The 53417-nt window shown below is 45.3% G+C and overlaps 2 protein-coding genes across 2 annotated transcripts; both read right to left on the bottom strand.

Annotated features, from left to right (window-relative positions):
- Positions 1-1055: 1055 nt before the first annotated feature.
- Positions 1056-13026, bottom strand: CRTAM (cytotoxic and regulatory T cell molecule). Its single transcript, XM_010082359.1, has 13 exons — positions 12978-13026; positions 9987-10133; positions 8167-8319; positions 7884-8015; positions 5209-5379; positions 4568-4639; positions 3998-4063; positions 3688-3775; positions 3147-3241; positions 2553-2657; positions 2110-2253; positions 1752-1835; positions 1056-1186 (listed from the first exon to the last, which is right to left on the bottom strand). The coding sequence occupies exons 1-13, from the start codon at positions 13024-13026 to the stop codon at positions 1056-1058; spliced, it is 1437 nt and encodes a 478-aa protein (XP_010080661.1).
- A 5798-nt stretch (positions 13027-18824) lies between these two features.
- On the bottom strand, positions 18825-37021 carry UBASH3B (ubiquitin associated and SH3 domain containing B). The gene is made up of 13 exons (XM_010082370.1): positions 36939-37021; positions 36166-36352; positions 35464-35662; positions 33512-33681; positions 31357-31565; positions 27361-27496; positions 26840-26960; positions 26116-26238; positions 24220-24312; positions 23325-23469; positions 20840-20946; positions 19817-19926; positions 18825-18962 (listed from the first exon to the last, which is right to left on the bottom strand). Exons 1-13 carry the CDS (start codon positions 37019-37021, stop codon positions 18825-18827), a joined length of 1821 nt encoding a protein of 606 aa, XP_010080672.1.
- Positions 37022-53417: the final 16396 nt, after the last annotated feature.

Below are 53417 nucleotides of genomic sequence, written 5' to 3' on the forward strand. Positions count from 1 at the left end.
GAGGGATTATTAATCCCATTAAAAACGGGATTATTCCTGACGGCCACTGGTTTAATTCGGCATTCAGAAACAGTTTGCAGCATTTTTCTTACTTGCAGGGAGAAATAATAATCTCTAATGAGAAAAAAAATAACCGCAGCTTTCTGTTGCAATGTAAATTTCCTTTATTTTAGGAATTCGGTTTTGTCTTTCTGCAACAGCAGAGGTTCCCGGCGATGGCATCACAGGCTCTGCAGATGTGATGTCTCAGCAATTCTCCTAGCTTGACCGCTGGCGGGCAAGTGACTTCGCCCCTGGGTTTGGAGAATCTGCCCTTCCTCTTCACCTCTGCACCTCTGCCTCCCCCCTGTTGAAAACTTCCACATCCCCACGAGCACCCCTGGAAGCTCATGGGATGTGGGACACAGCTCAGTCGTAGCACCAAGCATCTGGGTTTCAGAGCCCCTCGCAGACTGGTGCTGGTGCAGTCGTGCACAGCAGAGTGATGTTATCACTGTCTAGGGGAGAAAGGGGGGCTGAAGCCCAGGAAGGGGGACAACCTCTTTTTTTTTTTTTTTTTTTAAACACCTTGGATGTCAGGGTGTTTCCTGCTTGGTTAAATACAGATGGATGTCCAGGTTTGGGGTCAGAATGAGATAATGAGTCCTGGTTGGTTTGCACCTCCCAGGGTTTCCTGCTCAGTCCCGTGCTTGCAGAGGAGGTGGTGAAGCACTGCAGGAATATCTCCATATCTGGGACTGACCGCATGGTTCCTTGCCAGGACCCCAGCTGCTGATAGGACCTGAGGTGGGATTGATGAGCTCCATCTCTGGCAGTGGTTAATTAAATCCTCTGAGGATGACAGGTAAATCAGTGTGTTCACTACTAATAGGTTTCTAGGAGCACCGGTCCCATCTCCCTGTCCCACTGTTGAAGGAGAAGCAGTCCAAATTGCCTTTTGGATTGAGGGTAGACATCTGTACCTCTGCTCCTTGAAACGGTATTGATGTCTGAACGCTGTAAGATAAATATCAGGAAGCAGAGGTGCTTCTGCACATTGTACAGATTTGCCATCGCTATACATCCGTTTCCTTTCCACATCCAAACAGTTTCTCACTTATTGCAATGTTTTTGTCTCTTGGATTCTTCTGTGTTGTTCCCACATATCCTTCTGTCACATATTGCACGTTGGCCTTCTGACTGACAACTGGAAGATAAACATACATTTATTATGGATTTTGTAAAGGGTATGTGTGTTTACCTGCATGGCTTAAATATTTTGTATTTTAAAATATTTGGAAAAGAGGAAAGTGTTGAAAATATTTTGACAATAATTACAAGCTCCTTTCTCTTTTAATGCTGTTTAGGTGCTGCAACAAACTAATGTTGAAAGATGTTGGCAGAGTTCCCTCGGATGAGAGCCACTCAGGACAGTTTAACAACAGTAGCACTTCTGGTACATACCACACATTGTTTTCTATAGTGTTTCAGTAAATTATTTTTAGAAACTAGATAAACCCATTGTGATTATCCAGTCTAACCTACTAAATATAAACCAATGGTTTTCACTTTGCATGGCTCTGCATCACTCTTGCTGAAGATATATCTGTGGTGGACCCATGCGTATGAAAGGTTTGGGTTCAGAATATTCAGGTCTAAAATGTGCAATTTGTGAATATCTCAGTACAGTAAGATTGACTGCCATCTGCTCTGGCTGTGGTCAGCAGCAATGCTCTAACAGGAATTAGTTTATGTTGGTTAAAGCTTTTTACCGTGTCCGTTCTTCTCATGGCTTGGACTGTCTTCATTGGATTTGGATTTATAACTCTCCAGTGTCTGCTCTGAAACATCATTTTCTGTGCAGAAAACAAATGCAATTAAGATCATGAGATTTTTCTGTGGCTCTTCCTCACTCTCTATTGAACATAAAAATCCCGAGAGACTACTTATAAAATGGGGGTTCAATTCTCCTGCTTAAGACCACAATTTCCTTGGCTTTTGTGGCACCTCATGTCAGCTGAAGCCTGGCCTGGAGGAGCCATGTCTTGTCTCTGCTTAACAGGCTCCTCAGCTCTCCAGCCCCTCAGAAAAATCCGCATCAGCAGTTGCTCGGCCAGGGCCATCACCCACCTCTCTTCCACACTCCGTGAGCTTTTTTCAGCTTCCTCATGAAAAGCAGGACAATGATGAGCAGCGCGAAAATCAGAGCAGCCACCAAGATGGGCAGCAAGAGATTCTTCTTCTTTTTGCTGCCTTCAGATTTCAGATCTTGCTCTGTAAAAGAGGCAGGTGTGTGTTTGTGTTGTTAAATAGCTTCCTGTGAGTCTCTGCTGATTCAGACAAGCATGATATATCCTGGACCAGGCCAGGTGAATGTGGTGGGAGGGCGCAAGTCACCTTGTTTGACTCAATTTTAGGATGTAAGGTCAAATTTTTCCTTCTTAAATGAACAAGAAAAACTGATTGAAATCAGTGGACTCGTGCTCTGGCACAACAAACAGTAAGATTTAGCATTTTTCTGGGTTGTAAAAATGGCTGTGTTTCTGTGGTCTTTGCCATTAAAGAGTACATACCCAAGGTAACGGTGGAAATCACAGTCACATTTGCACTTGGTAGCGGGGCTTCTGTCCTGGAAAGTTCCTCTTCTGTGACATTGCCTTGGAATGCCATTTCAGTCCCTGGAGGAATAAAAAGGAGAACAGTGTTTCTCTGAAGGGCAAAGGGATGCTTAAGACCCAGCAGCTTTGAAGTCCAGGGCACCTGGTACTGCAGGAGAAAGGGACTTCTGCAGCCCCTGACTTAGAGCTCTATGCTCACTTCCTTAATGCTGTATTTCATTTTAATCTGAAGAACACCCAAGCTTTATGAACAGAAAATCCTCAGAGTCTCTTAAACATTGTTGAACCCAATGGTTCCCATTTACAGCTGAATTAAAACAGAGTTGAGCTTTGACTCTCTGATCATTTTGAGGTTTTCCCTGTTCATCAGTTTGCTTGCAACACTGGGAATGACCATGTATCCTTTTCCTTAAAGCAGATATTTTTTTTGGTGTTCAAATCCCTGATTACTCTTTCACTGTCTTCATAGCTCACAGTCATGCAATCACCCTGCATGAGACCCCCCCTCCTTTGCCACCACCACCCATGTCCGATGGTGCAAGGTCGTACCGTTGGGGACACGATAACTCGACGAACCAGCCAATTCTTCCCTTCCTGCCGCAGCTGGCGTTACTTCAGACCCTGTGCAAACAGAGGGGTGAGTTCTGACTTTCTTACACACATTCCATACATCCTTGTATTTTGATTTGATTTTGAAAACTAAAATATTAATGCATGCTGTGCCTACCAAAACTTTACATTCATAAGAGATTTTCTTCCTTACCAGGTATGTAAGCACACCTAGTGAAAGTCCTGTTGAAAGACTCAGGCTCGCTCTCCGTGTATGTTTATCAACATCTGTAGGAATTGTTTGTGGGGATGTAGCCCTTCTGTGACGTTTGTAATCACTGATGTAGCACTTCCAAGCAAATACAAACAAAGGGCTGGTGTATTTCTAAAACACCCAATTGACTTTTCCCTGCAGGTGTGTGCACCCACTGTGGTGGGGTTTGGCCAACGGATTTGGGCAGTGGAGCTCTTAATTCTTCTGCTGGAAACAACTTCTCAGTGCAGCAACTGCAGCCTGCAGCCGGCTATGTGCAGGGATAACCGCTGTTGCGCAGTGCCACCTAGTGCAACTGTCCAGAGAGATCCTGGATCCTCTGGTACTGCAGAAGGGGTGGTTTGTTGTTCAGATCCTAAAGGACCCCCGCCAAAACACAAGACAAAAATCACAAGACACTCTTTGGCACTGAACTGATCATTGAAAAACGAAACCTGCCCTGTATGCTCCATGCTCTGGATGCTCTGTCTGATCAGTGGTTAGACTTACAGTCCTACCCTCCCACCTTCAGCTTCCCTGTCCTCTGAATAGATTTAACACTATGAAATGAGGACAAAAAAGAAAGTGAAACCCTCACCAGTATGCTGTGGGTGGCTTGGAGCAGAGGCCGTGCTGCTGTTCGGATCTGACACTGCTGTGGTCACTGGGGAAAAAACAAAGCTGTTCTGAAGGCTGAGAAAATATCCCCCAGCAGCACTGGTAACTGCTCTTTTACAGCCCTAGCTCTAGGTAAAGGCACTGTACAGTATCGTCATTTTTTACCCCCCCCCCCCAGTTTCTATTAAGTATGATGGTGAATGATATGGAATATTCCACTGGCCATTGCATTTGTTGCTTTACCTGTGCTCCCTCCCAGCTTCTGGTGCACCTGCAAATTCAACAAAGCACGGGAGCCTGGAAATGTCCTTGGATTCCCAGACAGCAGCCCAAAACATCAGTGTGCTATCAACATTCTTCTCAGCACAAATCCAAAACATAGCCTCATACTAGCTACTAAGAAGAAACTTAACTCTAGCCCAAATTCAGGACAGTAAAAAGAAATTTAACTCTAACCCAGCTGAAACCAGCACAGATATTTTCTGCGATAGATGCAGTGTTTATCTGACCTGTGCAATAATTTAAACAAGGCCAAGCAATTCCTGCCTACCTGGAGATTCCTCATTCTCAGGGACATGTGTATCCACCTCTAGGGCAGCTGGTGCAGGATTTGTATTTGTCACTGAAAAAACCCAACAACAGTACAACTTATAGAGCACTTATAAGCATTTGTTGAATCAAGAAATCTATAGGAAGAACAAAGGAAGAGTAATTAGATAGATCCTAAAGATGAGTAAATAGGCAGAAGGCAAACTCTACTCCAAGAATTATTAGACAAGCAGCTTCAGTGTTAACTTACAACATCTAGACCCTGCTAGCTTTCCAGGTGGATGTGTCTAATATGCAGAAGACATGGGAAGCTCACAGCTTTTTGAGAACATAAACTGTGAATTGTCTTTAAAGCTGCAGGACAAACATCACCTGAATGCTAGCAGCAGCGCTGGGGAACTGTCCTGCCTGGGCTGCTGTGGCTTAATGTTTAATGAATTTCAAGGTAATTAAGAAGCAGAAAAAAGCCCCCAAATCTTGGTTTGGAGTTCTTCTTTTGCCCCAGTAGCCCTCTCATTTATAAATAGGTTCCACACACAGGGCAGTAGACTATGGGCTTCAGCTTTGCATGTATATTTGCATAACTTTCACCATCTCAGAGACGTAAAATGGGATAGCCACTGCTGAAGGAGCCTGCAGTACCCGTCCTAGGGAGGTCCTCAAACTGGAAAGATGCCATCAGCTTCTCTGCTCTTAGTGCTCGGTGGCGAACGATGCAGCTGGCTGTTGAACCGGGTCCATAGGTGAGGACTGTCAGCGTGCTGGTTGTGGTCCATTTCTTCCCATCAGCTTCTAACTTGTGCTTAGTGTCACCTATACACCCATTGGAAGAAAACATTTAAGTGCTTTCTAGTCAAGAGCAATTTAATGAAAAACCTTCCAGGAGCAATCTGCATTACTTGGCTGTGCTGGAGCAGCACATGATTACTGTGCACGAGTGGTTCGCTGTGTAAATGGATCACACGGGAGCCCAAAGGCAGTGAGGTCATGCTTTCTTCCTTGGCAGTTGGTTAAGTGCAGACCTTGCTGCACCCCCTGTGCTCAGCCCAAAGCCTCCGCTCCGCTTCATGACTCACATGGGAAATTCCCCTGCAGCACCCTGCAGGACTGCGGCGAAATGTCCAAACACCCCCCGGCACTTTTGGTCCTGACTGAATGGAATAAATTGCTTTGCTGTGTGCCGCAGCCACGCAGGGCCCGCAGCCAGGAGCCTCGGGGCAAGGACCTGCTGTTCTGCAGCCTGACTGAGATCTAAAAAAGTTCTAATTCTGCTGTGTTGTAATCCAAGGGCATTAAACTTGTGTCTTAATAGCTGCAGATTTATTACCGCAAACATAAAAAGAAGTTGTTAAATTTGCATTGATGTGCAATATTTACATTTGTAATAAATAAACATTGGTACAACTCTGTTAAATCCTGGACAAGTCAACCATTGTCCCTACAATGCAGGTTTCACTTGTCCCCTTTGGGAGCTGGGGGAAGTTCAACACAAAGATTAATTGCCTTGCCATAATGAATTAGAGAGCGCTGTGTAACTTGTCTGATGTGGTTCCGAGTCCTGTAGGTAATACTGGTGTCTACTCATTTATATGATATTGAAAAATAAAGATGTATTTCATGTGACACAAAGAGATGTGTTTAAATAGCTCTGGTGGAGAGGGAGGTTTTTTCAGATGTTTACCGCAAATGCCCATGGCGGCACAATAATCTCTACTGTCTGTCTCTGATGTAGAGGTTCTCTGGAAACAAACTGACGCTTTCTCTTGATCTGTTACCCCTGGTAACACCCTTATTTCTTAAACGAAATAAATTCCTTGTTTCTAAATTAGCCTTTACAGGTAACTCTCTGTATCACATAGAGCAGTATTTCTCAACCTTTTTTTCCATCCCCAGCAGGGTCACGCAAGAGCACAAAAGGATTTCAAAACATTTTTTGTTAGAAAGGAAATAATCTTTAATTGTCAGGAACAGCTCAGTAATTACAGCTGGTTTGCCCCTGCTGAGTCCTGGTGGGACTGGGGAGCTGCCAGTAATTACGATATATTAGCTATTTTCTGATTACTATAAATATTTGCAGTATTTGATTAAAGCTTAGAACAGAACGGGGGAGAAAGGAGTGTGACTCAAAGACAGTCACCTGCAACAAAAGAGAGGCACCTGCAGAGGGGATGAGAAACATCAAATTAGGGCAGTTGGTTTTCTTTTTTTTTTTTTTTTTTTTTTACTTTCCAGCATTTTAATTCGTGTCTGCCCCAAGCAAATGTAAATTTTTCCTGTTCAGCAGAGCAGCCCCTACTGGCCCCAGGCTAATGGCCCTCACATGTGGCTGAGGGGCAAGCTGGAAGGGTGCTGGTCGGGCTGGCTGGGTCAGTGCTGTAAAGGTCTCGGGGAGAGAAAGGGAAGTATTTTTTGCTGAAATAAGCAGAGGAATGTATATGTGTTGTGGGAGATGTTTAGGGTCTGAGCTATGTGCTGTGATGTTAGAAATAATATACTTATTATATTGTGATTACAGGCTCAGCTTTGAATGTGTTGCTTGATGATGCAAAATACAAAAAAGAATATGTGAAAGAGAATACATTTGCGTCTATGGGTATTTTCCTTACGCCTTGGTACAGATGTGCATTTTCTCTCCCCTCTGCTACAGTTACAGCTAGTAAGGTAGTTATTATTAGAATGTGGCCTTCAAAGCAGCTATTTCTGTAGTACACACGTGAAACTGAGCTATGTGGTGGCTCTGTGCTCCTTGTGTGTGTCCACCTGGACATGTGTGGATCTCTGGCTGGAGGGAGCATCACAAGGTGATGTGGGGTCTGTTTCCTGAGCTCTTTTTTGCTTCTGCTGGTGAGCTGCCTGGTTCTGAACAGATGGATGAGAGGGAAAGGCTGCTGGTGAGCTGCTCAGCACAGCTGAGGAAAATCTGCCTACCAGTTACAACATGGAAAGAATGATGATGGATTTTTTTTTTTTTTTTTGACTGACCTTATAGTGGGGCTTTGAAAATTGTGCCTCCAGAGTTTTGTTTTCGTTGGAATTTCACTCCAGACTCTCAAGGGATTTTGGTGCCAGGTATTGTTCTGCTCTGAATGTGAGCAAAGCAGGTGAGCCCCCTCCCTTGCACAAACACTGGCATTTAGTGCTGACTTTTCTCTGAGCTTACACCTACGGGGCCCAAGTTGTACTAAATGCACAGAGGATGAGTGGTAGTCCCAGCTGATGTGTTGCAGAAGGTGTTTCACCCTCCTGTATTTTTAAACCTGCCCAAGGCTGGTAAGAAGAAATTGTTTGTAATCAATCCCTGGCCCTTTAACACTCACCAGGGAGCTCTATCCCGTTGTCCAACAGCCAGGTAATCTGGGGCTGTGGTTTACATCCTTGGGTATGGCAAGACAGTGTAATCCTTCTTTCTGCATCTTGGGATACTTCCAGTACTGCGCTAGAAGGAGCAGCTGCGGCAGTAAGACTTAGCATCAGTTATGGTACATCTTGCTACTCAGAGTTGTGTTAAGCACTATAAAACTGCATGCAAAAATGCAGGGCTGGAGTTGAGAAGCTGGCTTTGTTCTGCTCCTCTGGAATAAAGCAGGTGAAGGAACTTACCTGATACCTCAACAGTCTTGTTCTTGCTTTGGAATGGGGTGCCGTAGTAGAAGCATTTATATACGCCTTCATCGTGCACTGTTACGTTAGACAGTCGGATGGATAATTCATCCTTCGAATAACGGATAAGTTGGTACCTCTGATCTCTTAAAGCTGTAAAGAAAAAAAAACCCAGCATGCTATACGTGTTGGTAGGTAAGAGACAGGTAATCAAAGCAGTAACGGAATGAGGATAGTTGTCTTTATTGCATTTTTAAAATTCATCAGCACTTGACATAAGGGAGTGGGTGCAAAGCATTCCCAGCTGGTGCTGTGCTAGTACAGAGGCAGCAGGAAAATGAAGAAGGGGGGTGTGTGCTGCCAGCGGGGAAAATTAGGGGTTTTTTTTCTTGCTTTTATTTTCAGGGGGTCTTACTCCTGTGTTCCCAGGTATTGTAACAATTGGTTTCTTTAAGTGTAAGCAAACTTTGGAGTGTGAGGATGTGATACATGGTCAGAAAAGTAATATGACCTTTGAATATAGGGTATAGGTGCATGAACTGAGGACCTTTCCCTTCCCCATTCCCCAAGCCTTTGTCTGGCCTTGAAGAAATCGCTTCCCCTCTTTGGGTGTATGTTGTGATATGTAAATGTACGCTATGGTCAGCACACGCCTCTTTATTAACTGTTTATTAATTGGCTCTTCTGCTATCCTTGTCTAATTACCTTGATTTTAATGAGCCCATCTCCTAGGATAGCTGTATTCTACTGTATAGTCCCTTTTTTCTCTGGGATAAAAAAGACCCGCGGGAGTCTTTGGGGTCAGGCCAGCAAGTCGCATGGGCTCTTCCCACAACCGCAGCACAGAAAGTGTAACTTTCTGCCCTTAAATTGAACTGAAACTGGGGGTTTGTACCAGCCATTAGGCAGAAAAAGACCTTAAAAATGATCGGTTTATTTTCAATTTCTTTTAGCTGAGGTCTTGTAAAAATAGAGAGTTGGGAGAAAATTACAACAGTACTATAATTTATGAAGGTGATTAAATAGTAAAGGATTTTGAAACCACAGTGATGTAAGACTTGTAGCTAGCTTGTCATATTTTTAGCTACAACGAGACTGGAGGGAACTGATTCACGAAGCGGTTTATTGGAGAAGCAATGTGACAGGGATTCACAGGGGTGATTTAGAAGAAAAAATGAAAATGTCCACGTGCAGTGTAAAGTTTGCTTTCTGTCTAAATGAGGACTGTTTCCTTTTGTACTGCAAAAGGAAAATAATCCAGCGTGTCTGACTTATCAGGGATCCAAATGCCTTGCAAGCTCTAGTCCTTGGGGGTGTTATATCATGCATCTTCGTGAAGGATAATTGTGGGATGTTGAATCCTCAGGTGATGTAAGATAGATACTGTTTTGTTCACCCAGGTTAAATTTGTGAATTGTTGTAGCTGTAAATTTGGCTTTGTTAGCAGATACTAGAAATCACTGCTTGTTTTCTAAAGATTTCCTCTTGATGCACTACATCAAATTCCCTGATGAGCAGAAGAGCACCCAGGGCTTTCAGGCACGTCCGCTCCTGTCTCTCTTGTAAGGCAAGAGTGGGCTTTTGTGCTAATCTCTTGGTGCTGGTGGTAACTACGGTTCATCGCTAAAAGCTCTAGTGCCAGACCGCTCTTGTGGGGGTTTCCATTTCATCAGCTTCCTGCCAGAAAGGGGCTGAATGTAATGTCTGGGGTGGTTGGGTAGCAGGTGAGTCAGTGGCCATGGGTGGGAGCAGGGAAAGCCCCCTTGGGAGTGACCCTCCAGCCCCAGGTGGAAAGTGCTGCAGGCAGTGTTCACACTTACCCCGCTGGGCATTGAGAAAAATGCCAAAGCCCTGAGGGTTTAACCACTGCCGGGCAGAACCGCTGCCGCTGCTGAGGGTGCAGCGGAGGTTGAGGTCCTCTCCTTCCTTTAGAGTGATGGTTTCACTGCCAGCTCCTGGAAACTCCCCTGCCAGAGATGGGGGGAAAAAACAAGTATTATAATGTGACATGAAGTGACAATGTTTTGCACAGAGTAGTATATCAGCTTTCTTCTTTTCAAGGGTGTAAAGGTTTTTCTACACTGGGAGACTTGCCAATGTTATTGTACTGATATAAATAAATCACAGTCATTAGAAAGCTCATCGCAGTCACTGAGTAAGATTTTTGCCAAAGGTTTGTGATCGTCACCTGCTAGCACAACCAGACTTAGTTATTAGATGTTATTCCACATGAGTCAATGAAGAACTGATAGCAGACCCATTTAATGCACGTTCTTCCTGTATGTTAACACAAACACTTAATTTTCATCATTCCTTGTTCAGTTCTGGAGCCCGATTTGCAAGTGTGCGGGACTGAGCAGTGGATGACCAGCACCTCTGAGAACCCAGGCCTTTTTCTTCAGAAATTGTAATGCTGCAACTGCTTTGAACTGGCTTTGAAATGGCTTTTGCAGGCAGGATCCCCAAACCTGGCCAGGCACAGGTTACTAAAATGAAATGTCATTCTCTCTCCTCCTCATTCTACAGATGGGCAGTAAAGTGTGTTTTTCTCTCCAGACATTCTAAGATACATAATCCACTTTGTGAAAATATTTGATGACCTGGAATGAATTGCCTTCTCCAGAAGAAAGCATGCCCTGGAGAAATTACTGAGAGCAGTGCCTGGGTCAGAGTTAAGTAAATAGGCAGTAAGAGGGTTTTAGTCTTCATTCCTGGTTTGTGTGTTTTGATTTTATTTTCCAGGTAGCTGTCTGCTGCAAGTTCCTACTGCATACATGAGCACTGTATTTTGGGAAAATGAATCTTTCTGGATTAAGGAAAGCTTTTCATTTTCTTAAAAACAATTTAAAATATACCAGAAATGAAGCTATCGTAGGGCATTCTTGCTGGACCTGGTCTTTTACCACTAAAAGCAGAGGAAGGACTAGTCTCTCTGTAAGGCAGTAGTTTAGATGGAGCTCTGTTGCCATCCCTCACCCTTCAGTTGACCACACATGACATTTTTCAGGCCAGGGGTAGCACAGAAAAATCGTTAATGATGTAGCCTGGGATCTCACAAACAGAAAACATACCATGGACTGTTTCTTCACTATCTAATCTTTGGACCCTATAAGCCTGTAGAAAATATTTCCTTCTAATATCTCAATATTTTTACTTCCTGGTTTAAGTATGATGTGTGCTGCTTTAGCTAAGGAGGAGCTGTGCAGGACAGATCTGCTGTCTGGCCTGACTGCATGGTGCCAGGAGATGCCACCAGCCAGGTTCAACTGAATCACGCTGGTGAAGCCCTGCTCAACTTAGAGTTTTACCAACACATATGGCACGCTTATATTTCCTTATGGTTCTGCCTCCATTTCCCAGGGTTAGTGTCTCAGCTGGTTCCTCAGGGCTTGTGCCACACAGGGGTCATTGGCTGAGGAGCGGGAGCAAAAGGAAAACCTCTTAGCATGGGTTCCACTTGCGAGGACCCGCGTCAGGAGGTGATGTTGTGAAGGGAGCAGAGACAGCCTCGTTTGTGGTTTTCCACAGAGCCCTTCTGCGTCTTTTGTAGTCACAGTTTCCTGTTGCAAACAGCAGCGTGAGGTCTTTTAAGTCACACCTTTTGAGGTGAGAGCAGCCAGACGGAGCAAGAAAAGGTGGGGGTGCTGCTTGCTTTTCTAAACCAGAAAGAAGCAGCCCCCAGAACAGGGCATGTATGTAATTTCCATGAGAGACCATGGCTTCGTTCAGACCATGACTCACAGGTCAAGGTTTTTTCCCTCATCTAGAGGGCAGTTTGACATGGCTGTGGTCTTCAAGCCACTGTAGCCCACCACAGTACAGTCACTGGGGTGTGGAAGATGCTCCCATGCCAGCTCCGGAGGACAGTAGTTGTTGTACTGTGTAGAACCCATGTGTCCCAGCTACCTGGAAAAATTAGTCTGGCATCAAGAGCAGTGATATATCCACCTTCTTGGCAAGACAGGGCAACAATTTCTTGCTGGAAATTGCAGGATGGAACTGAGCGGAATGGCTCATGCCTCTGGTTGCTATTATTCTAGCCATCAGAACAGACAGAACTCGTGGTGATACGCACTGAGTGCATCATTTCAGAGCTTTCTTTAAAACTGTACTCTGTTATAGAGACATCCTGTTTAATGAGTTATTTTTGACCTCTGGCTGCAGACCTGTGAGTGGGAGTCTGAATTAACTGTGATGGCCAAGAGCAGCTAGCAGCTGTCCACAGGTACAAAACTCATCATGCAGGAGTCTGTGGCAATACTGGGGGAAGAGGGGTTGTACGCTAGGAGTGGAAGCTGCTGATTCGGAGCACGTCTAAAGCACACAGCTCCTTAAAGCCTGACTTCTGTTAAACACAATCAATGGTAATAAAATATCATGGCCAAATATGAATCTCTTGCACTCCCCTGTGTATGAAAGACAGGGGACAAGCAAAGTGGGTATAAGCTCCATCCTCTAGTAGGAGTAAGGAAATTGAGCATTTCAAGTGCTTTTCATTTTCAAAGTACTTTGCAAGAGCTTTCTAAATTATTCTGACTGCTTACATCAGCCTCTTTTTACACCATACATGAACAAAGGCATACACAGATATCTAAGCCATGGAAAGTAAGCAGTGATCCACTCTCTAAATCTAAGGGAGAATCTTTTGATTTCCCAACACCCTGCGATCTAAAGTGTGCCACCAGCTGCTAGGAGATGAATCGATCTCATCAATACTGGGTTTAGGAGTCAGCTGGAATTCAGCACTGTTGTGCTTCGGCTATTGGGTGACAACAGGGCACTGTCAACAAGAAAACAACAGCAAAGCTTACCTTGCATCAGGAACAGAGCCGCGATGTGTAGCACCCCGGTGAAAGTCATGCTGTGATGTGGGCGCAGGCAGGCTGTGCTGACTTCCTCTCTCTGCAGGTCCCTTTTCACTATGGGGGGAGCAGATTTACCATGACTTCATCACCGCTGGGGTCTCTGCCTTCTTTCCTTCTCTCTGGTGTTCCACTCTCTTCTCCCCTCGTCTCATATTTCCTCTGTGTTGGTGACTGCTGAGAAATCTGTGACCTCACGAGTCCCTAAAGTGACACCGGTGGGCGACAGGACTGGGGGCAGCCAGGAAGGCAGAGCCTGTTTGGTGGATGCTGCTGTAGCGTGGTAATTGGCAAGGATGCTGCAATTTTGTCAGTTTTGTCAGTCTGCATCCTGTAATGCCGTGTGCATTGCTCTGCTTGCGGGGATTATGGAAAAACAAATAGCGAGAGAAAGGTAATTCACTGCGTGTGGTTGGTGGCTCCCCAGGGAACTAAGAGTACTGGTGAGGAGGTTGTGAAAGGTTTGCTGGGCACTGAAGCATGGGGCAAGGGATGACTACACCAAGGAGGTCCCAAAGGACCGGTGGCAGAATCAGCGTTTCCCTTGCAGGGTTGATTATTCCAGGAGCTATGTGGAGCTTAGTAAAGCTTTTTGTGTCTCCTGGGTGTGTGATAGATCACAAATCACACGATCTATCCACGCCTGTTCTAGGCAGAGACTCTTTTTGTGATGTAGCCATGTGTGTTGATTTCCAAAAAGGCTTTGGCAGACCCTCTTCTGGCGCTTCTCTGCAACTGCCCAACATTTAGTGCAAATGACTAATGCTGTCAAAATGAGCTGACTTTAAGATTAAAAAATATGGCTTAAAAACTGTGTGCATTTGCGGGACATGGGTTTGAGTGAACTGGGCAAAATGGTTAGATGTAAAATGCATAATGTGCTTATAATTAATTTATTAGAATCTCTTTCCATTGAACTTTCAGGTGCATGGAAGTCTGTCATTCTGTTAGTGTATATTTGGTTGACAAAAGCTATGGCTTTTACGTTAAACATAATATAATCAGTTTTACTGGAAACAGAGCTTTTAATGTAGATAGTTGGTTGGAAAGGAAGCAGTCTCACGGGCTGATAAACCTACTGCTGGATTAAAAAATCCAGATCAAGAAGGAAGATAAGTGTTGTAAAGGTAAGCACTGCTTTGTTTTTAAAGGTTGTGCTTCCAGTTCTCCACATCTAAACCTGACAGTAGAACAACTCTGGGTAAAAAAAGCCATCAAGCAGCAGAGGCACTGAAGCCACCTGCTTCCAGCCCAAGGGGTAAAACTCTGTCCCCGTGAAGTAGATGGAAAACCAGACTTGAGATGGTTTTGTGCCATCTGCTGTCAAATAATTGAACTTCATCTTCAGTGCGGGGAAGAAAAACGTAGCTCATATTCCCCTTTCTCCTTGATGCTTCTGAGGCTTAGACACCATCCAGGTGGGCATCCCAAAATGGGATGTGGGGAGGGCAGCATTACAGCCCAAACTGAGAAGCAGCCCTGACACTTTTTTTTTCCCAAGGTCCCAGCACAGCTGTTCTCTAGGCACATGCCCAGTACAGGTGTTTTTCCTGCCTACATCCTGCTGGAGCCACAGAACATGTTGCTCAGGTGTGCTCCAGCAATGCATGGGTCCCTCTGAAGGGGCACTTCATTGAAGGTCTGTGTCAGAATATTCACTCCAGCAAAGTTAAGTATGCTTGAGAGGAAATTGTAAAATAGGAAGGGCAAGGTGTGGGTGCACGGCATCTTTATTAAATCCTCTACAAGACATTTTTGTCTGACTTCAGAGAAATCCATTTAATGTAATAAGCAAATTAAAATGCCGTGGTTGTTTGAACAGTTGTTAGCAATTGAAGCTGAGATTAAAAACAACCAACCAACCCCCTTCCCCCCCAAAAAAATAAAAAAATACAGATGTCACAGGTAATTACAGCTATTTTTGGCAATACAATTATTGGTTTTTTTTAAACAGCAAACATTTTTCTCAAATAAATACAATCTGCTCACACTAAAAAAACATAATAAACAGAACGATACAGCATGTTTAAAATGAAAAAAAAAAGTATCCATTGATAACATCAAGTTTTAAGAGATGTCCACAGAGAGAATCTTCAGAAAGTACATTTCAATGGGAAGTAACAGAAAGGAACTGGCTGTGTATTTTCTGTTCTGTAGCATGTATGGAATATTCCCCAGGGAACAAGTACTTGAGGAAGTGGTGAGGAGTAGAGATTTAGAGTGTATGCAACCGGTCACGCTTACTGCTTTTTTTTTTTTAATTCATTCACCATTTTAAGGATGTCTGTTACTACCATCGTTTTACATGTATTTTTAAATTTCAAATAATATCCTCTATGCTTAGGCTCTTTTTAAAAAAAAAAAAAAATCAAACCCCACAAACGAAACCTGTTAAGGCTCCCTCTCTAATCAATAGTTTTCATATGGAATTCCAACAGGTTTTAAGTTGTGAAGCATTGCAAACTAATTTCCAGCTCTGGGTTTAAATGAGGGTTAGTTGACTCCAGCCTAACTCAACTATCTAGCATCCCTCTTTTAAAGGGGGAAACAGCACTCTAGCACCCCTTTCTACCCTCTTTGTTTTTTTTCCCTGAAGTTATGGCCCGGATCTTCAGTTTGCATAAAGAAGTAAAGCTTTGTTGATTTGAGCATACAGTGTTGGTTTGCAGTCCCAGAGAACCTGGCTCTGTGCTCAGAGAATTTAAGAATTTGGCTGCAGCTGCCACTGCACTCAATGGAAGGGAAATGCAGACACTTGAGACCTGGCACCTAGGAACTGCTAGCTGCCTCCTGTACAGACTGTTGGGATCTGATGCAGCTCACAGTGGAGGCAAGGAAAAGACTGCACGCACCTGAAATAGATCACACCTAATGCTCTTCTGGGACAAAACACTGAAGTGACATTAAATACACATTAATGAGCAGCAATGGAGTGAAAGTGAAGCAGCAACTGGTTTATATTCTTAACATCTCAATTAAAAATCTACAAGAACATTTTTTTCCTTTTTCCCCTAATGAGCCCTATCAACACGAGACTACTTAATGCAAAACCCCTATGAGAAATCAAATGCTAGAAGAAAATAAGTTTTTTGCTTCAGAGATTCTTGACACCTGAAAAAACTAATTTGACATGAGACTAGAATTGCCAAAATACTTCCCCAAACATCCAAAAATATAATTTTTTTTTAAGAAGAGTATTTTAACACCTGTCTTCTCAAACAGAGCGCTCTTTTCTATAGTACTTAACTATATGCAAAGATCAGCTAGTACAATATTCAAATTGTGCATTCAGGTTTTGTTCCCTCTGTTTCGTGCTTCTGTCTGACACACACCTTGTAATGTCACTGAACTGCAGCAGGACCTGAGCAGCCTCCACTGTTTTGTACAGGCAGTATTTGTTGCCCCAAATGACATCTTGCTAGCCCCTAAGTGTGAAACAAAAAGCAGCCTGGAGAATCACACATGCATCAGTAACCAAATTAGTTTTGGTGTGATTGTCATCTTATTTAGCTTTAAGGTCTTTGCAAATTTGAAGCGAGTAAGCGTGGAGGAAAACAAGCTAGAAATGCTCTTCAGAATGTCTGTACACAGCCAAAAATAGTTTAAATTACAGTTAAAAACTCAAGTGACAGCAGAACAACTGCAGGAGAGCAGTTCCTTCTGTCATCTCATAAGTTATCTCCCTGACTTTTCAGTATACATCCCTGGTAAATAATGCACTTGCGAATGGCCCGCTGTGTATTACCTAGGCATAGATGTATCAATAATGGACCATCGTTACGGATTGTGACAATGCAGGTATTGCACGGGATGAGCTCTCTGCTGACTCAAAATCTGTACAGAATCTGGTGTACTCTCCCTGGCAAGCTCAATAAAACCCAGAGACAACGCCGAGCTAAAACCCCTTAAGATTTCTTGCGTCGCAACTGCTGAGTGTTTTGCCTCTTTTAGGAATATTTTGGAAGAAGCAATTGCAGTTGATCACTCCGTATTCATTCTGACCACTGAAAACGCAGCTCAGTCAGAGACCAGTCCAGCTGAAGGCTCAATAGGTTAAAAGAAACCATCCCAAAATCAGACTTGGATCTTGCTATGAATGCTAAGTGTCTGTCAAAGTTGGAGGTTCTGTGCCATACAGACATTTCAAACAGGGAGACTAGTCTGCAGAGGAGGGGTATGTAGGATGCCAGAATTAATTTCTTGGTACTTCTGAACTTGCCTTTGATGCTATTTATGGGAATACTCAGACTTACAGCCCTAACCAAGAAAGGAGTATGCCTAAATCTCTTTCATCTGATTTAAGCCCATTTTTAAGTACCTTCTCAAAGCCAGTCTACACTGATAAGACCTGTACGAATGTCTGCAGGAACTTTTTGACCCAAGGCAGATGATTTAAGATAATATTAATCTGAAAGAAACCTGCTTTGATGCCAGTTTATGATACAAACTGCCCACTGTGGTGTATTTTGCATTCTCCTGTGAAGCAGCTGGTATTGGGGTTTTGCAAGCTGTTGCACTCAGAGGACACTTGTGATTTCAAAGATTTTTAGCCACAGATAGAAACCCTTTTCTTCACCTTCTCCCCAAAACATAACCCTTCCCCCACCAGATAAATAGCATCTTAATAGGCCAAAGCATGTTGCTCCAAAGCTTCAGTGTACTGTTTGTTCAGCTCTGCTTCGTCTTTATGACAGGTGGCACTTGGGAATTAAGGGAAAGGAAGCAAAGCACGCAGCAGAGGCTGAATTTCAGTGTCTTTTTGATTTCATCATTGCCTCCTGAAGAAAGCTGCTTACTGCAGAATGTCACCAGGGCTGATGGAAAAGCCCCCAAGGGACAGAAGGCCACCACTGTGTAAATGACCAGCATAAAATCTCAGTATAAAAGGGAAATACCTCTTCCAAGGTCTTGTGAAGGGGATTTAAATGACACCAACACTTTAGGCTGGGTCTGTGCACAATGGTGGATTTCAGTAATCTGAATAAAGGAAAAATAAAAAGCCCCAGCTTTCCAAATCCTTCAGATTTGGTCAGAAAAGGCTTATTTCATCTCCACTTAAACTGCTCCCAGTCTTTGTTCACAACGGTGCTGTCTTTTGATGTGCGAACTTCATCTGTAAGTGACGTGAAATCCAGAATTTTCTTCTGACCTGGATCAGCATCCATCAATCTTTGCATCCACGGTATGCCCAACACAACCCCTAGCACAGTGCTCCAACAGAGGAGAGGAATTATCCGAGCTGGCAGAGGCGACGCTGGACACTATTTCCAGCTGGGGGTGGCACACTTTAGAGAAGGTGCTGAGAACTGGGGGGTCGGGAGTGCAGGGGGGTCTCAACGTGTGCTCCTGAACAAGCATGCTAATGCTTTGCAAACATAGTAGTGGAAAAAAAAAAACCTCAGCATCCTGAATGCTTGACTTTGACACAGTGCTAGTTGTTTCTAACATGGTAGAGAAGGCAGTGAAAGTTCCTGGTGTTCTCAGAGCTCCATTCAAGGTGGGGAAAAAAAAAAATCTACTGGAGCTACTGACTTAACAGACTCCCTGCAGTGCAAGAGCTTCCATCTGTATTTTAAGATTTTTTTTTTCCTTCAGATCACTGCCTTTTGTATTTGCCTAGTTGTCCATGAGAATTTTTGCATGACTGTGGCTGTGTGAGAGATATGCTAGAACAGCTGTTTGTGTGATCCACTGAACATATTAGGACTATTTTTTTTGTGTGTCAATAAACACGAGAGAGAGACATTCTCCAATGCTCGGAAAGGCCATGGGTTCTCCTTGCTCCTGTAGCTTTGCCTATTCTTGTAGTAAGGTTTCTCTCCAGTTGAAGCCTCCAGTTGGTCCGTGTGTGAGAGGGAGGATGGGGGGGTCTGTAAGCTGCCAAACACCTGTATCTCCCAGTTCTTCACATGAACAAAACCCCAAATATGGAATCTGTGTGAAGAGAGACGGAAACAGAGGCAATGAGCAGGGATCCAGCTGTGCAAGGAGGGAGCTCCCCATGGGCTGCAGTCCTGCTGTGCTGCTGAAGCGTTTGACTCTCTCCCTCTCCCCAAAGCCCACTTTCAGAAGGTGATGGTAGGGCTCCGGTGTGACAGCCAGGCTTTGTGCACCATTGTATGTGTATAGCACTGGGGAGGACAGACTGTGCCTTTGTAAGGTGTAAGTATGGGTCAGTTCAAACAACGGATGTACTGCCGGCTGACTTGGTCCCAAACCCTGAAGACCAGCACAGCTACGGAGGAGAAATACGGATGCTGCTCTGGCTCAGGTGTCCTTGGATCAAGTATTGGCTCTGAACATCCCAGAGAGTGTCGGCAGGGGACCATGCCATCTCCTTAGCCACGGCAGGAGTAAAGGAATGAAAGCAAAAGACCCCCTTACAATGTTTAGGTCTTTTTTCTGGACCATTAAAAGCTCTTCAGAGTGCAATGAAAAGGGGAAGAGCTGCAGGGCCGAAGTGCCCTGTTAATGGCAGTTAGGGTGTTTTTGTCACTGGAGGGCACTGTGGGAGCCTCTGTACAGCTCTGGTATCTACAGGCATAAAGCAGAGTCACTGCAAGCTCATTTGTAGTTGGGCATCTGATCCCGTGCTCTCTGTTACAGAAATGACACGTTAAGATAAACCTCCTAAACCAACCTGCTTTACTCTTCTGGCATGGGTGAAAGTCGCTAACGGGCACAATGATCAGACAGGAGGAACAGAGTGTCCTCTGCCTGGCTAAGCAGATTGCAAATTTCTTTTCTCTTTGTAAAGCCAGCGAGCTTTACTCCTTGCTGGTAATTACCTTTCGGACCATCTGTACAAAGTCCTTGGAGTTCTGCGGCGAGAGCCCTTGGAGCTGGCAGGTACAAGCCTCCAGGGAGGATGCGTGTGCCACTATCAGGATGTTAGTTCCTGAAATCAAGTGAGAAATGCAGGCTCAGGAGGGAGACGAAGCCAGCTTTAGGGACTGGTGCCCAAGATCAAGCTAACCTTTTAAAATATTCAAAATGGGTTCAGTGTATCATATAACAACACACTAAGCTGCGTGTATATGGGGGAAGAAAGCATGGCTCAGTAACGTATTTAGAGCATTTTTAAATTTTGAGGATAATGGTTATTGCAGTGCTACAGTTTTAAAATGGCTTTCTGAAGAAAACAAGAATTCCAGTGAGATTTAACTGTCTCATGAAGCAAATACTTCTCTTTTGCCACCAAATTAATTCTGATTAAAACAAGCACTTTTTTTTTCAGTTGCTGGTTTAGATTTCCATTTCCAAGATCATTTACAACAATGTCACACTCTGCTATCGAGGTTTGTGGGCAAACTATTACTGATCTGTCTCTACATTCTAAGTTTTTATTGTAAAATGAAACTTCCTATGCTTATACTGTGAATGAAAAATAGAAGCTAGAGATTTTTTTTTTTTTATATCAATGTTGTGTTTGGAGAAATGCTCAACAGTCTTTACGGGTAATATATTTCAGAAGAGTAGCTCAGATAAGGGATGGAAGATGTCCCATCTGATGCTGGTAACAGGCAGCAGGGTGCACATGGCTTATTTATTCCCCAGAGAAACATGTAGCTTGCCCTGGGCAGGGATTCCTAAAATACTTCTGCTCCTTAAGCTTATGGACCTTTCTCATAAGCTTAGCCTATCTGAACTCGGTTCTGACACATACAGTTGAACATGGAGTTTCCAGTGTCTTTGGGAGAGGGGATGAGAGACTTGGATATGGGATTTAATTTCCCTGAAGAGGCAAAGACTGTCTGGGAATACCAGCATTCACACCCCACAGAGCCTGTCTTGCCCTCTGGAGCACTTACCTTTGCCTTTACATTCACTGATGATTTCTTTTGTTACTTGGTAGCTTCTGCTTATGTATGTATCATAAGATTCGGAAACCACTAACTTGCTGACAGGAATATGAGGTCTGTGAGCAAAAAAACCAAACACAGTAAACTGGGGGAAGTGATCAAGTTTTAAGTGCAAGTTGTGTTTCATCTGAAAGTATCTCCTTCAACTCTCCCAATTCCCCAAATTGGAGCTGCATCTTGTGCAGGACCACTATGATGATTTTTTTAAACTTCAACACCAACATGTTTACTGTTCCTGCATTGAGATATTTCAGTTAGCTGGGAAGAATGATAACTGCTTCCTCCAACGTGGACCAGCTAGTGGAGGCAGCATGCGATATGCTGGTTGCACTTGTGTTAATTTTCCAATGGCACGCAGCATTAATGATGCCATGTTGCGTTTATTTAGGTATGTGTCCTTCAGTGGTGGAGGGCAGAGGCAAACTGCTGCTTTGGCCATCTGTAAAGCTGCATTGCTGGGAAATGCCTGGAATTAGCTGACCTCCTCCCGAGCCAGGGCGTTTCCGTGAATTGCCTGGCGGGACCCTGGCCAATTTCAGCAGCTGGAGTAGGTGGATGTGCACAGAGAAGCAAGGGGTAGGAAGCAGAAGGCTGTATTGTTGTGCTGTGGTGCAAGGAAAAGACCAAACTTCTCCCTCCGTTCAGTGATCTGGAGTATCTGCGGGAATTTCCATTGTGACAGGAGGCAGAGGGCACAGGAGGGCTGTCTCCCAAGCCCTCACCTAGCCAGCTGACCACACAGAGCAGGCTCTTGTCTTGTGCTGCGGGTATTTGTCCCAGGCTTTCCAGAAGGCATGTGTTTTCTGAAGCAGAGACTCTCCTGTGGTCGAGCTGCTCTGCCCAGTGTTAGCCATGTGCCACCCTTTCAGGGATAAATACAGCGTAAGGACTTCTATTTAGATACCCTCAGAGTGTCGGAATTTTAGCTGCAGACCAGAAGGATAAAATGCAAGTGGCTTATGGTATAATTAGGTATGGAAAAAAATCCCATTTTTTTGTTCTTTACGTTTGTCTTTTTTTTGTTCTTAATGTTTCAACTGCTTATTCCCCTTGAGGGTTCTCAGACACACGGGTGCACTAGGACACCAGGAGATTTGTCACCAAGCCCATGCAGGTGGAACTCCTGTGAATGTATACTATGTGTGTGTTATAAATATGTTTATCTGAGCTTGCTCAGCTGCTGATCAGGCTCCCACTAAGATCAAAAGGGCCAGTCTCTGCACCAAGTCATAGCGATACAGATATCTCAGCAGTGAGGTGCGTTGGAGGACTGGGACCGTGTGACCTTTCTGGAGTTTCCTTCTTTGTGGGAGCTCTTTGAGCGTGGCTCGTATAAATGAATCATAAACTTGACAGTAGGAAGCCCGAACAGATAAACTTCTCTATTCTTTGCCACATGACTCTTTCTGCTGGGTTTTCGTTAGCCTTTCTCTCTGCAGCTTACAGTAAAAAGCATTTGTGTGTGAGGCTGGAGGGATGCAGGATGGTGATGCTTCATTGGGGAGTCAGAAGAGAAGAGTCCTGAGTTTCCCTCCAGACCCAGGGCTGCAGGTTGCTCCCAGCAGCCCCGCAGTGTTTATTGGCAATGATACTGGGAGTGCTGGAGCATGGCCATGCGGCTGGGTAAAGGGAAAGCTGCAGGGGCTGGCAGCGAGGGCGTGAGGTCGGGATATGGAGGCTGAGCAGGCACCAGGACTGATCTGTACAGCCACAGGGCAAAAACGCCGAGCTCTGGGAAGGTCAGCTCTGCGCTTTTGGAGTGGCCCTCTCAGCACACCATTGTGCTTCCCTTTCACACCATTGTGCTTCCCTTTTCTGCAAAGTGGGAGGAAAGATCAGGGGTGCTTACCCATTTGCCATTCAAATGTTTTTTAAACCAGATGCTTGCTCTGTTTGCCTTCACTGACTGTTTTTGGATTGAATACCATGAAAACCTGAGTCAGATGTAATTCCTGACAAGCGACAAATGCTTAAGGTTTAGCTCTTTGATAGAAACCCTCTGAATGTTGATCTTACAGGAGACCCTGAATTCCTGACAGATGTAAGCACGTTCCCCAAGGTGATGAAAAATTTACAATTAATGTCCACCACCATATTAATTGTAATAGAAAGACAGGCAAGCTTCTTTCCCTGGGGAAGGGAAGGGCAGGTGTGAATGAGCCCATGATCCAGTTCAGTCTAGGACATCATGGTCAGGGAACTGAGCCAGCAAACTAGTCCTGTTAGCTGAGCCCAGACTCCTAAGTTTTAGAAGAAGGGTTAAAGCAAACATAAATACTTTGAGTGTCCCCTTTGAGTGCCTGCTCCAAGTTTATTCTGGGAGCCTGAGCCACTCTTCCAGTCACTGCTTAAATTTAAAAATTCAGCAGAGTGTTACTCTTCAAAAACAAAGCCAAAAAGCCACCCAAGACCCTGTCATCCCCCTTTCTGCTACCTGTAGGTTGTATCAACGCTTAGAGTAGCTGCAGCTAAATCCACGGGGGGTATCCAGGCAGGTAGTGTGTTCCCAGAGACCCACTTGGTCCATTCAAACAAGCCCGGCTCTATTCGAATCTTCAGGTTGTTCTCTTGTTGCATACCTGGAAAAGGGAGAAAGGAGACAGGGTATCAGTGGAAGTAGCTGGGGAGGAAGGCAGCGAGACTTTGCAGCTTTAATACTTACATTTGACTGTAAATTTTTTTTCTCTCTAAGTAGCCAGTTGATTAATAGTGGGTATGAAAGAGGAAGTATCTGATATATGTACTTGGCATAAGCTGAGGAAAGTAACCCCTGGCTGGCAGCTGCATGCAATATACTGAACCTAGGAGTGACTATTTTGGAGCTGTTTTTCAACTGCATCCAGTGCCAGGGAACCTCACGCCCCCATCACTATTTCCCTTCCCAGTTTCTGCAGTGAATTACTTTCTCTGGGGGTAGCAAGTTTCTTGCTGGTAGCAATTGCTGTGGAAGCACCAGCGGAGCACAGAGCAAGGAGCAGCTGCAGGAGCGTTGGGCAGGCAGGGGCACAGGGCACACGGAGCTGGGCACATCCACCCATCCTGAATGCACCTCTGGCTTCTGCAGGGAGGGGGTGATAACCCAACGCTGACCAGTGGCTGGTGTCAAGGCCAGCATGCTGCTTGCCTAAGCACTTGTCACACCAGGCAATTAGAAAAGGGCTCCTTATGCAGTGTTGCACTAAGATAAAGTATACTCCCCTGGAAATAATCCTTGCCCTGAATCATCATTTACTTGGGTCTGCTGTGCCAGGGTCCCTTTTATCTGGTTTGGCAGTGTTTTTCCCAGAAAGTGAGGAGAATGCAGCCCTTTCTGCCTGTTGGGTTCTTACCTTTCAGGATATTGTGTGCTGTCTGTACACACCGTAGGGATGGGGAGCTGTAGATGTAGTCTACGACGGTGTTAGTTTCTAGCAAGGCTTCACCTGCGAGCAAGTTTCAACACCCATGAATAAAACCAGATAAATGGCATTCTGACAGCAACAGCAGCGTACAGGGAATCTGCCACCCAGCAATGAGCTACAGCAGCTTCCCAGCTGCACTGCTCGTGTTTTGGGAAACAGGGGTCCCCATCGTATTTTATTTCAGTGTTGTGTTGGGCACTGTGGTGTGCGCAGCTGTAGAACCAGGATCCATTTTTCGGTGTGTGTTGCTCTACGTGCTTAGCCAGTATGCAAAGAAATCACAGCAGCTTTTGCTCAGTTTCTGCTTCTCTTAGATTTAGCCAAAAAGCAAACAGTGTGCTGAGAAAAATTGTAGAGAGGTTGGATTTAATTTCATTTCATTTATAAGCCGTAAATCAGAGTGATTCAACTTAACTCAAACCCAGCTTAATTCAATTGGCTCGATTCTTCACTAGTATAAATTAGCATTTCATTACACAGGTGGAAGATCACTGAAAATGAGATAAGAATCAACTCCACTACAGGGTTATTAATATTCTTGCAATGCCTAAGGGAACAAAATGAGAACAAGAATCTGCTAAGCGTTGCACAGACTTGTAGTAAGAAAGAGTTATATTTCTGTTATATTTGAAGAGGCAGGACAAAGAAGTGGGAGCAAGAAGGGGTTATTAACCTCAACTTCATATGTTTAATGATGGCTGTAACCATGTCAAACCGACCTATAAATCTCTGGAGTGAAGTGGGGTAATTTAGAAGGAGCGGCACATCTAACAGCCACCCGTCACGGGGAAGCTGCTCATTTGCTTGAGCCGACAGAGGAATTACGGCTCCGGCAATCGTCAAGGTCGAGTCTGTGCCGCTGCAGCGGGGAGCGGCTGCCTGCAGATGGCTGGCGGGCTGCAGCAGCGCTGGCAGGTTGATGGCGTCTGGGTCACGTCTGCAGTTGTGTGTTTGGACCCGTTTAATGACACCAGCACAGCCTGCTGTGATTGCTCTCAGATTCGCCTGCTGTTACGTGCGTATTGCGACCCTGATGCCATGTGGCAGGGAGTCTGAGCATCCTGCTGTTGTACAGTGATTTATTTTTGTTTAAAAAGCAAGTGTAATTTTAGCTGCCCTAGTTTGAATGTGACCAACATGAAGTACTCTGAGGATGTGAATTTGAGAAAATGCTAAGTACTGCTTCTGAAGCTCATATATTGAAGGGGCTGGGCCCCCCTGATCACAGTGTGCAGTAAGTGCCCCTTGACTACCAAATAATTTTCTGTCTATGAAAAACCAGCAGGCTCAGAAGTCAGGGACAAGGATGGGGAGTGTGTGTGAGAACACTGGAAATAATTTGGACTGTGTTTTTGCCACATAAACATCAAGCCAGACAGGTATATTGGCATAGCAAACTGCAGATCAAGATTTAAGATTGTCAAAATCAAGGAAAAATCATATTTTGCATGAGCGACCATCCCCCTGCTGCATTTCTCACCACCACTGGTAATGACAGTGTCTGCCAGGGCGGCATGATTCCAGGGCAGCAACGACTGCTCTGCAATGGCACTGCTAATGCCTCTGATTTCATGCCATGTCCTACATTTTGTGTTTTGTCTGTTCTTCAGCTGCAGCAGCTGAAGGAGACAAGGTTTCCTCTGAAAGAGAAGGCTTGCTGGTGAAGGGGCTTTGCAAAGGGTCTGGAAACATCTCAATCCCATTAATTCAGGGCACCCGATTCATTTTTTTTTTTTTCCTACCTTGCACTTTCTCTGGTGGGGTGTGTGGGAGGAAGACAGCCAAGCTTCCTGGGCAAGCTCTCGTCTGCTGAGGATCACTTACCAACAAGCCTTGCCTGCGTACAGCCCAGCACGGTGATGGGCGCGTCTTTTTCATAATCCCTGAAACCGCCGCTTCTTTGAGGTAAACTGTGAGGCATATTCAGGTTACTACGCACGTACCTTCCTGTGGGGGGAAAGGTTAGAAGCGTTGCTGGCATTATTCAATCAGAGAGCATCACGCCTATTTCCACCCTCTTTCCCCCCAACATGCACACCTTGCAGGTGCTGCCTAGACCTTCAGCAGTTTTTCCCATGTATAAAACTATCGGGAATCTGAGAAAATTAAGTGTCAGTTCAAAATCAGCAGAGAATGTTGCTAATGTTTTTAGAGTTATCTTCAGGACAGATTTAATGTCCCAAAGGAAAATAATTCCCATCCCGCAACAGATGAAACCTCAAATGTTACACTTTGAGAGGCTAAAATGTCAGAAAGAAGGGAGTTGTAAAAGAATCCTTTTTTTTTCCCCAGTTATTTTGGCATTTTTGAACAGAATAAAGGCTTTTCATGAATTTCTGATCAGCTCTAATGTAGTGGTTACTCCCTGGCTTGCGTTTCTGCTTCTGACTGCAGCCCTAGCATCGCCACGCTCTGCACCCAGATGCTCTGCTGCTCGTAACCGCCCAAAGTGACGCTTTGCCTTAGGAAACCACAGCTTCCATCTACGCTTTGCCCCATGCAGTTGCCACTCTCCTTCCTTCATCTAAAGCTAGAGCCTGAGACTCACCTTTGGCATCAAAGCACTGTGACAACCAGTACTTCCCAAAAACAACATCCATCCTCTCCCCATGTCTGCAGACAAACAGGCAGCGCTTCTGCGGTCCTGGCTGGCTGGTTATTCTCAGGGGCTGGAAGAAAAATTACAGGAGGTTTGACCTTCATGAAAGTGCAAGGGTTTTTCTGAGATCTGATGTACTAATGGGAGTCAGGACCAGGCACCTCTGGCTTTTTCCTCGTGCAAAAGCAGGTACAGGAAATTCTTCTGAAGTTGGTAAATTTACGCTGGTTTAAAACTGCTGAAGTGAGCAGAGGATGGGGCTCTGCTGCCCTGTGCTAAGAGCACGTTTGAGGACAGCGATGTTTTCTGCGCCTGTGGTTAATCATGCCATTCAAAAGCTTGTAGAGAACTGCAAACGGGAACTTCCAGTGCAGGCAGGGAAAAGAGACCAGAGGATAACTTATTGGGAAAACCAGTTGGTGGAAACTTAGCACCGAAACTCTGTGTTTTATGCATGTGTGGGTCCCTACCTGCATGTTCTGGCAGATGATAGTGAGCGGCCCTGCGTCCCCGGGTCCTTGGTCTTCCTGCTGTCTTCTCTCCAGAGCTCCGTCAGTGAAGGCTTGAAAGGAGGGGGAAGACGTAGTATTCAGAATTGAGTAGGACCTGCCAAAACCAGAAAGATGTTGGCTTTCGGAATGCTTTGGGCTTGGTGTGCTCAGGCTGCAGTAAGGACATTTCTGTAGTCTTCAGGAGCTGAAGATAATTACTGTTGTCATGTTATTACATTATTACTCGTATTTTAGTGCTGCCTGGAGAGCACCTTGCTAGGTGGTGTACACACGAGACAGATCCCATCTCAACAGGCTTTCTTTTTCCTTAGAAACAGTTTAACAGAACAACAGTTCCCAAACTTTGGTCTGCGAGGCTCTGTCAGCCTCAAACATTCTCACGGAAAATGCCAAGACCTTCCTGACAGCCACAGGATGTTCACTAACATCGTCTGGGGACCACTGCACATTACTTGCCAAGGTCTTGTGGACCAAAGTTTGGAAACTAATGGCTGCAAAGAGTTTTTGCTCGTCTTTGTAGCATAAGCTAGTGCTCTGGTAGGAAGCTGGGTTTCTGTTTCAGGTTCCTGTGCATGGAATAGCCTGTATCCCCTGGCAGGGACACGGCATATTCGGTCTGGGTTGTTGTTTCTACATTTTTCAGTGCTGTCTATTCCATTTCCTATCTACAGTGGGAATTTATTCTCACCAGTGCTTCCTGTTAAGTGTAGCCACAGGGATATAACAGATCCCATTCTCCCCCCAGGGGCTTATCTGGCCCTCTGAATAAAGCTCTTGTGCCCAGACATTCAAGGACTTTGACCAAGACCCTTGGGAGCAAACCCTGGCAGGCAATTACGGAAACTGCAGTGACCCTCTGCTGATTAAGTTATAGGATATGGGTTACGTTTGCTTAGTCATTAAAAATACCGTTTTCAGGTAATGTATGTGGTCATTTACTTTGACAGCAATAGTTGCTGCTGCTTGCACTTCTCAGTGCCTTAAATATGTCAGAGGTTGCTTCCTGACTAGCACCTAGTTAGGATAAAATCTCAGAGGGGTTTCATATCTGTTAAAATAACACCAAGAGCCTCTACCAGCGGAACAAAAGTAGGTCACCTGCACTTTTTTAAAGAACTGATCTTCTGCAAGATGGTATGATTTGCACCAGCTGAAAGAAGAAAAAAAAAACCACACTGTTGGACCTGACATTGGTCCCCTTATCTGGTGGAATTAGGGTGCAAGGATGAGACTGTGCTACTATTTTTAGTAGACAGGGAAAGGATTCAGACCTGGAGTCTCTCAAGACACAACCTGGTTTCGTGGGCAATAACTGCCTGGAAGGCAAAGCCTCTTCTCCCCTATTAACTAGATCATCAGGCTTGTCTTGGTGTGGCAGCCTGCTGGTCTGCAGCTGCGGCAGACAGGCTAAGGCACAGGCCTTATTATGGGGCAGGGACATCTTTTTGTTGTATGTTTGCACAGTGCTAGCCCGGAAGGTCTGTGTGCCCAGCAGAGCTCCCAAGGCATTATTTGGATATTAGCCATAGACACCACGTCCTGCAAAGGCCACAGCTCAGCTTCTGCCTCACTTGAGCAGTGCAACAGGGAAACCTTTTTCAGGTGAGATGTGCAGGAACTAGCCATCCGATTTTGCTGTATTAAAGATCAAATATCCCAGAATAGCATTTTGCCTGTCGTATCTCTTGCGTGGTATAGCCAGGCTGCTGCAGCCCTGTGAGCTGTGTTTTTGTGATGATCTCAATCATGCATGACTTTGGCTTGAAGAATGCATTCTCTTGTGGCTAGGAGGGAAAGCTTCATGGCTGTCATTTCTTTCTTTTTCATCCTGTGCAGGGATGAAACAGGATGTGGCTGTGTACACAGAGGCAGCACAAACCAACCCCCAGGATCGCAGCATCACTCGCCAACAGCAGCATCAGTCCCAACACCATGAGCTGGGTCCCATCTCCTGCACCGCGGCAGTTCTCCTGCAGTCCTGGCGAGTACTGCCACGCTTACTGTAATGTCTAGGGAATGAAGATATGTGTGCTGTTCTTCTCTTAACACAAGGATCCTACCATGGATACTGTGGCCTAGATGTCCTTAGCTTGCTATATTGCTTTGGCCAAATGACATTCTGTAATCTAATATTCCCTGCGGGAAGCCGTTGTGTAAAATGAGGCTGTTTCTGGGTATGTAATCATGGTTTTGATAAATGCTCCATATCGCATGCTCCAATTCATGATTTATAGTCCTGAGCGGTAATCAGGGAAGGGGCATTTCCTTTCTTTGCTTGTCTGGAGGCAGAGGTGGTGGAGTTACAAAACATTTGGCTTTCCTTTAAGTTGCTGCTGCAATAGGAATGCTTTCCCATGCTAGTTGCTAGACCTCAAAACCTTTCCAGGCACTGTAAGAAAAAAAAAAAAAAGCGCAGAATCCACTAGAGCAGGCTGCTGCAGTGCATGTGGACCTGAGACCATTTTGGCTGGCAAATTTTAGGGGAAGAAAGGATGGTTCTGCTGGATTGGAGATTGGAAGGTCTGGATTAAGTCCCATCTTCATACAAACTCTCTGATTGATTTTGCCCATGTGTTCGAATTTCTTTAAGCCCTGGTTACTAGAAGTCTTTTCTTTCCTTGTAATGAAAGGTGAGTTGAAGTTAGATGGTGTCGGACTCGGTATAGGTAGGTTTGTTCTGTTGGGCTAATATATGGACGAAAACCCTTTATTAGTGGTGTTCAGTTCGTATGTATTCATCCCAAATAGATGGCTGTGGTAAGAGGGGTAAATGAGTGATCTCTTGTTATGCTTGTCTCTGCCTGAGGAACTTCTGGGCTGGAGAGGACTCGGGGCTAAGCTGGGGCTGGTTTACAGACGGGCAGTGGCCAGCGGCAGTCACATCTGGAGGCCAGCCTGCACGCTGTGATTGCCCTGTGCCTGCTCTCCGTCTGTCATTCACCACGTTGCATGTGTTAAAGTCACAGGCAAAGAAAAAGACTGCTTGCCCTTTTTGCTCTTTTGTTTCCTGTGTGCTCGATTTGAGGAGTTGTTGGATCAGTTTCTACTAAGCGCCGAGTTAGGTCAGTTCCTCCGGCTGTCCTGTGCTGACACGTGTCACTGAGTGCTTTCCTTTTCTGCTCAGCGTCTCTCCCCACAGGTCATGTTTGCCCACTGCAATCTGACATATGAACTTGTCTGTGTTTTGTTCTGTATCTCCATCCCGTCTCTTCGTAACTAACCTGCTCGCTGGTGTGACCATAACCGAATTTCTGTACCTGCACGGTGCTCAGCAGAGGGGCAGCGGGCAGGAGCGTGCCTCTCCTCTCTCCTTGTTGTCTTGTGCTCTTACATACCAAATACTCCCTATGCTCCAGATTTATCATAGGTGTCTGGGTGCCTAGAGATGCAGACAGCCTTGGGAGAGTGCCCAGACCCACCCCTCAGGCACTAGGGTTTTATCGCTGTTTAACTAATTACCATCAAAATTAAGAGGCATAAGGCACTACCTTATTCAAAACGTGAGGTCTGCATTCTATTTGAGGACAATGGCAGGCAGGCAACTAACCACTTCTGAAAATCTCGCTAAGTATCTTAAGAAACATTGCTGATCCCAAGTCCTTTTCCCCTGGGAATTACACACAGCAGCTCTTGCTTCCCAAATTAATGCTCCAATCTAAACCTTCCTGATCCTAGTCCCACCACAGAGGTGTCTACACAGCAGTGGCTCTACAGCAGCCATCTGCTCTGGCTCCGTTAACCAGCAGCAGTGATCCTGTGAGTAATAGTTGCTGTAACATCTTGGCTAAATAAATCACATCGTCCTCTAATCCCATGCACAGGGATAACATCTGCTCTTCCTTTGCTTAGGAGCTGGGGCTTTCTGTGCCAGTATGTTTCCCCCAAGCGACCTTCTCAGCAGCTCTGGGAGACTCTTTTACAGTGACAAAAACTGGACTGAGCAGCTTTACCTACCCATGAAACACCCAGGTCCCGCATTCATCCGCCTTCGTGATGTAATTTTCAGGCAGTAGCCCAGAGCAGCCAGTTGCAAGTGAAATGCCATAAATCCATCCCTCACTGGTAGTGGTTTGTTCCACTGGGGACATGAAAATAAAATCTCCTGGGACCAGCTCCAGTTCATCATCATTCTGGGGGGTGTAAGGATAGATCACCTGCAGAGTCTGGGGGAGAAAGAGAAGCACAAAGGAATGAAAGCATTGTTAATGGCAGGGAACCTTTAGCAGAGCGGGGCAGGAGCACTCCCATACGGGACCTTTCACCTTAGCAAGGTGTGAACAGCTCTGGTAATGCATCACTTTGTGCTTCATCCAGGAAAGCTTTACCTTCAGGAAATTCCTGCCACTTCCCACTCTTTGCTGTTGGAAAGCTTTTCTAGGTATTTACTCCTCTTCCCTCTTTGATTCCAGCCATGTCTTTGATAGCCAGGAGGGAAAAGGGGGGATGATTTTTTTTAGAGAGAGCGAAAACGTGGCTGTGTGCTTAAATCTGAGCACCCTGTTAAAAATGGAACCAAATTCTTACTGGGACATGGAATTTGCATAGCTCTTGTGATTAGTGGCCCTTTTTGATTCATCTACTAGTGCTTGGTCTGAAAGAGCAGTTCTCCTTGTTGCTGTTTCTTTTGAGGACAAGGCAGAGACACTGTCCCGGGGCTAAGGGGTTTGACTCTGTGACACCCTGCTCTCAAAACTGTTCATGAGAATGCACAGGGAAAAAACACAGGTAGTGACAAATACGGGGATGTGGCTATGTTGTTTTCTTTGTATTTCCTAACATGACCAGGATTGAGTTAAAAGGTGGGGAAAGATCAGTGAATATAATTCTGTAATCTCCTCTGCACTGGAGCATGAGGAATCCACACGTGGTAAATGTCTATCAGGAACTTTTCCTGGAAATGGCTAGAGCAATCCCCCATTTAAAAGGAGAACAAACATGTTATTGTCCCTGGCCAAGCCTAACTTCTGCAATGGCATCACACAAATTAAAACCATAATCTGCTGAGCGGCTCTGATCTCCTGATAGTGTCAGCCCCTTTGCTCGCTAATCCTCCTCGACTATTTGTGGTATCTTCAAAGGAAGATGGAAACTAGTCGCCGCCACCTGACACCACAGGGCCAAAACTTTCACGCATGGCTGCCTGAAGTTAGATACGCAAAGATATGAGCTGGTTTTCATCAGCAGCTCCCTTTGCTGTCCGTGATGGTGTTGCCTACTTGCAGCTTCCAAAGGACAAGCTGACCCGCTGGTAGGAAAGGAGGCTGTCACGCGCGGGAAGCGTGGCCCGGGCTGGGTCACGGTGCCGTTCAGCTCTCCAGAAGCTTTGGCATCTGTGTGCTCTGAGGTGTGTTGTGTGCTGGAGTGTGGGTCAGACTGCAGAGGTCTAACTTGGGGATATTTACAGGGAGGCGAGATGGATCTCGCACGTGGTTTCTCTGTGCCCAAGATCCCAGTCTACAAAATTGAAAGAATATATTTTTTTATGCATATTGTGTTGGACAGCAACATTATTAAGAAAATTACGTTAAGACACTTAGATACTGCATTAATAGACTCCATATGCATAACTGAAGTATATAGGTCATGAGGGTAAAAGTTTCATACATGATGAAACTAAATGTTGTGATTAATAACAATGTCAAGTCTGTACAGAAGAAATGGATAGCGGTCAGGTTAATATACTGGCCTGGTTCTTGAGAGATCAGACCAGCTTCCTTTGAGCTAAGAGGAGAGTCACTGTTAGAATTAATTACTCCAGCAGGACATGGTTCCCACAAGAAGCAAGAAATGAGGTGGGGGAAGCAGCAAGTCTAGACAGCACGAGTAAAAAGCAAAAAAAGGCAAAATGGTCGGTTTGTTAAGATGACTGGTGGGATGTGGGAGATTTATGTTCTGGGTGTCCTTGTGGGTCCCGAGGCACATTCCTTCATGTCTGTATAGTCCGTGCTGCGCACCCGTGCAGGGCACATGGGATCCTCACACAGCTCGCGGCTGGCGAGCACTCTGGAGATGCAAACGCAGCTAGAACAGCCTGCGACTCTGTCTTTTTTTTTTCTTTTCTTTTTTTTTTTTTTAAATTTTTGGACTGAAACAAGGTCCAAAAGTTTACCTCATGATTAACGAAGCGTATGTCTCGGGAGAATATCGCGGCGACCCAGTCGCAGCCCAGCTTGACATCGATGTTCTGCGCTAACTTCTCCAGCGTGGGCAGGTGGCTGGTCTGGAAGTGATAGGCCAGCGTCACGTGGAGCTGCTTCTTGTGGGGCTCCACGTGAACATCTGCAACAAGGAGATGTCAGTTAGCAGCAAGCGACTGTTGAGATCAGCAGCTTTTCTGAAGGTGTAAGAGTGCCTATCGCCCCTGAACAGGAGCTGGGAGCAGAAGTTTCAAAGATAGCCCAAGTGGAACACTCGTAGGGCAAGTCACATGTGAGTTCCCTATGTGTGTTTTACCTTGGATCAAATTATTAGAGATTTGTGGTCTGACTCAGTCCTGAGTCACACCAGGGTGGCAGACAAAGCATCCTTGCTGAACTGCCAAAACTCATGGGCATTCAGAAAACAACTGGATGGTGTGATGACAATTATTGTAATTTTGAACTCACAGGGTCTTCTGTCAAAAAGGACACTTTTCCAGGAAAGCGGTGGCCTTTCCTTCATTAGTAGATGAGGATCTCTCAAAAATAAGCAAGTTAAAAATAATAATTTTTACTCTCCCTGCTCTGTTCTCTCTCCTACGGTAGCAATTACAAATCCATGGAATTTAAAGGTTCGTGCAAGTTCATCAAATCTTTTCCTTGGACATTAGTTGCATTACCAGTTTGCCCACTGAGGGTGAGGTATTCCAAAACTGTGGAAACAGTTATCAATGTGATAATGATTCAAAATGATCCTGCAGAAAAAGAGCATTTACTAGGAAAAGATTCCAGGAAGCAGGAAGGTGAAAGTATGTGAAATATTGGGACTCTTGTGGGAGATGTGGAAATCACAGGATACATTGTTTGCATGCAATTTATTCTTGCTTATTCAAGCAAAAATTGCAATTAAATTTGACTGATTATTCAGTCAAAATTGCAGCTATTCAGAGACTTGGCTCCAAGTGCCAGCCAGGGGTAGCTTTGCAAGCTCATCCATCTTTTTTTGATCAGCAAGCAAGGCAGTGCATTGCAGAGATGCGAGGAACCTACAACACATCTGTGCCTCTTCCTCTGAACCAGGGGCAGAGCCTTGTAGCTGTTCTGTGTGGCGTTGCAGGGTGCCTGTCTAGCACGGAAACGCCCCAGGGACCCAGAAGTTGCCGTATCTTGATGCACTTCAACTCCAGGATAAGCCTGTGATAATGAAGGACTAAACTGATTGTGTTGTGACTAGTCCAGGCTGAGTGCTACAGTGACAGAGGGTGGGAGGATTAGTCAGGGAGCTATTAGAGTGCTCTGATGCTGGCTTCCAAGTCTGGAGGTAACAGGAGGACACCCAGAGAGCCTGTTCAGCAGTGGGGACCATCGCAGCACAGGGTGCTGTGGTTATTTCCCCCCTCCTGATGGGTTCCCCTCTCCAGAAGCAGCAGAGGGCCAGGCAACAGAGCCAGCTGGGTTGGTGCTGAGATGTGAAATGGTTCCCTCCAAGGTTGCCAGGGCATTTGGGGTCTTCTCACAGAGTCCACTTTACATCTCAGAAATGCAGTGAAAAAATGATAACACAGCCTTTACGTGTCTGAGGAAAGTTTTGTGGCAGTGGCTTGAGGTAGCGAGTGGAGCAGGAAATGCTCAGCCTTGCAGCCTGAGCGTCTCTCTGAAAGGTTAAGGAACCACCAAATGTCAACTTCCCTTTCAGGAGATAACGCTTGAGCCTAAGTGTGAGCTGATCTTTCAACTGAAAAAGCACTGAAACCCAAAGCACCCAGTGGGGTGTTCCTCCTGCTCTTAGCCTTCAGGCCACTTTTAAAAATCAGGGATTGCCTTCATGAGCTTGCTTTCTTCATGCCATCCAAACTGGTTTCTGAAAATGCCCAAGCCTTGGCCCAGCTGTTAGCTTTTAGTAGCTGCCACCACAGTCACTCACCTGCTTTAGAAGCAGCCTCTGCAGCAAAGTCTGCAGCGAACTTCTTCAGCACCTCAGCACTTTCTTCCTTAACAAAAAGCCCAATGAAGTTTGAGGATGTGTAGAGCTCCAGAGGCAGAGGGGCAGGGAACTTGCATTTCCACCGCATGACGGTGGCCTGCAGAGCTTCAGTGAGAGCATCGACCTTGCTGTCCTCGCACTGCCAAAGGAAATGGGACAAGCATTGCTCAGGCGGAGAATCGGTCCTTACGCCTGTGCTTAGCTCTGTAGGGCACTCAGAGAAAGGAAAGGCTTGTGTGGGTGGGTGTGAATGGTCTACCTTTGCTGTCAGTGCACTGAGAAAAAGCGTACGGTCGTGGCAAAAGATATGTTCAGAAATCATCTGCCCCTCCCTTGTCCTTAAAGCCGGATCAGCTATCCCCAGGTAACCTTCCTAACCTCCCCTTCCTCCCCCCCCGTCTATTCTCAGGTTAGTGATCACTTGAGATGATGAGAATTTGGTCTTCTGCCGCTGTTCTTCCCTGAAAGCAACCCTCTTAAAAACCAATTACCTCCTCAACAAGCCCAGGCATCAGATGGTTCTGGTAACAACCGCCCGAACCCCCCAGCACAAACCCTTCTGGAAGGTCTCCAGCCTGGACCTGGCAAGGGCTGCTCATGAATGCATGCATGAAGGCAACGGAAAGAGGAGCTCTGGTTTACCATAAAGAACTGGCAAAGGGTGATATGTGGGAAAATGTTGTGAGCTTTGTTCTTCCCACAGATCTGCTTTGACTGCTGCCAGAACTCAGACAGCTTCTGAGCCAGGGGGCCGGTGGGGCGCAGGTAAAGGACGTACTCCCGAGGCAGGGTGTCATCGAGGAACGGGTCACCCACATGGGAGAACAGCCTGAGAGGGAGAAAGAACCGTCAGATTGACAGATAAAGACATTTTTTCAGCAAAACCGCCTTTCCCTGTCCCCACGCCCTTTCATTCTCCCTTTATGGAAAAAATCAGGTCTGGCAGGTCAGGCGGGGAGGTGCACTGTCTCACTTGCAGCCCATTACCACTAGTAAGTAATACAGAAAATTGGTTTTTAGTTTCTGACTGAGGCTCTGAAAATCTAACCCAGGTCACTGCTTCTGCCTTTCTGAATTTCGGTGTGCACAACACAGGGAGGAGAGCACTAGAAATTGCTCAACATCTTTGAAAAGGCAGCTCTCAGTTTTCTGTTTAGCTGCTAGGGTGGGAGAGAGTAGTGGCTCCTTTCTCTCACCTTTTTTTTTTTGCTATTACTGGAGATCACAAAGTCTCTCACACAAGGCTTGCTTCTGGATTGCTGGCTTAGAGCACTTAAATCATGTCTCACCAGTTTTACTAGTGCTTTTCAGATAATGCCCTTGTTCAAACATTCGACATTCTAATGGCTAAAATCTTCAACCATAAATTCACTGATTTCTTTTACTGTTTTTAACATTTATTACTTCATACCAACCAGTCGCATGCTGCTTGAACGCTTCTTCCACCTGTCGATGCCAGTGCTTTTTGCCTGGAGAGAGAGCAAAATAAAAAGAACATTTCAGTTATGCGGGGTTATATGGCCAAGGTCACATCTATTGCTTGCACCCGGGTCTTTGCTGGGGAAGGGCTGTAAGGGTGTGTTTAGAAACCTGCAGGATACCCTTTCCACCCTGATTCACTCCACCCTGGGGCTTTCTTTTGGCCGTGCCACCTGTCCATCGTCACACACAGTTTGAGGGGTAAAGCCATGCAACCTACGTGAAGTATGAGATACAGAGCTCTGGGTTTTCCCTGCTTGGCGTGGTGTTCTTGTGGAGAGCAGAGCACTGGCTGTTGGCACTGAATGACCTCTTTGGTCATTTGCTCAGCGTGGAAATCAAAAGGTTTGGGTCTGGAGGTGCAGATGTAGCAATAGCACTGAGGACAAGGAAAATTCAATTGCCACCAGGGGGCACAAACTTGAGGTTTTTCAGGTTGCAAGAACCCGACAAAATTTGCTAGCCCCCTTCAGTCCTTACTATGCTGCAAGTGCTCTTGCTTCTTTCCCTTCAGGATGCCTATAAATCGCTTTTCACCCCAGCCAAGAAGACCCAAGTCTTGCAGAACAAACCAGCACAGTGCTCTCTAGCTTGCAGACATGTATGTAACAGTGTTTTCCAAATGCTTGACCTCAGCACTGAAACGCAGCTGTGCATCAGCTCAGCTTTGTAACACTACTGACTGCCAAAACGAGGAATTCACCCAGAATCCAAATGGCATAAATATTCAGCAAAAAATATAAATGAAAGAGGTGGAAAAGGATAGGGTTAGGGTTGTGGGGCAGAATTCAGACCCTCAGTTGACTGTCAGGAGGCAAATTCCCCAGGAATAGGTGATTTCAGAGCTTCCTAGTGAAGGGAAGAAGAAGGGCAGTATTGCTCTCAAACAAGTGCTACAGAAACTGTGAGGACAGGAGAACTTCTAGTTTACACTGGCCAGCCCCAAGCCATAACTGAATCTTACTAAATATGGTATGTTCCAGCTTATATTTATAGTGCAAAATATATTATATATTTATAGTGCAAAAGACTTGCTGATAAGCTAGAGGGAACGTGTCTGACCAAAGGGACGAGATCAATGCACAATGCGCCCTGTGTTATCTGCTGTGAGAAGATGCTGCTGGTTGGTTGTAGGAAGAGGGTCCAAGTGAGGGGAAAAAAGATGATGAATCCGTGGCCCAACCGGTGGCGTTAGGATTAGGGCAGCTGGGACCCTCCAGCATTTCTTGTTTCTGCCCACAGTGCTGTGTAGGATGTTTACTGCGCTTCTGTTGCCCTTTCTGTCTGCAGTGACGACTTTTGAAAGCACTCTGATACCCGTGCAGGAATACACAACGTTACCCACCAGCTCACAGACACGTGTTGTTGACTCAGCTGTGTTTCAGCTCTGCCCTTGCCTTCCCTACCCCTTGAATATACATATTTTTGTTCATTTTGAGACTAAGAGGAAGGCAGAAAGATAATGCTGCAAAAAAGGGCTGTGTTGCAAATGTGTGATTATGAAAATACTTCCTCCTGAAGCATTTTGCTGCCCTTATCTGCCAGCGTTTGTTTGAGATCAGCAGAGCTTTGGTCCAAGCACCTGCCTGCTGGAAGGATGGATCTTGCACGGTCAACATTGTAGTTTGGTCTGTTCTATCTCACTGACCTTTCCCTAGTCTGGCTCAGGTGCACTATGCAAAACAGCCGCTGCTTTGCTTTGAAAAGTAGTTCAGGCAAGAGCAAAGGGTAAAAAGCTCTCCCCTTGCACAGGCAAGCTTTCAGGGAGGCTGCTCCTTGAGCAGAGCAATGTCCAGCTGTGCCTCAGCTGGCCAGCCATGGATCCTCCCTGCCCTGGTTTCATCGTCCATTTCTGTTATACTGCCTTTGCTCACTTCACCTCCCCTCTTGCCTAGGTTGTTTATGCTCTTCAAAACACGACTAAAATTTGCCTCTCCTAACCATAGAATTTGCCACTGAAGTGTGTCTGTCTGTGTTGCATCCGAAGCAGTGAATTAGAAACGCCCTCCCAGTAAAGCTGTGGCTTTGAAATGAGCAGTTTCTCCTGCTGCAAAGTGGAGGCAGACAAGCTGGCTCTCGCTCCTTATTTACTCCCTCTGGACCCCAGAGCAGGTCTCTGAAGGAGTCATGCACAATCTAGCAGGACAGACGGTTCTGCCACCCACCCTTGTTGACTTGTTCACTTAATGAATTGATGTTTCCTTGGAACAAATCACACAATAGAGCTCTGCTGGAATTGACTGCAGCTCCTTCTCCGCTGCCTTTGTGCTCTCGGGACCCCAAAGGGCATTAGAAAACACTGGGCTGGGCCCCACACGCTTTCGTTTATGTGTAATTTCTAAAGGTGTCTATCTCTTCCATGGGACAATAAACTCCCTTTTCAATTTAATTTTCAGTGCAGGGAGGAAATATTGCATAAAGCAAACAAAAGCCAAGGTGTATTTTTATCACGGGACCTGAAGCTGAGAGACCTTTTAATTTTTTTTTTTTTTTTTTTAATTTAGTGCTGGGCTGGGAATGGTGATGATGATGACTGATAGCCTCTGGTTAGAGAACAGGGCATGCACTGCATCCCTCCCAAACACCCTCCTCCGTAGCCAGCAGCCAGAACCTGGAGAGGACCCATCCTCTGGGCGCTCCAGCTCCCAGGCCCTGTCAAAACCAACTTTTTAAAAGTTGAATAGTCAAAACTAGTCAGAGCTGTGTTTGGCCACTTAGAGAAGTGGCCTGATTTCCACAACTGCTGAGTGCAGTGGGAGCTGGAGGACATGTTCTGCTCCTCAGAAAATCAGGTCACTTAATTAGGTGACTAGCTATGGCTTAGGTGCTCAGATTTACTCGTGCTGGGTAGCAAGTGTTGGCTGTAGTATTGTAGCTATTGGTAAGAAGTGGGTTTGTAATGCCGATACACCATAAAGAAAAAAAAAAAGCCAGAAAATAACTTATTTTTCAGAATCTACTAAACTAGCATTGCACAGTAACTATTTCTGGTCATGCAAAAATTACAGCTGGATTCAGCTAGGAGGTTAAAAGCTTTGTGCAGCCCTACTAGTCCCTGAAGCCATGCAATTCCTCCATCTCTTAACTTCCGCCGCCTCCGAGATGAAGTGCAGGAAAATCATTTAACAATACACAGCACCACGCAATAGCAATTTGGAGCAGACAGTAAGGGAGATGCTATGTCCAGCTGCGGGTCTGGAGACGGAGAGTTTTGGGAAGGGGAAAGAATATCCCAATAGCAGAGGCTTCCAAAAGCACCGCAGGTATTTTAGGCATCACAAAGAATCGGCTGGTTTTGATTCTTCAACCTCAGAGGCCTCCCTGTGACTCTCTTCAATGTCAAGTCACAAGGAAAGTCTTCCTCCACGCAATCACTGGTTAAACAGTTTCAAAATATTGCTAGGAAGTGTCCCAGCTAAACAGTCGACCCCTTAACCTGAAACATTACAGCAGAACCGTGTTGCTGCCCTGGCATACATATTAATGTGTAAACGGTGCCCATTTTAACCCCAGCCCACTTAACGGGAGAGCAGGCAGCTCTTCATGCTGCAGAACTTAACTCACTACTGGTGAAGGATTTTTGGCTTCCTGCAATTTCAGGGTAGGAAGAAAAGGCAACAGGGGAATGTCAATTCAGCTAGGAAATATATATCAATAAGCATAAAGTATAATGGCAAAATCCCATTCACTTCAGAGGAAATGACTGTAATGGGGAATGATGCATTAACCATAAAGAGAACCTTCATTCTCAGAAGCACCACACAGAAATCCTCCCTAAGTGCTCGGCTTTCTTATTCTAGTCCAGTTTAAAAAAGGAAGGTGTGTATGGCTGCCTGTGGTGCCGTAGTGCATGGGGTAACAGACTGCCACGTGGAAAGCTAGTGCAAACAGCACAAGAGTGAGGGATGGTGGTATACTATTTTGAGATATTTCTTTATCTGCGCCTGCACTGTATTTTATTGCTAACAAGGCATGCAAACGTTGGGGTGTTGATGCCCACAGCAGAGATGCCCTGCAGTGCTGGGGCGGGGGGGCCCTGCAGGATCTGCAGCCTCCCCGGTGGCCTCCATCGCAGGCTGGGCTGCGGGGACTGAGATATTCAAGCCCTCGGCACTGGCCCTTCAGGCGTGTACAGAGCAGAGACTGCTGCAGGCATCCTCCTCTCTTCTTCACACATTCAAATGCACCATGGCTGAGTCACGCAGCTGGTTTGAACCCTCAGGTCCAGCGAGCCTGTTTGTTCTCCAAAAGCCATGTCTAATTCATATAAAGTTGGCCCCTCCGGCTGCTGCTTAGGACCGAATTTCCCTGTTTCCACTGGCTCTCCCTTTGCTGTAATAACCTGAGATTCAAACCCTGCTGTCAGCAGAGCTGGCCCCTCTCTGGAAGAGGAAGCTTGCTCTGCTGCGTCTTGCTGCTCACAGAGGCAGCAGAAAATGCTAGCAGCAGCCTCCGCCTCTGATCCACCTACGAGCGCTGCCTACGGACACAGCGAGGGATTTGTGAATGAGCGATGGAAGGATGGAGGCAGCCTGTAAAAGAAAGGGAATGACTAAATCTTCCCTTTCGTTATGTGCCTCACGCCTAGACAAACTTCTTATCTGTGAGCAAAACCCCTCAGAGGGATGAATTCATCGTTGCAAGTAGCCCTGAATCTTCGGCCCATAAAATATTTAGCTGGGTAAATAAAGATATTTTGGAAATTGCATTAAACATGATGGAAGTACTTGGCTGTCCTTATCATTAGGTTCAGTTCAAAGGACTGCCTGACAGGATAAGATAGGAATTATGGATCATAATTTATGCCAAATGAGTTTGAAAGAAGAATGCTTGTCAAATAGAACATTTTTCTTAGGGTTATAAAACACGCAGCTTTATTTTTGTGTGTGCATAAAATACATATTTATGTAAACATATATTCAAACAGGTATCTGTATCTAGTTGAAGCTTGATTTTTTCCAGTCTGTGTTGGTTTATGGTAAAAGAATAGGAAATAAAATGCTGTCTGGCTGCAGGGAGTGACAAAAAAAAAAAAAAATAGGTCTTTTCTAGATGTGGCTGGACTTTCTGTTTGGAGCACACCTGCTGGTCCAGGTATGGGTCAGAAGCCTCATGGTTGACTCCCCCCTTAGCTTCTGTGTCAAACTCAGTCATGGCGTGGGACATCCTGAATTCCGTATGTGCAGGGAAGCAGTCAGAAATTCTTTGCAAGCAGTAAAATTCCCAGCTTTGTGTGTGTGTTTGTTTCCAAACTGCCCATCGAGTGACCTTTACAGATTCCTTCATTTTTGCAGTTTTTATCAATTGTTTATACCATTAGCAGTACAATAGTGGAAACATGTCTATTTTAGGCTTTCAATAAACAATTGCACTTTGAAGAACAGTTTTAGAACCAAAATTTCTGTCCATCTAACGACTTGATTATTTGATGCAGGGAAAGATACCCAAATTCCAAATAACTGACCGCATGCCTCATGAATTGCTTAGTTGTTCTGCACACAAAAATGGCCTCAGTGAGGTGTTCTTTCCAAATGGCTTTTGATGTGGGTGATTGAAATGTGTTCCTCTGCATTCTCACTGTGCAGAATTCAGTCGGTCACCAAACATCGTGATACCGTTTCTGTTCTTACTGGGGTGACCTTACTTCTATAAATAGGGACAGGACAGGAAGATATCACTAGGGATCAAGTTCCTGTTTAGGGTAGGGGGTTGGGGAGGTTCCTTTTCTGCAGTTGGTTAAGAAAAAAAAAACAAAACTGGATGTTTTTGCAAGACAGAAATGACTCTAACATAAGTGCATGGCAGGAGAATTACTTTTTCTTCCCTTCACTGAGCTTTGGCACAACCCTTCAAGGATTAGCTTATCCTTCTGTTGCTTTCCGCACATGATGGAGGATGTAAAGTCCTCCTCACATTTATTGAGTGACTATAATTGCAGCCACCTCCTCCACAAAACGTGAGCTCTTTGCTGTATGCTGAGATCCCCTTAGGAACCCCCCATTCGGTCCAACACCCCCACTCAAGGGCAGCGAATGCTCTGAGCAGCTCTGCAAAGACCCAGCTCTCCCCTGAAATACGGGAACTTTCGGATGAATACGGGGAACTGCCTGGCTGCACAGTGGCTACAGAGACTGCGAGATTTCAAACTGTGCTATATCCTGCAGGTCACGTAAATATTTATAGTAGGTGCCTGACAGCTCGGTAGTTCTCTTCCTCCTCCTTCCCGAGGGGTGGCTGCTTACTCCCAGCTACTGCATACCCAGTTCTGGTAATAGGAAAGTGAGAGAAGTGGGAAATGCCATCAGAAATAAGTTTGGGCAACGCACTGCTATGTATTTCTAGTTTCCATAATTTAAAATGTTCGTTTTTCTCAGAGGACAGTCCAGCTGGCAAACTGCGGTCTGGCCACATGATGATGATGATTATTTTTAAGTGCAAAGAGTGAGGGCCTGGGCGTGTGTCTCTGTTTTACATGTTTATTTTTTTAAGTTATGTAAGATTTTGCAGGCGGATTTTTCCCCCTTCTTTAGCACATGTGTGCTAAGTCATTCCCCTAATCCTCTGCTTAGCCCGCTCGTTAAAGCAAACGAAGAGGGAAGTACAGACTCATAAAAAGTGTCCGGGATAAAGACAGGAATGTAGCAGCCATTTAACATTTTTAAAGAGATACACAGTTTAAAAAGGAAACAGGATATTATTTGCTTTAGAACAATAACAGTACAGCTTTTTCTGAGGCAGGGGCTCAGATGTCAAAGTCCTGAGCTCGCAGTTGGCAGCCACTGCATCAGGTCCCCGCGTGACGGAGGAGAAATGACACGCGGGTATTTTGGCTGATTTGAATTGGTCCCACACCATCACAATTTCTCTGTCCTTTTATTGCGTACTTCAGGTGCAAAAACTTATCATTAGTTTTGCTCACAATCATGATATTGGTTTTCTTTTTAGTTTTTGTTTTGGATTACATTTGTTGTCTGGTTTCCCAGTTCACTTCCTTAGGCTTTTCTCCCTACATGTGAGTCTAGAAGTGTACTGCTGCTCAAACAAAGAGCAGCAGCCTCTGGAAATAACGGGAGTCCTGAAGCTGGAGATCTAAGAAGATGATGTTTCACAATTCCCTAATAAAACTGTAAGTGTTGGCAGCACCTCAGCTGGCTGACTCAGAAAGGTTCAAAATGTTGGTGCAGAGCAATCACTGGGAGAGGGGGACAGGGTTAAGGAAGACAGGTAATAACTGCTGCTGATAAAGGGTTTGCAAAATTCTCAATATTAGCAATATAGAAAAATATAAATAATACAAATAAATTCAAACAGAAGGTGGTTATAACTGGAGCACATTCAGCAGAGGCTCATCCCCTTCAAATGCCTGACTTTAATACTAGCCAGAATGCAGCAGGATGACCAAGACCTCATTATTCAAAGCAGCACAGTGCAGGAGAGCTGGAGGAGCCCTCATCCCGGTGCTATTAATACATTTTTAGCTAACCAGGAAGACAATGTCTTTGCAAGGAGCCAAGTTAGAGGTTTAAGTATGCTCCAATGTACCATCTGGAGTTTCAGTGATAGCCAGAAAAGGAAGCAGTTGTCATGCTGATTGGAAATAAATAAGTTCCCTCACAGTGTTCAAGACAAACAAGATGCTTTCTTTTTTCTAATTGCTCTTCTTCCTAGACAGACAAGAGCCGGTATGGAACAGATTTGCCGTATCTCTGTTTTCTGTGTCGATGTCCTCTTATCGCTAGGGCTTCTTTTTCCCATCACGGGTGGGTTTTGGGCAGAGCGTGGATCTGCCATGTGGCTGCTCATGGCACGTGGTGCCCGGTGAGCACTGCTCGAATTGCAATTGTCTCGCTGCCACTTCAGGAGCACCTGCCTCTCCATCTGTCACCTTTGGCGATTGCCGTTTGAGCAGGTGTCTGCAATGCCCAGCGCAGCTCCGGCTGGAAGCACCCTGCTGCCGACGAACCTACCAACAGCCCCAGCAATGGAGCACACCCCATACACCCTGATGTGGAGAGGTGGGAGGTGGAGAGGCAGTGAGCTACCTCAGGTACACAGGTCATGGCAGAGGGCTTGGTTTTCCTGTGGATGCTCTGATGTGCCGTGCTTGGGGCTCCCCGGAGAGACACGCGCTTGCTTTTCTGCCCCCAGCTCCTTAAGGCAGCCCTGCTTTACTCCTTCCTATGTAGATCTTTAGGATGTAGATCTTTAGGAAGAAAAAAAAAAAAAAGCCACAACTAGCACTTTAAAGTGCCGGTGTTAACATTTTCCAGCTTCTTGGGGTTTCAAAACAGGAAGTTTGGGGGTGGTGCAGTTGCACAATTTGCCAGAAAGCTGCTGTTCTGTGAATTCGGTGACACTGGGCTGTACCAGGAACTTGAGCCCGGCAGGCCACCAAGACCCTCAACTTCTGGGACTAATTCTCAGGGAGACGCGAGGAGTTTTTGATGTGTGCTGCTCCTATGAGTAGGAGCCTTGTGGTTTCAGCTCCTGCCAGTGGAGAGTTTGACTCCAGAGACAAAGTAAACCCCAGAGCGAAGGGGAAGTTTTCCCAGCCCGACAGAGAGGAAGCGGGTAGAGATAACAGAGACCAATGTCAACATGGTACAGCTAAAGACTGAAACCAAAGCATTGAGCTCCTTCGTTTGGATCTTGTGATGAAACTTGTGATGCAAACTTCCTTCTACGTTAGAGTCCAGGTCTTTGTATCATGCACATCAGAGGGAGAGTTTGAATGTTTGTCTGAACTTGCTCTGACTTGAGAGCAGGGAGATTTGGACGATACCCTCTGCTTAGGCGCAAACCACAAGCATCCCTGAAGTGATGTTCAAAGACGGTGAAGCATTAGGTTGGGGCCTGCAGAGCCAAATCCCTTCACTGTTTCAGTCCCTTTCCCATCTGGTGGAGGGCAGGGTATATACCACAACTAAATCCACTGTGGGCTCCCCAGTAAGGCTTCATGGGCTATTTGGAATTTAATATTAAAGATGGTCATGAGATGGAAGAGGGAAGGTGATGGTTAATACCAAAGTGGTGATATTTTGTGGTTAGTCTCAATATCTGTTTGCCTGAGGTGGAAGAGTTAAGACACCCATGTCCTGACAGCTTCATTTGGTCTTCTTTGCACTAGCCAGTTTTTGCATTGTGTCCTGCATTTGGAAGAGTCTAGCTGCGTTCATTCTGACCCCTTATCTTCTTCTCAAGTAGTTATTTTTTCTTCTTTACGGGCAATGTCTGTTTATCATGAGGAATCTTACATGTTGTATGTACTAATGCACTCACAACTTTGCTGAAAAGGCAAATCCCAGAAACAGAAAATGGGAAGTAGGTGCCTAGTGAGAAGCTAACCACGGTCTCACACCTAAAATAGACTCACACAAAGCAACAAGAAGGAAGTCTAAGAAATAAAGGAAGGTGGAAGGAAGAAGGGTGGAGTGCTGAGATAGTTGGGTTAAAGGCAAAAAGAGATACTCAAAATAGCCTCCTGCTCTAGACAGCTCTGTTCAGGAAATTTTTTAAGCCTTGTTGTTTTCAATAATACAACTATTTCAAAATATTTCAAAAATGTATTCCTCGCTTCCTGTTTGTTGCCATCTAGACAAATTAACAAATACGTTAATATTTGTATGGGGGACCTGGGCAAGAACCCCGAAGTGCTGTAGGAAATGGGGGAAAGAAGGGTTAATGCAACAGATGGTGAGGAACACCTGCCACTGACTCAAGGCTAAAACACCCCTGAAGGGTGTTGGGGTTGGGAGTGCCATGGTATTAGAAGCTCCATCTTGGGGTGAGAAATCGCACAGAGGTCTCAGCCTCTTGCCTCGGAGATTTTGAAGTGTGTGGTTAAACCAGCAAGCTAAAGCTAATGTCAAAGTTTCCATTAGGGGGAAAAAAAAAAAAAGTTAGTTAGCAAGCTCTGGTCTGAATTTCAATTTGGGTATCTGTACGTGGTCTCCTTCAGATCGCTCTGTAGTCCCCAGCTGATACAAGTTTTTGCTAGTTGTGGTGAACTCTCTACAGTAATCCTGCAGACCAGGCCATCAGGAAAACTGCAGGCAAATGAAGCTGTAACAAAAACTTTGGTGGAGATTTTTTAGTTAGTTCAGCTTTGGCTTGCCTCTTCTACTTCTTCTTGTAAGAGTTGGGAGACTTAGGCAAATATAGGAGAGTCTTGTACACTGAAGTCAGGTGGGATATCCAAACTGGAATGAACTCTTGCTGCGCTAATGTCTGTCCTTTACCAGCCTCAAACGGCAGAAGCTATAAAAGTGCACAGTACAATTATTTTGCTGTTACAAGATTAATAACAATGAGAAGTCATAAACTTTTGGCCAGACTTTAATCTCTAATACCAGATTATATATTATAAATGCCCTTTGTAGTGTCTGGTTAAGTTATCTGGAATTTGTACATGAGGTCTAGCCAAGAGTCTCCAAAAGGTTTAAATACTAACTATGGAAGGGTTAAAAAGAGCCACATTAAAATATATATATGTTTGAAGTCTAAAAGGGAACAGGAAATGAAGAATTCTGATAAACTGAGAAACAATGAGATAAAGAAGGATCTAAGAATGTAATGAGAAAACTTTACCACAGACTGGGAATATTTCCCTGCATACTTTCCTGATTTTTGTATGGCCTGTCAGTCTTTATTCCTGTATCTGATCACATTCTTGCAGAATAAGTAAGTGAATTACAAAAAAGAAAATAGGAAGACTTTAATGAGACTTGGATTTAGTAATTATCCCTACACCGAAGAGTACTTATGCATATATTTAACTTCAAGCACCTACTTAGAGATTTCAGCAAGGCATATGCCCATGCCAACTGCTCTTCTGCAAAGCATGTGCTGAAAGGTTATTGCAAATCAAGGCTTTGGGTCTATTCTTTCTTCCAGCAGTATTTCTAAGGATTTTAAAACAAGCATTTGCCATGATAGAAGTAACTTTTCGATTCACTGAAAAACTGGGGATTTGATGCTAGCAAGTAACAAATGGATGTGGACTTGCTGCAGCACAATTGTACGTAAATGCACCCACCCCCTCCCAAAAAAACCCCACAGCAGCATACCTGATGGAAGATCTGTCACAGCCTCCAGCACAGCACATCACCCCCACAGTCCTGCTCCCTCCTTCCCTTATCGCAGGATTCTCCTTGACCCAGATCAGAGCCTTGAATTAAGGGCTCTCAAATCTACTGATGTTTAGTGATGGCTTGGGTGCCTAAATGGTGGGAGATTTGGGGCTTCCCTTTAGTTAAGAGTTTTGACCATAAGGATTCTCAGATGAGATGTGCTGTCTGAGTACGAAGTGTTTTTTCTCATGATTTTTCCTTTGCTAGTTACCAAACACAGCTAGCACCTCGCCGTAGCACTTTACCAGAAGCATCTCCCCTGTGGAGGCATACTTCATCCTACCGCCCGGGTTGTGTAGGAGGCCAAGTCTTGGATGCTTGCCTTGCAGACCTTGTTATCCAGATTGATCTTTTCAGGCAGGTATCGTTAGGCAGACACACTGGCATCACCTCATTTCCACAGCGTAGCTCTCCTCCGCGCTGGAGTGTCAGTACCGATGTGGGGGTGTATTTCTAAAAATTATTCATGATGTAAATCTTTTACAACTGATCCCCATCTTATCTGTTTTGTGTGCATGTCTGATATCTTGAAAGTATACTAAGAAGTGCAATTTTTTTTCTTAAATGCAGAAGGATTGGCAATAATATTGCAGCCTTTCCTTCCAGCAGGCTGACAAGGCAGCCTGTCCCGTGCTGTACATCCCTGATGCTCTTCAGCTCTTGCTAGCCAGGCAGCTGGCACTGGCAGCAGAATTGGCAAGTGCGGCACATCAGTAGGACCCAGGAAGAGCACCTTGCAGCGTTGGTACTGCAAAATAATAGCTGTGCTTACAGTGAGACTGCCCCCAGCCCCCCATGACCCGTCAGAGTGAGCTGTAAATTAAATGAATGACAGGTGCTTAGTGTGGGTAAGGGTTGGTTATAAAGTCCCTTGGTTTTTAAGGACTACTTTGTTATGCAGGCTGCTGTGATTACGGACCTAGACTGACATAAGCTTCCTTCTCGGTAAATATTTAAGAGCTACCTTGTTAAAGGTAGGCAAGGGAGAATACTAGGTATCAGTTCAGAGTAATTCTTTGCAGTGAATTTCAGAGGCTAATAGCAAGGCATGTATGGTAAATTGGGCATGTAAGAGGTGGGAGAGCCTTTCTGAAGTTCAGAATCCTTTTCCTCCAAGAGACACACTCATTCCAGTGTGCTTCACAGGAATAGAAAGCTGCAGCCCTGCTTTTATCCCTGCCCAGCATTGCCTTCTGAATGCAAACGTATTCAGAGAGTGACTGCCCATCTGAGCCGCTGCCCTACAGCGTGCAGCCCACATCAGCTGCATGCCTGCCATCACCAAACCAAGAGATAGGCTTAGAGATCCTCAGATTAGGGCAAAAAGAGAAAATACACAATTTTAAGTTGAAGGAGTTGAAAAAATGGAACCCACTTCTCAAAAATATTGAAAAGGAAGACATGGTGATTTCTTCTTGCATTTTTTCTAGGTTTTGAAATTTGAGGGTATCCTGGGAACACATTTCAAGCTTTTCTCTGCAGCAAGACCTTTATTCAGTCTGGTTATCAAAGGAGCTGAGGCTTATAGGATTGTCCCGTGTCCATTGTCTGTGAGTCTCTCCAACTTCCTACAGCAACTTCTGAACCTAAACCCAGTGTAACAGAAACGTAGAGCTCTCAAGGATATTTCATGTCTTGCAGCTTCTGTAAAGATAGATTCCTGGATAGCCAAGTAACCTTAGGAGCGCCCCAGCTGGAAAAAATTGTGAGGTGAGCTTACTTGTTACTAGACATCAGAGGATCCTCACAGAAGCAAGCCCTCAGAAATGCTGCAGTCATAAGAAAAGCATCAATCATCAGAAAGACATCTGCACAAAACGAGGCTTTGTGAGTTCAGGCATTCCACAAAGACAGCGAAGGTTCAAAGGCAGCCACGGCACGCTCTACACATTTTTCTGCCGCAGATTCATCAGGGTAGGCAGGGCTTTTGTGCTGACTGTGAAAGCCCAGGCGAGATCAGGACTGTACAAGAGAGAGTGCATAAACTATACCAACACAAGCACTTCTTGTGCCATCATTGCACAGGTCAAGCTTTGCAGAAATTACTCTCCCGGGAAAGCTGGAAGAGCAGAATGAGTGCTTCAACAAGACATAGGTGTCTAGGGCATCCTACAACTACAGGAGCTGAGGCTTAGAGAAAGTCAACAAATATTTCGGGACAATGGCCTCCCAGCTGCAGATCTGCGGGCTCCAGTGCTCCCAGTGCTGGAGGCTGCTGTTCCAGCTGTGTTGGGGGCACGTGAGATAATGTTATCTCTCCTCAGTCCTTCCCTGTTCTCTGAACAGACCTGCTCCTGCTGGCCTTGCACTGCTCCTGCCTCTCTCAACAGTTTCACTAAATACCCTTAGAAAGCCCGGATAAGGAGGTGCCATGAAATGTGAATTTCTGTGCGCGCGCAGGGGTCTCCTCTGTCTCCCCGTGTCCCTTTCACCTGCGGTGACACACGATTTCAGGCTGCAGCTGAAAGCTGACCTTTCTCGGTGCATTCCTCTTTGCCCTTTCTGCAGTTTAACATTTCACGCTTTATCTCCGCAAAGCGCGTTGGCAGACGCGTTTCTACACAGGGTGAAAATAAATTGCACGGAGTGAGGCTGAAGTGAATATCAGAGCAAATTCTGTTGGTAGGAGACAGACCTCAGCACCACTTTCTGCTGCACTTAGTCCTTCCTGCATTAAGGTTTAGCAATGTTTGTGGATGCTAAGCCCAGGTCGGCATGGATTCTTGTGTGGACAGACTGAACTGCACAGAAATTACTCCATCCCGCGAGACAGAGAAACACGCGGTGTGCTAACCTGCATCAAGACCACAGAGCTTTCAGAAGAGCTCAGCATTAGCCTGATTTTGTTCCCAGTGGTATTGAACGAGGCAGAATTAGGCTAGAGCTGAGCTTCTGAAAGTTGTACCCTATCTTCCTCCTGCTGTAGTTGTCTAAAAATAAGGAGTCCAATTAAATCAACAGCAGTACAAAGTGTGAGGGAATGTATAATTAATTAAAAACAAAAATCAAAGGCTGTCTTACAGCACGGACCAGCATTTAGCAATCCTGCCACCAGCTCTTACTCTTTTCATTCTTCCTTTTTAATCAGTGATTATTGTTGTATCTCCTTACGTTATGATCACATATTCTGGTAGTATTTCAATGTGACTGTGTTCCCTGGGAGCAGTAAAGCTAGTCGCAGGAGGAAAATGAGAAACTTCATTAAAAGAGGAAGAGAAAAAATCTGTTACCAGCTCCAGCCCTGCTCCTGATACCTCACTGAAGCCCTGATATCGGTGAAGGATAAAAATTTGCTCACTGTGATACTCAAGGATTCTATGATTTGCAACACAGCCGTGATAAGAAACTAAAGCCCGAGAGACAAGAAATTGCATGGCCAAAGTCATCTCTCAGAGCTGTTGCTCTCCCTATTGCTATCATCCTGTATCTCACACCCCCAAATAAAATAACAGGTCTACCAAGAGAGTGTAAGGTGGCCACCTGTGAGCACAGGGCTTTGTCACCTCCCAAACAAGCATTTCACACTTTTACTCTTCCAGTGCAGTGCGAAGGGAGCTGGGGAGGATGTGCTCTTCTCAGTTATCCTGGCAGCAATCCCCAGAAACTGCGCTGGATTCACCGCAAACCTGGAGTGGCTCTCCATCTGGGTCGCTGGGAGCAGAGTCTGGCTGGTGTTTCGAGTGCCAGCTGTTAGCGTGAAACTGTAGGACAACACGGAAGGAGAATCCCTATCATCCCATTCTGGTGCTTCTCCATCACGTTATGCCTAGATTTCTCCACCTTTCCTGCGTCTAGTTGAATTTCAGGTTGAGTCTGCTCATTCGTGGCAGTAAATGTGGACGGTTAAATTAAAGCCTCGTGATTTGGCAGCAGTGTAAGGACAGACTTCTGCCTCAAGGAAAGGCTGAGGGGGATTCGCTCCATTAAACCAGCAGCGGTGGCACCAATTACTCACTTTGTGGGTAGTTTCAGTGAAGTGAATGAACCTTGTGGTGGCATCCTTCTTTGTAAATATAGTTATTCATGCTGCAGATACTTGTATCTAGACTACTCATCTTTACAGTTTCAGGCATGTTTACTTTTGGCGAGGGTAGGCATTTAATATAGGTCGGATGACTCATGGTCTGTAAGTGCCTGTTTCTCCCCATCGCCTGGAAAAAGAGTGAGACTACTCGTCCAGACGTGGGCATCACCGGCTGACATGGGAGGTTATGTGAAAGCACTCCTGCTCTCTATTTTTCTGTGCCTGTTCTCCATCTCTTGTTGGTGTGCTCTATCCGTCTCTCCTGTATATTTAGATGACAAATTCCCCTCGGCACTATAAACTCCTGTAACGGTGACGTCAGTGTGACGGTATCTTGGGAACTTTCAGCAGTAGTGTCACAAAAATAACAGTACCACACTTTCCAATTAGTATATACAGGCAGGAAAAAATAAAAGAGTTGTGAGAGACAAACTAATCATATTGTGGTCTCTACGCTATTACAAGAGCTGAGGGGGAAGTTCTTTCACCTTAAGCCGTGCAAGCAGCTTTTACGTATGACTCACAGTTTCTTTATCCTCAACTAAATACCCCTTGTAAGAAGGGTGAAATTATTAGTAAAAGATCACCCGTCTGTAAGTTTCAGTGAAGTTTAGCAGAAACTTATATCGCTGCTGGAGGTGGGAGTAGAACAGCTCAAGGGATCGCAGTCTTGCCGAGTCCTCTGAGATTTCCAGGTGACTGCTTTAGGACTCACAGCTGTGCTAACGTCTGCCCTGGGCTGTGTTATAGAGGCATGTCTGTTAAACTCAAGGGATTCTCTGCGGTTTGAAATATGATTTCAGATAGTTCCTGCATTGTTGGTTTGCAATGTCCTTTTTGGATATCCAGTCACATCTGCATGAAGAGCTCAGCACTGTGAACCTGGCTGCCCTGTTTAGTGTCATTTTTACTCCTCTGCTGCCTTTGCTGACTGGGCAGTCATTTCCAGCCATAGGCTGCTGCTCTGAACTACGCATTCAAAGTTATTTTTGAAATGCATTATCACCCTCAAGTTGCATCTCTCCCTTTTTGATGCATAATTTAGATTTTAGCCTCTTATATATTACACGCCTAAGGAACCGCTGATGCTTCTGGGAAAAAAACCAACCATAACAGAACTGTACAAAGTATTCTCTTTGTGGAGACTGTTCTGGACATAAACACATTTGTACTTCTCTGAGGTTTTGTCTCTGGGGTGTTTACATGAGTACAGAACCTCTGCTGTCTGGTAATTCACCAATGTGGATGAGAACTCATTAATT

This window comes from Pterocles gutturalis, unplaced genomic scaffold (assembly GCF_000699245.1).
Source record: "Pterocles gutturalis isolate BGI_N339 unplaced genomic scaffold, ASM69924v1 scaffold22471, whole genome shotgun sequence".
NCBI classification, from domain to species: Eukaryota; Metazoa; Chordata; class Aves; order Pterocliformes; family Pteroclidae; genus Pterocles; species Pterocles gutturalis.

Excerpts from the sequence above, each read along its gene's own strand:
- CRTAM (XM_010082359.1), bottom strand. The coding sequence starts at position 13,026 with ATGACTTTCACCGGGGTGCTACACATCGCGGCTCTGTTCCTGATGCAA. Across the intron at positions 3,242-3,687 it reads GGTGGCACTGCGCAACAGCG|AACTCACCCCTCTGTTTGCA; the intron begins GTTATCCCTGCA and ends TAAGAAAGTCAG. Across the intron at positions 2,658-3,146 it reads GAGTTATCGTGTCCCCAACG|GGACTGAAATGGCATTCCAA; the intron begins GTACGACCTTGC and ends TTATTCCTCCAG.
- UBASH3B (XM_010082370.1), bottom strand. The coding sequence starts at position 37,021 with ATGTTCTTTTTATTTTGCTCTCTCTCCAGGCAAAAAGCACTGGCATCG. Across the intron at positions 33,682-35,463 it reads AGAGGCTGCTTCTAAAGCAG|ATGTTCACGTGGAGCCCCAC; the intron begins GTGAGTGACTGT and ends TCCTTGTTGCAG. Across the intron at positions 18,963-19,816 it reads TTGTACAGATGGTCCGAAAG|ATTCCATATTTGGGGTTTTG; the intron begins GTAATTACCAGC and ends CTCTTCACACAG.